The sequence below is a fragment of the Lagenorhynchus albirostris genome, chromosome 17 (assembly GCF_949774975.1).
Source record: "Lagenorhynchus albirostris chromosome 17, mLagAlb1.1, whole genome shotgun sequence".
Classification (NCBI taxonomy): domain Eukaryota; kingdom Metazoa; phylum Chordata; class Mammalia; order Artiodactyla; family Delphinidae; genus Lagenorhynchus; species Lagenorhynchus albirostris.
The window spans coordinates 2,867,084-2,939,172 of record NC_083111.1 but is presented as its reverse complement, the minus strand read 5'-3'; the positions used below and the strand labels follow the sequence as shown (position 1 = coordinate 2,939,172).

The following is a 72,089-nucleotide window of genomic DNA, read 5'->3' as shown; positions in this document are numbered from 1 at the left end:
CAAGAGCCTTTCATCCACACGGCTCAGAATAAAAGGGAGATAAAGTAGAGAGAAAGAATTAGTAGAAGTAGAAAGAGAGAAAGAAAGAAAGAAAGAAAGGAGGGAGGGAGGAAGGAAGGAGGGAGGGAGGGAGGAAGGAGGGAAGGAAGAAAAAAAGAAAGGAGATAAAGTAAAATAAAATAAAGTAAGATAAAATATAATAAAGTTATTAAAATAAAAAAATAATTATTAAGAGAAAAAAAGAAAAAAATTTAAAAAACAAACAACAAAAAAACGGACGGATAGAACCCTAGGACAAACGGTGGAAGCAAAGCTATACAGACAAAATCTCACACAGAAGCATACACACACACATTCACAAAAAGAGGAAAAGGGGAAAAAATAATAAATCTTGCTCTCAAGTCCACCTCCTCAGTTTGGGCTGATTCGTTGTCTATTCAGGTATTCCACAGATGCAGGTACATCAAGTTGATTGTGGAGATTTAATCCGCTGCTCCTGAGGCTGCTGGGAGGGATTTCCCTTTCTCTTCTTTGTTCTCACAGCTCCCGGGGCTCAGCTTTGGATTTGGCCCCGCCTCTGCGTGTAGGTCGCCGGAGGGCGTCTGTTCTTCGCTCAGACAGGACGGGGTTAAAGGAGCTGCTGATTGGGGGCTCTGGCTCACTCAGGCCGGGGGCGGGGGCGGGGGCGGGGGGGAGGGAGGGGCACGGAGGGCGGGGCGGGCCTGCGGCGGCAGAGGCCGGCGTGACGTTGCGCCGGCATGACGTTGCACCAGCCGAGGCGCCGTGCGTTCTCCCGGAGGAGTTGACCCTGGATCCCGGGACCCTGGCAGTGGCGGGCTGCACAGGCTTCCCATAAGGGGGGGTGTGGAGAGTGACCTGTGCTCGCACACAGGCTTCTTGGTGGCGGCAGCAGCAGCCTTAGCGTCTCATGCCCGTCTCTGGGGTCCGCGCTGTTAGCCGCGGCTCGCGCCCGTCTCTGGAGCTCCTTTAAGCAGCGCTCTCAATCCCCTCTCCTCGCGCACCAGGAAACAAAGAGGTAAGAAAAAGTCTCTTGCCTCTTCGGCAGGTGCAGACTTTTCCCCGGACTCCCTCCCGGCTAGCCGTGGCGCACGAACACCCTGCAGGCTGTGTTCACGCCGCCAACCCCAGTCCTCTCCCTGCGCTCCGACCGAAGCCCGAGGCTCAGCTCCGAGCCCCGCCCGCCCCGGCGGGTGAGCAGACAAGCCTCTCGGGCGGTGAATGCCGGTCGGCCCTGATGCTCTATGCGGGAACCTCTCCGCTTTGCCCTCCGCACCCCTGCGGCTGCGCTCTTCTCCGTGGCTCTGAGGCTTCCCCCCTCTGCCACCCGCAGTCTCGTCCCGCGAAGGGGCTCCTAGTGTGTGGAAACTTTTCCTCCTTCACGGCTCCCTCCCACTGGTGCAGGTCCCGTCCCTATCCTTTTGTCTCTGTTTATTCCTTTTTCTTTTGCCCTACCCAGGTACGGGGGGACTTTCTTGCCTTTTGGGAGGTGTGAGGTCTTCTGCCAGCGTTCAGCAGGTGTTCTGTAGGAGTTGTTCCGCGTGTAGATGTATTTCTGGTGTATCTGTGGGGAGGAAGGTGATCTCCGCGTCTTACTCTTCCGCCGTCTTCCCGGAAGCCGGCCAGGGTTTATCTTAAGGTAGATTGTTCTAAAACATTTTAGAGAAGTTCATGCGCTCAGACTTCCAGGGTTATATTTTATTCTGGTGCCACATTCTTGCAAAAATTAGGGTAAATTTGTAGCTCATTTTATATTCATCCTTAAATTATAGCAAACAGGGACTTGGCCAAAAATACAAGCGAACCCGGGGGTGGGGTGAGGTGAGCGGGGTCGGCACCGTCCTGGGTACCCTTCCCCACGCTCTCAGTCCAAGGTTCTCACTAGGCTTCTCTTTCCACATCTTTCCTACTAGAAATTATTTAATTAAAATCGCATTTGCTACTTCTGATCCTGGTGGTTTTGTACTAAGTGGACATCCATTTTAGTTTTTAAAATAAGCAATTTTTACTGAGAACTGTTGTTTATGTATCATTAATGTCACACTTTATTAAATTTTTCCATTGACTTATTTACATCAGTAACTTCATTTCTAAAAGCAGAAGCAAATCACAGAGCGCTGCCTTTGCACTCAAGCAGGGTGTGCTGTTCCCCCCCGTTCTGAAGGATTTATGTCTTCTAGGGCTTCAGATGCCTCAGCTCTACAATGTCCACTGGTCTTCATTACACTGACACTGTTTCAAGTTTAACAAAATGTTCTTTTTAAGAGCTATAAAAGTCAATTTGATGAGCAGTTGAACCACCGAGGTAAAAAAAAGTCACAAACCATAGGTAGATGGTACCTGTAGAATGTATATAGATGTGGGAAAAAGTGTAGAGAATTGAGGCTCTCTGAAAGTAATAATAAAAAATGGAAGGCTCCTTTTGATTTTATACGAACTTTATCTCTATTGCTTACTACTTATGTAAATGATCAGCTCTACAGAAGAAAAGGACTTAGGAACTTTACTCAATTTGGGCAAAAAGAGGAGACAATAAAACTGAAAAAGAGAACACACTGGAAACCAGGCTGGGGAATGTTAATTTGTTAAAAGTGTCAGGTTACTCAAAACTGAAATAAAAATGAAAAAAGTCAAATGGGAACAAAAAAGCTTAGAAAAAAAAATCCCAGTGTTCAATACATCATATGAAGAATGATTTTGTGTGTGTGTGTATATACTCAGACACATTTTAATGCAGAACTGGATAAACTACTGGCGCTGTGGTTTGTTTGGGGTAAAATGTCAACTTGTCAAGTTTGTTTTCATTTCCAAGTAATTCATCTTCTCGTCTTGTGCTTTTTGTGTGGTAGCGTTCTCCCTGGAGATGTGTTAAAATGAAATGCCTTTAAATATTTATTAGAGAATCCTATACAATTTTGAAATTTCATTTCCTTTAAATCATCTTTGTTTCTTTTGGTGGAGTTTATGGTATTGTAACTTTAAAAATTCCCTTATTATGATAGCTTTCACTTAGCAAAGAATTTGGATAAAGTCAACTTTATTATTTTTCATTTGTTAATTAGTTATGGTCAATAATTTCATTATTTCCTCCTATAAATATTGCCATTATTTCCAGAGACATTTTTGTCTCTAGGGGAAGAAATGCTGACCTTAGAGAAGTTCTTTGTGTCATTTTGTCATTTTGTTCACCTGTCCAGCCAGGTGAACTAAGCCACAGGTTATAATGGGTGAGCCTTGCCTTGAGATCACACATGCAGAGATTCTGTCTATTATCAGAGTCTAGCAACTGGAATGAAGGTCAACTTCATAAAAAATTCAGTTATTATCTCCAGGTCCTATAAAAATACTGGCTTCTTGATAAAGCATGCTCCATGTTCTGGACTTTCTAAACATCCTTGGCTAACTTCCTATGTTACTTTGCCTTTGTCACCTGGAATTTGGTGTACAGTCATCCCTTGGTATCCAGGGGAGATTTGTGCCAGGAATTCCAGCGGATACCAAAATCCACAGATGCTCAAGTCCCTTATGTAAAAGGGTGTAGTGTAGTCTGGCCCTCAGTACCCTCCGGTTCTGCATCCCCAGATCTGCAGATTCACGTATGCAGAACCCATGGGCACTGAGGACCGGACAGTACTACAAAAGGATGTCATCACCGTAGTTGTGAAAAATCAGTGTGTAACTTTGTCCAGTGCTTCGAAACAGAAGGGACAGCCAGTAGGAGTTTTCGGAATGCCATGCTTTCTTTGGTTGAGCGAGACCTAACTTGTGTGGATATATCCTTGGGGGTGGGTTGTAAGGTGAAGGTTAGGGGTGATAAAGGGATTCTGTATCCTGCACAAGAGGCCGGAGCAGAAGCCGAGCGCATTGTCATTTCACAACGGCAGAGATACCTCAAAGAGAAAAAAGAGTTTTCAGATCCACTCTGCACTGGCAGACTGTCCTCAGAGGTGCTGCTTTAGTGCATAATTTAGACGTCAGGGACAGGTGCGTCTCAGAGATTTTCCTGGTGGGTGAAGTGACAAATCCCAGGGCAAAAGGAGATTTAGGAGGTTGTATGGAGATCTGAGGGGTGGAGGGTGGATTTAGGAGGGGTGGAGAGGAGGAAATACCCCAGTTCAGGAGAGTAAAGCTAACAGGCAAGTTCACCCTTATGCAGATCCCACGTGAAGGATGTAAGTTTTCTCTTTGTCTTTCCCTTGAACTCAGCACTCGCTCATATTAGGCATCTGGTTTAAAAGTTTTATTTTACATTGCAATTCTCCATAGATGTCTCTGAAACTCCAGTAAAATCTATTCCCTTACACAGGCAGTGGGGTCACAGAGGTTTGAGCACAGGTACATAAAGGAAGGTGTGGCCTCCCTGCTGGAGCCTCTGTAAGACCCTGGGGCAGCAGATGGGGAAGGGGGAAGGATTCCTACCACTGTCCAGGCTGCTCTCTACGGGACCAGAGGCTCAAGGCAGTGGCAAGAAGAGGACAGAGAAGCTACCACAGGGAGAGACTCGGTGGACATGAGATAATCTGCCTCTGTTTCCCCAAACGTCAGAGGGATGCCAAGGAGGGAGGAGGGTGCACTGAGGCATAATGAGCAGGCAGGCACCTGGGAGACAGGCAGATGGATGAATAGATAGAGGTGTGTATAGGTAGATGAGCATGGACGCGTATATACAGGTAGAGCTGTGAATTTATGTGTGGTTATGTAAAGATGGATAGGTAATCGATAGAGATACGTATAGATAGATATAGAGATGTGTTTATAGATGCGCATAGATAGGTACAGATAGATAGATGCCTTCCACACCAGTTGCGACACCACCAATGACTAATACCCTCCCACCGCCTTGGGAGAACGGATCCACGTATAAGTATGGCTGAGTCGCCTTGCTGTGCACCTGAAACTATCACAACATTGGTAATCGGCTCTACTCCAATATAAAATAAAAAGTTAAAAAAAAATACTTTCCCACTGCCTTTAATCTCCCATTCCCCAAAGCATCCCCTGGAGAAAGCAGAAGCAGAGGGAAAAAGGGAAGAGTTAAAGGACAAACCTGTCACAGGCTGGGTTTTCTGGAAGCAGATGCTGAGATGGAGCGTGGGCGGCAGGCTTTTTGGGGAGATCATCCGCTCTGAAACGAGGTGGAAGAAGCAGCTCCCCGCAGAGCTCGAGGCCGGCCCAAGCGAGGCTCTGCCCACCTGAGGGGAGACCCCGTTGGCGCCACCGGGTTTGGGCCCACTGGGCCTCCACGCCGTGGGCGGACCAGCGGCCTCCGGAAGGGCGAGGCCCCGGGTGGCTTCCTGCTGCCGACCCTGCTGTCCACACCCCGCAGCTGGGCAGGCGTCCCCCCATCCCGACTTCCCTGCAGGTCTCGGGACCGGGAACCCTGACACCTGGGGGGCTCTGAACCGGGTGTGAGACTGAAGTTTGCCTCTGGTTGTTTGGAAGAGTCCTGCCTGAAAGTGAGACTTCATTACCCAAATGAGACGTAGGGAGAACTAAAAGTAGAGATACAGGGAAGGGACAGGAGGACGGAGATTCCACAGAACACATTTTAAGGCAATAGCGGGAGAAAAATAAAACTGCTTCCTGTCTGGACTCTTCAAAAGTTTGACCCACGCGAGAGATCGAGTCAACGGCCTCAATTCCCTTCCCCACCGCCCTGCATGCTCTCTTCCCTGTGACTTTCCGTTCTTTGCGTTGTAGATTCGAGCTGTCTCTCTCCATCCTTCGCCCGCATGGCTTGCTTTGGGCAATAGAATGAGGCAGAGGTGACGGTGTTGTTCCTCCAACCTCGATCCCAGGAGTCCTCAAAGCTCCTGCCCGGCTTTGCCCGTTTGCCATCGCCGTGAGCAGGGCCCACTGGTGTTTGCCCACTGGTCCCAGCAGGAAAATGGGGCAGAGCCGCAGAGGCTAAGCTGCCCCAGCCAATCCCAGCAAAGAATAATCTACAGTCCCTGCAGACATGTAACTGCAGGTAATTTCCACCAACCTCTAGCCGACCCACAGATGCACGATGCATTATAATAAGCTATGGTATTAAGCAACTTAGCTTTGGGGTGGTCTCATATAGCGACAGATAACTGGATACAGCTCATTAGAGTAAATATATTCCTGTTATATTTCTATATAACACATCAGGGTTGGTGCTAGGAGTGGAAATGTTATTTACTCTTTTTTGTGTGTGTGTGTTGAGTAGCTCGTTCACATCTGTGAATTGGTTAGAGCTCTGTATTGAGACTGGCTTTGCATTTTGTAATGATAGTGAACAACCTCAAAGATACAGACTCCAAACATTGAGAAGCCCGGCCATTTTCCACTTACTTTTAAGTTGACTAATTTATTATTCCGATAAAATATTTACACAAATTTTAGTTATTCCCACAGTCATATCTGCTTTGCACAATGTCCTGAAATAATCACAGAAATGTCAGTGTTAGAAGGGAAGTGGAGGGTCGTCTAGGTCAGTGATGATGAATATTTTCTTAGTTCCTTTGACAATTTAATGGAAGCTCTGCACTCTCTTCTCAGAAGGAAAATACATACAGAAAATCCTTTGCACACAATTTAAGGGGAAGGATTTCCTGGAGCCCCTGAAGCTCATGCATGCACCTGGGTTCAAACGCTGTGATGCCTGACCAAAAGCACAGAGTGCCTTTTTCCAGGTGCAGCCAACATTAGCCTGCAGTAAGGAGATTAAACTTAGGCTGTCTTCACAAGCAAAACACCGGAGCAGGTGATGAATTTGAACCAAACAGATCATTGTATTTGATCACTTGGGCTGAACTCTTCTTTCAGTCTGAGTATAATTTCTCCGACTCCCTCCTGCACTGTGGTGGTGTAGATAGAGGTTCATTTTAATTCTCTTGGCAAAGGGTCAGCTCATAAAATCAAGGGATTCTTCACTCTCTTCAGGACGCTTTTCTCTGGCCCAAATTTTTCTTTCTGACAATTTCCCGGGCAGCAACTTGACGAACACATAGGGCACCACAAACGTGAATGCGGGTGAGAATCGATGCATGGAAATCGCCATCTGTGGCCAGAGGAACAAGCTCCAGAGGACCTGGAACAGTCCAGGCATATTTTATTGGATTTTGTTTTCACAGTCCAACCTGACATAATAAAATATCAAAGATCTGTTATTTTAATAAAGCTTTTTACTTTGAAATCTTTGATAATATTGCCTTGAACGACTTTTACGTCTTCTTTTATATTTTTAATATCTTGTAAAAAGAAGAGCCTGTAAAAATAGAAATTTTCTCTCTAGATAATCATTTCCCAGGGCCACAGCAGTGGTTCACAGGTTTATTACGATCGTTCTCTACGTTAGACTCACCTGGGAACATCGAGCCATATGTTCAAACTCAGCCCCACACAGACTAAGCTCTAAAGAGAGAGGAAAAAGACCCAGATACTCTTTCCAGAACATCGTGTTCTAGTTCAGAGGAAATAAAGTTAGCAGCCTGGGGGCCAGTTTGGCCTTAAGATGAACAGTATGTTTAGCCCATACGGAGTTGGTCTCCCGAATTCTAAATGGCAACAAATGCTGCTATTCCATTGCACTCCATTACATTAAGCTAATGTACACTAACCAGCGTTAAAAAAACAGACATACAGCAACAATGAGCCCATATTGCATATGACAACTGTCGGCTGGGCAATGCTGCTCCTTTAGAAGCTGCAAACTCTCAGCTACTTCCACCTGGTCTAGACATTCATGCTGCTTGTGGGACCTTGTCAGCACTTGAGTCTGAGACATGCAGTCAAGTTGAAGGAGAAAAAAGGTAGACCAAGTCAGTAAAGACGCCGTGTGAGAAAGGCTATAACAGATGCATGTGCGTGAAGCCATGGAATGTGCGATGCATGTGTGCGTGTGTCTGTGGTGTGTTTTAGAGGAGTATTTCTGAAAATTTTTTATTAATATCATACGTTAAGTGACATTTGTTATGAGACTGACTCGTGGGTCATCGAACAACGCCTCACAGCACACTGTGAAGCTGGTCAAGCCTGGCTTAGGCACCTTCCCCTTCACGTCGTCAGCCTACAATTCCGCTCGCTGTCCAGAGTTCCTGCCATGTGCCATGCACTCCTGCACACGTTAGGGGTTTGAGGTATCCCAGGGACTGGCTGCACTGCCAGTCTCTTCTTAGCCCAGGTATCTCTCCAGTTCTCCCATTGATAGCCTTACTCAGCGAGGATCACACTTAAAGTGCTGGTAATGATGTTAGCTGCTGTTACCCTCTCAGAGGTCTATGGCTTTTACTAGGGATCCTTCAAGTCCGAAACCCCTATGCAACTAACAGGAATGGAGTCCTAACCATAAGAGGCTCTTTATTATGAAAGTCAGGGTTTGAAAGCAGGTGCCCATCAAATTGTGTCCTATAGACTTGCATATCCATCTAACTTGAGATGAGTCATGGCTGAGTGCTTGGAAAGCAATATCGATGACTTGAGGAAGAGAGTAAGGGAAGGGGCAGAATAATTAGAGTATGCAGAGCTTTAGGATGCCCTGGGCCACCTGCCCTAGGTATGTGGCGGTGCAGCCATGACCATGAGGAGAGGAACATACAGGGAAAGGAATTCACAATTCGTACTGGAATTTTAACTAGACCTGACCTTGTTCCCTTGTATTCTCACTTAAAAGTGATCTTCTCTGCACATTAGAGCAGTACAGTGACAAACAGGGTGTTTGCTTGTCAACAAGCTCCATGCATGTTCGTGTTCTCCAAAAACCCAAGTAGTTAACACTGTTGCTTCAGTCCAGAAGCATCGTTTAAATGACTTGTATTCATCACTCTGCAATGTGATGTGGATGATTCACATGAAATGGAAAAGGCCGAAGGAAAGTGAAAGCCAAGGCGTTCTCTTATTTTTCTTTGACACCAACCAGATTAGTGAAAACAAAATGAAATGACTATTGGAAGTAATAAATTATACAGTTTAAGTTTATTTCCATTAAAGAAAAAAGCAATGTCTCAGAAACCTGAGAGTTGCAGATGGATTGCCCGTTTGAATAAAAATCATTACATTATTGCTTAATCCTTCATTTCATCATGCCTTGTTGAAAAAAGCAGTGTAGTCACAAAGAGCTACACATTTAATCCCATTTTTCTTTTCTTTGTAATTTATTTTTTCTCTGCAATTACTTGATTTATACCACCACTAAAAGAAAACGTTCATAGTCAAGGAAAGGACGGTACTTAATTTCCTGCGTATACAGGTGGTATTAAGTGCCAAAGCTGAATGGCCCTGCAGGAATCAGCTCTAGACTTGAGTTTAACATCCCTATCAATTTACTGGTTATCCTGAAAAAGCGGTATATTACCTGCTAATTTAAAACTGCAATTACAAAGGATAGTCGATTGGCAATGGGACAACAGAGCTGAGAGCAGCTAAAATGCAAAAGTGCCAAGAATTTCTAGGCATATCCAGAGAGAAAAAAGCTTATACAGCATAAAAAGGTGCAAATTAATTACAGATCTCCACTGCTTAGAAAAATTGAAGAAAAAAATATAAATTTACTTTGTTCATTGTAACGTCCCAAAATAATGATAAATATAATTTACTAATAAGAAAGAAAAAAACCCACACACTGAGACGTGTGTCCTTGCCACTGCCCTTCATCTACCCAATAACTAATTGGGATGCTTTAGTTATTAGTCCTGATTTCCTTCTTAAAAAATATTCTCTCTTTTGTTACGATTGATTCTTAAGGCAAAGGGACTGTAATTAAAACCTTAAGAAAATACTGCTGAAAGTAAGCGATCATCAACTCCCCACCAACACACACACACACACACACACAGACCCACCCACACACACCCATGGAGTGGGAGAGGGAGAGAGAGAGAAAGAGAATGAGAGCTCAAGGCAATTGTCTTAGCTTGGTTACCTCCCCAGACAAAGGCTGGGCCGAGAGCTGCATCTTTGGAAACGTGCATGCAGAGTTTGGTTGTAGATTTGAGGTGAGCAGGTTTAACAGTAGGTTGGTCTCCGTATCACCGTGTAAGGGAGTGGAAGAAATGGCTTTGGACAAACAGAGGGGTTGAACTGTGGTGCATTTGCAGCAGAGGAAACAGTCAGTCCCTCAGTGAGCTCTGAGCCTGAGATGGCCTTGCGGAGTGGTCCCGAACTGGGGCAAGGGGAGAAGCCTTCGTGCTCCAGGCCTGGCCAGTCATTGAGTATTAACTGGCCCCAAGAAAAGTAGTATATCCTCGAGTAATGCGGCGCCTCAGTCTCAAGCAATTATCAGAGTCAGCAACGAACAGTAGCTGCAGCCCTGGAACCTGAGGGCCTGCCTTCTCTCGGGTGGGCGGGGCAGAGTGCCCCGTCATCCACTGCAGCTTGCACGAAAGTGATCCACGAGGACAGAGATGGGGTTGGGAGGACTGGGAAGGGTCAGATGGAGAGGAGGAGGCAGCCAGCCGAAGCACTAGTTCACACCGAGCTGGTCGCTGCTCTGGGTACCCGGGGCTCTTGTTGAGAGCCGCCTGGAGAACTTTGCAGAATGCACAAGAGCGTGCATCTCCGACACGGAAAATGGAGCACTTATGCATTGGCTCCACTGCCCGGTGGACAGTGGGGTTGCTCCAGGGACATTCACTCCCTCACACTTGTAGATCTGTGCTTGTGCTGGAATAGCTGAGCAGACTCCTGCAGGGCCCCCATGTAACCGCAGCTAAAGCATTAGAGCCGAAAGCAAGGGCCACGTGCTTAATGTCTCTCAGGCTACACCCCTTGCCAGAGCAGGGGCCAGAGCAAGACAGTGGGCTGGGATGGTATCAGATAAGAAGTAAATCATAGTAGCTTTGCCTTTTCCTTTCTTAATAACTGCCTGATGTAAGACCTTCATTCTTTCTTGCTTGATTGGCAAACTCATAACTGGGAATTCAATAGTTATTGGCTTTATGCCCAGTTGTGTTTTCCCACATATATTGCCACCAAGAATAATGTGTCGTATTTGGGCAAAGCATGATGAACATCTTTGAAACAATGTTGAACAGAGTCTAAGAACTTTACCCTTTATCTGCTTTAGATCGAAAGAGATTTAGTAGGAGGTATTCAAGCTTTTATATTGGTCTTTATAATGAAGAGTTTGGTAGTGCGTGTTTCCTCATTTATTCAGCGTCCTCGGGGAAGTATCTAGCGTACATAGGTAAGATTTCCAAGTAACTAAACTTTACAGGATTTTAGAAAGGAATGTCATACTCGAGAACATCTAATGAAATTCTCCTTATTTTCAGTTGGGTGAACTGATGCCAACGCAGACTATATCACCTTGACAATGGCACACTGTTGATTAGTGACTGGGCAAAGCGTAGAACCCAGGTTTCACGACTGCGGTTCAGTACGTTTTCCACCCAAGACTTTTATTTCCTTCTGTACTACATTTCCCCGCATATTTTCCTCCTAATCATGACTAAATGCATACATTATTTCCTAGACGTTTAAAGCAGAGTGCACTAAACATTTATCGGTTATGTCCAATATTCTTTTAGTTGCAAGATGGTAAACTGAGCGTCAGCTGGTCTTCCCTCTCTAAACAAAGCTATAGAAACAATTCTCGTTTTGCAGAAAGTAGATACAAGCTTTGCTCAAAAAGAGGCGTTTTTCCTGTGAAAGACAGAAAGAGACTTTCATCTCTGGAGCACTGATGTGGGTGGGACTGGGTAGGAGAGGAGAGTGTAGCCAGAGGGGTGGGGGGTGTCACCGGGAGAGAGCCCAGGTCACAGAACAGAGAGGAGAAGGGCCAAGGGACCCTGACGGGGTGACGGGTTGGGATACGAAGCCAGAGCAGCTGGACGGCTCAGCCCCTGCGCACTCACTCAGCCCCGCTTCCCAGCAGAACCGCTGTCTTCCAGAAGGGATATCAGTCCTCAGGGTGGAGGCAGAGGGCTGCCCTTGGGTCCGAAGAAACCTGCCATCTGGCAAACGAACGGACAGAACAACTTGCCCGTCCAGCCCACGGCTCTAGATGGAAAGATACTTCTTTCTCTGGAGAATTTGTAACCCTGAACAAGTCCTTATATAGGTTTAGAATTTAAATTATGTTACCTTTGTAGTCCAATTACAAGCTAAGGATTAAATGAAAATACCCTCACAATAAGAGTGTCTTGGGTTCTTGTGGAAAAAAAAATGACATAGTGAAATACTCCCAATTCAGCCTCCTTCAGAATTACCCTCAGTAAGGTTCTGCTGGGCGTGGCCACACAGTCAAAATTACAAAACACCTGCAGTGGAGACAATGGCTGAGTGAGACTCCGAGGACACAGACATTGGAATAGCCAGATAGAGAACTTAAAAAAAAGCAGTACTTAAAATCTTAATGAAATTAAAATATTAGCGAGAAACAAGATATTATCAAATAAGAAAAGGCAGATTTGAAATATGATAGAATAGAAGCTTGAAAAATGAAAAACATAATCTTTGGAATTAAATACTCAGTGGATCATTCAAACAGCAGATTAGACACATCTTAGAGGAAATTAGTAAGCCAGAAAAATGGCTTAAAGTACCTACAATACAGCACTAAGAGATGAGGAAATGGAAAATATGTCAGAGAAGTTAAGAGACCTAGAGAATGATGGTCTAATAGACACTCAACTTTTGAGAAGGAAAGAATACAGAACGTGAAGACGGGATATTTAAGGAAAGAATGGCTGAGAAGTTAAAAAACTGTTGGAAGACATACAGACTCATAGTCAAGAGGAACACAATATTCTCAACAGGATACTTTTTTCCAAAAAAAAAAAAAGCCTTAGATAATTGTAGTTAAAGAGCTGAAAGAGCAAAGACAAAGATATTAAAAGCAGATGAAGAGCAAAGACAGATTTCTACAAAGCAGTGATACTTGGACCAATAGCTGATGTGATTCAAAGATGACGGAACCCAGAAACAAGTGTGGTAACATCCACAAGCGCTCGGGGAAAAGAATGGTCACTCGAAAATGATGTAGTCAGTCTCTCATTCCAAATAAGTACAAAATGAAGACATTGTCAGACAAACAAAAACTGAGGCTACTCATAACCATCATGCTCTCAGTGAAAGAACTTCGGAAGGAACTTGAGGAAAAAAGACAGTGGCTCACAAGAGAAGGTCTGGGTGCAAAAAGATACCTTTAGAACCAACAACAGATAAGAAAGAAACAATGTTTATTTGGGGGGATTAAAATACACCTAGAATGCAGACCTACTGCATAAGTTACAATGGTTGTATTGAATGTGCTCCAGGGTCCCTGTCTTATCTGAGAGAGTAAAGATGTGGATTTACTTTGGAATGAAAACATGTTTGTGTGCTAGACATCTTTCCCTGAGCTCTCTCTCCATCACCCGACTCTGGGTGTGACCCCTGTGCACTGCTCCATGCGCTCTCCTTGCCCTTTATTTATTTATTTTTACATCTTTATTGGAGTATAATTGCTTTACAATGGTGTGTTAGTTTCTGCTTTATAACAAAGTGAATCAGTTATACATATACATATGTTCCCATATCTCTTCCCTCTTGTGTCTCCCTCCCTCCCACCCTCCCTATCCCACCCCTCTCCTTGCCCTGTAGATTTCTGTTGGCTCGCTTGTGAGAGGCACAGAAGGGGAAGAAGAGTGAATAGAGGTACTTATTCCCTGGCTCCCCCCAAGCTGGGTTGCCACAGGTGGACTGCTTCCCTTTTCCAAAGACAGCATTGATTGGACAGTGCTCTTTCAAAGCTCCTAGAGCCACATGTGTTCTTTCTGGGCTTGGAAACCACTCTCCCTACCTTGCCCTTTAAAGCCTACATGTGTTAATGACCACTCACTGGTCCTCTGCTAAACCCTGACTACACCTCAGGAAAAATCCCTTACTAAGATGTTCTCATTTGAGCAGTTAATTTCCTGAGAGCACCCTGACTTATGCAGCATGTTAACACTGAGGATAACTACTCAGTAAGTGAGAAAACAGTGTATAATTGGCGAAAGGGTAGAGGCTGAGGAATGAAATTTTAAGCTCCAAGTCAATCTAAAAGAAGAAAGGAAGGAGAAGTACAGACAACGCTGGAAATATAGAAAGAAAAAGAAAATGATAGAAATAAATTCAAACATGTCAGTAATCACAAAATATAAATGGTAAACAGTGAGAAGACACGGAATGTCATTTGGATCGAAAACCAAAATCCACCTCTTAATATGTCCGTACAAGGCATACACCTAAAATGAAAGCTCACAAAAATGTTTCAAGTAAAGGGATTAAAAAAAGAATGATGGCATTTTGCTAAATTATTAGAAGACAGAGTGGGCTTTCAGTCAGAAAGTGTTGTTGGGGATGCAAAGAGTCACTAAGTGAGAATAATTAAGGGATCAAATACATGGGGTAAGAAAACGATTCTGAACTTGTATAGTGACTTTCCTGGTGGTCCAGTGGGTAAGACTCCGCACTCCCTATGCAGGGGCCTGGGTTCGATCCCTGGTTGGGGAACTAGATCCCACATGCATGCTGCAACTAAGAGCCTGCATGCCACAACAAAAGATCCTGCATGCCACAACTAACACCCGGCACAGCCTAATTAATTAATTAATATTAAAAAAATAAACTGTATAAATGTACAGTATTACCTCAAAAGACATAAAGTGAAGATGAACAGAAGCTCGAATAGAAAATGACAAATTTAACGTGACTCAGTAATTGATAGATTAAGCAAACAAAAACTTTGTAATGATATTGAAGATAAGAACAGCACAATTAGCGAGCTTCATATCATTGGTACATGTAGAATCCCATGTTCACTTGTTAAGAACACGTATTTTCCAGCACACATGGCTACTTATAAAAATTGACTATGTACTAAATCTTAAAAAAACTTTCAGCAAATCTCAAAGGTTTGATATCAGAGAGACCGAATTATGAAATCAAAGTAAATTAAGTTGGAAATAAATTATAAAACTATAACTAGGTTGTTAGCCATAAGAAAGAAGATGAAATCAGACTTACCATCCTGTCACAAACAACTATAAAATCTGGAAAATATATTTTAAAAAACAGTGGTTTACGGGCACTGGAAAGCAACCGGTGCAGACTTGCAATGCTGGAAACATAGGGGCACACAAGGTGAGCCCCAGATTCACCCAGGCTTCACCGTGGGGACGTGCTTCCAGGCCATTGCTCAGGGAATATGAGTGCAGAGGTCTTGCTGGGTAGAAGAGACAGAGGAGAGTCCAAGGTACTAAGGGGACTGAGATTTGGGGGCCAGATTGACAGAGAGGGTGGGCCACAGAGAAGGGCCCTCAGAACGAGAGTGGAAACTCATCTGGGGTCCTTGGGTGGCTCGTAGCTCTGTGAGCCTAGAGCAGAAAGCAGGTGCTAGGAGGCTGAGCGCTAAGGGGAGACTCTGGAGAGCGTACGTATCCAGGGAGACGCTCAAGTTCAAGCTTAGAGTGAGGAGATTGATGGGGAGATATCCCATACCTTCAGTTGAAACCCTAGAAAGACCACACCTTAGGAGAAAGGATCACACAGTAGGAGTAAGGGCTGTGCCTTAGGAAGAAACACAAAAGCACATCTGAACTGCCTTAGCCTGACAGGTGATCTGCCAGCAATTTGTCTGCCTGTCGGAACAAAGGCCAACACTCTTTAGGAGAGGATTACACAATCCACAGCTTCAGAAGGTATCACCCACACCACCCAGCATTCGATGACCAGGTATTTAAATAAACAGGAAAATGTGATCAATAATCAAAAGACAGTTTGGTTAGTAGAACACCAAAGATGAGTCAGATCTTTGAAATAATAGATGAGGCTCTAATATGACTGTCATTTCCATGTTAAAGAAAGTAGAGAAAAGGCTGGACAAAAATGGATTAAAAAGGAATATTTCAACAAAGAATTAGAATCTATTAAAAGAATCAAATGAGCATTACAGAACTTAGAAAATACCTTAAATAAGAACATAGTGAATGGTTTCATAACATCACACTGAACAGAGCAGAGGAGAGTGCTAGTAAAAAAGAGGACAGATGTGTTGAATATATCCAAAGGGAAAAAAAAAAACAAAAAACAGGACAGAGTGTGCAAGAGATATAGTGGAATATGGTCAAAAGATGTAACCTGTGTGTCATTGGAGTTCTAGAAGGAGAGGGAGGGGAAATGCAGGAGACGTGAATTTGAAGAAATAATGGATGAAACATTTCCAAATCTAATGAAAATCTCGAGAAAGCCAGAAAGATCTGAAAATAGGATAGGAGGGAGTGTCTCAGCAGCAAGTTTTGAGTGTAGTTTTTCATGTGACAAAAGCTGGACGTGCCCTTCAGTTACTGCTCCCCAGCGTGCCCACGCCCACGGAGAGGAGCTCAGGTATGCGAGTGTCTGTCCCAAGACGTGCTCCATGAATCCCTCAACCAGAACGTTTTTATGCTGAATCGTCCCTTAAGCAGGTCATGCTCCTGTCAGAGTGACACAATCTCTACATTTTCTCTTTGGTTAGTCCTGCGGCTTTACATGACTATTTAAACATCAGCGACTCCTAGACTTCTCTCTCAGGTTCTAGCTCCCTCCTCTGTTAACAGGACTCTATTTCCAACTGAATAAAATACTTTCATTAGGAAGCTGAGGAGTAACCTACAAGTTAACATGGCCAAAGCATCATGATGTTTCAGCTCTGAAGCTTTAAAAGATCCCACCCTCCTCTTCTTAGTAACTGGGACCCCCAACTTCCCGGTTACTTGAAACAAAGATCTGGAGGCTACCCTTGATTCCTTCCTTTCCTTCATTCTCCACAGTCACTCCACCAGCATTTTTTGTTAACTTCTAAATCATGTTAAAATTCATGTATTTATATTTCCAACACTAGCCCAGACTCCATACCACTATTATCTCTGCCTTGATGACATAAATGTATTCTCAACTGGCTTTCCTGCATTCCCTCTTGCCCCCCCACACCCTTAATATTTTGCAAATACAGCAGTATGAGTAATATCTTTGGGAAAAAATCAGATCCTGCCACTCCTCGGTTTAAACTGTGTTTGGGTTTCTCATTCTACTGCAGATAAGATTCCTTCACAAGACCTCTGAGTCCCTGGCTCCTCAGGCCCCTGCTTCCTCTGCAGCCTCATCATTCATCCTTCACCTCCCTCATTCACTGAAATCACTCCAGCTACTTCCTTCTTCCTGTTCCTTGAAAGAACGAGGCTGTCAGGTGTTTGTGCTCAGTTATCTGGGGAACAAATGAACAGACATGCAGAAGCATCGAAATAAGTCTTGTTTTCAGAGTTCTCCCCAAAGAGGTGGCAAACCTGTGCGGGTTTGTTCTCAGCCGCATCCTACACTCTCTCCTCCAAGTGGCAAGGAATGCCTTTCCATGCTTCACCGCTTCCTAGTTCCCAGGCAGTTCAACCAACAGGGAGTCCTGGACAAGTCTGGGTTCGAGAGGGGTGAAGAGGACAAGACATCCCTTCCCCCCGCCGGCTCCCTGTTTTGAGCGGCATCTCTGGCAGTACCTACACCTCCCTGTCGCCCCAGCTCCTTTGAGCAGTCCTTCCCTCTGGGGTCTGAACTCCTTCAGGGCAGCCCTTCCTGTGGTTTTATCTCTTGCCATATATATGTATGTTCCCAGACCGTTTCCCCAGAGTCTTCCAGTCCTGGAGCTGGTACAGATCCCTCTGTTCTCTGGCCCCCTTTCTGTCTGTATCCTGTTTCTCTCTTCAGCTCTTCTATCCTCAATGTAATAAGTTTCCTGGATTAAATATTCCTGTTTGAAATACCTAGAGCGGTATCTGGTTTTTGACGGGACTCTGACTGATCCAAACATGTATTTCCAAGTGTTGCCGTTGCTAAAAGCATTTTTGGACTCGTCTTTTATAAATGTCCTCATAACATGTTTCAAGAACCATCCAAAACAACAGTCTGATTAACTTGATTCACTGCACAGGCATACCTTGTTTTATCGCACTTTGCAGATATTGTGTTGTTTTGCAGATATTGTGTTGTTTTGTTTTACAAACCGAAGGTTTGTGGCAACCTTGCATCAAGCAAGTCTATCAGGACCATTTTCCCGACAGCACTTCTCTCTTCCTGTCTCTGTGTCACATTTTGGTAATTATCACAATATTTCAGACCCTCCACCAAGCACAAAGATTACAACTCACTGAAGGTTCTGATGATGGTTAGCATTTGTTAGCAATAAAGTATCTTTTAATTAATATATATATATACACACATTGTTTCTTGGATATAATGCTATTGCACACTTAATAGACTACATAACTTTATATGCACTAGGAAATGAAAAAATGTGTGTGACTTGCTGTACTTTGATATTCGCTTTATTGTGGTGGTCTGGAACAAAACCTGCAATATCTTCAAGGTATGCCTGTACAAGCCTAAAAGTGATTTATTTCCAAATACCAAAAGGACATTTAAATTTTTAAAAATCCATGATTTTTACATGTACAAAGTTTCTGAATGAAATTATAAAAGGAACAGTATTCTAATATTTTTTGAGAAACAGCAATTTTGTTGGTATAAGCATAACCCTTATACGAATCTATGTATTCTCTTTCTTCCTTCCTCCTTCCCTCTTTCTTTCCTCCTTACTTCCTTTTTTTTCTTTCTTAGATCAATGACTTTAAGGTTATAGCAACTCACTTTTGCCTCATAGATCCAAAAAAGTACGGTCTGTGATTAGATACTTGTATGTGTATGATAAGCATCCTGGAGATGCTTGTAGTTAGACCCCTTTGTGCGAAGGATGAGCAGATGGGCATTTTTGCCTGTTCCTTCCACCCTGAGCCCTGGAGGGACGTTCTCAGTGAGTGCTCGTGTGACTGTTAGGAAACACTTCTTTGTTTGCTGCGGTCCTGTGGGTCTCATGGGTGCAAGCCTGTTGGCTTTTAGCGCTAGGTGTTTTGGGAGCCCGTCCCTCAGGAGGGAGTCTTGGTGGTTGGGGTGCTAGCTGTGACTTCTAAATGCTTCAGTCCTCAGGGAGGAGCTGGAATTAGGAGTCTCCTCCCAATTCTGAGGAGCTGTGCTGAGAGTGGGGACCGCGGTGAGTGTGTCTCAGTGTTTCCTGTCTGTTTCAACATGGGTATTTTCTCTTTCACCTGATGTGTGGAGTCACTTCGTTTCTGGATTTCTTTCAAAGGGAATTTCTCTGTATGTAGTTGTATTGATAGAATTGGTGCATCCGTAGGAGAGAAGTTCACTAGCCTTCTTTGTTATCCTTTTGGTCACTCCTGCAGGCAAGATTTTGATCTCAATGTCACAGGAATAGAAATTAATTTTAAAAATCAGAAAACAAAAAAGATTTTTTCATAGGAACATGTAAGAAAAATCAATCTCATTTAAACAACTCTTCTATCAAAGGGAAAATATGAATCAAAATTAGAGAATCTCCTGAAAGCACAATAATGAAAACATTTTATTTAAGATCATTTTGAATAAAAAGAAAAGGGCGCTCAGAGGAAAATTTATAGCCCTAAATACTCTTACCTATTTAAAAAAGGAAAGAAATAAATTATCCACCAAATGGAAAAGTAAGAAGAAAAACAGGTTAACTGAAACAAAACAAAAGGAATTAGTAAAGTTAAAAGCCAAAATTATGGAATTAAAAAATAAAAAACAATAGAGTGAATTCAAGTTCATATTGTGAAACAATAACGATAAATATTAAAGTAGGTAAAACACTTGCTAACCTATTTTTGAAGAGGGGAGAAATTTCAAATACAAAAGATAAGAAATCATAAGGAGTGGGGCTTCCCTGGTGGCACAGTGGTTGAGAGTCCGCCTGCCAATGCAGGGGACATGGGTTTGTGCCCCGGTCCGGGAAGATCCCACATGCCGCAGAGCGGCTGGGCCCATGAGCCATGGCCGCTGAGCCTGCGCATCCAGAGCCTGTGCTCCGCAACGGGAGAGGCCACACAGTGAGAGGCCCACGTACCACAAAAAAAAAAAAAAAGAAATCATAAGGAGCAAAATGAGAAATTATAGGAAAGTACAGTTTACCAAAACTGACATGTGAAAAGACACTAATTTTTCCAATTATATCCTGGTAAAAATAAGGCCAAATTCTTACTGAACTTATGCAAATAACTACATTGCCATGAAAGGTAAAGAGATTCAATAAAAGAAGTGAATTCTTGGAAAGTGAGAATCCCATATCAGTTAAAAATATTTAATTTCAGCTTATCAAAATAAAGTCTACAGCACTGTTATGGATTATAAATACTTAAAGTCATCAGTGAATGGTATGCAAGTAAATGTTTCACAACTGGCTCTCCGGAAGAAACAGAACAAAAGCCTGGTTTGAGGCATTTGCCAGTTGTGGAGGTGTAGGTACCCCATAAGTACTGATTTCAGCTACTAACCCGTTCCGTGTTTCCCCCATACCGATGCAACAGTCTCAGCCTCCAAAGCAGAGGTTATAGTGAAACATAGTATAGTAAGTGGCACGGATTCATTTTTAAGTATTTATTAGCTTTATTTATAATATAATTTATTTAATTGTAAGTTTATGTAATTTAACTTTTAGTAGTATCTGTTTCTAACAGCTGGGCAAAAGATTACCCAAATTCTAACAGCTGATCTCAGTACACCATTCTACCTACTCTCTGATCACATTGTCCCACCTCTGGGAACTTACCCTACAGATGTACCTGCACACACGCCCAAGGACATGTAAGCACAATTGCAGCATTGTTTGTGCTAGCAGGAGACGAAAACAATCCAGATTTCTATTTGAGAAGGACTGGTTACATAAACTCTGCTATTTCCACAAAATGAAATGCTCTGAACAAGTTTAATTATTTTAAAAAGAATGAGAAAACTATGTATCGATATAGAACTATCTCCAGTATACATTGTTACATGAAAAACGCATAATGCAGAACAATGAATATTTTTGTGTAAAAATGTAGAGAAAGCAATTTAATTGTATTTGCATAAAGAAACACCCCCCAGGGACTTCCCTGGTGGTGCAGTGGTTAAGCATCCACCTGCCAATGCAGGGGACCCGGGTTCGAGCCCTGGTCTAGGAAGATCCCACATGCCGCGGAGCAACTAAGCCCGTGAGCCACAACTACTGAGCCTGTGCCCTAGAGCCCGCGAGCCACAACTACTGAGCCTGCATGCTGCAACTACTGAAGCCCACATGCCACAAGTACTGAAGCCCGTGCACCTAGAGCCCGTGCTCTGCAGCAAGAGAAGCCACCGCAAAGAGAAGCCCACGCACCGCAGTGAAGGGTAGCTCCCGCTCGCTGCAACTAGAGAAAGCCCGTGCGCAGCAACGAACACCCAACGCAGCCAAAAATAAAATAAATTAAAAAAACAAAAAACGAAACACCCCCCAAATACAAAGGAAACTAAAAAAATAGTTTTCTTATATGAGATGAGGGTTGGATGTGGAAAACAGAGATAAGGCTACTTACAATACCTTTGTAAGTAGTTCTGATTTTGGGCCCATGTGAATGTATGAGCAAAAGTAACAATCTTTTTAAACCAATTAAAAGAAATCACTGTCCATTTTGAACTATAAATGATATTTTCTTAATGTTTACCAACTAAACTTGATAAATTGTACTATATTACTTTCACATGTGCTATATAATCCTGTTCATATCAATTATTTTTCCCAGAATTAGCATATTTTCAGTATTCACTTATTTAATATCTTTCTTTGACTTGACTGTAGAATTGATCAGTCTTCCCTTCTTGCTTTAGTTGTGTGAACATACCACCTTTCTAGGGGAGTTTAACATACTAACATTGACGTAATTTTTCAAAATAATTGCCACTGCGTTTGTCTCTGTTTCATAAAATAGATTAACCACCTCTTGCACAGTAGACAATGAAGCCACGGCTCACGCTTCAGCGTCAAAGCGAACACTTGACAGTCTTCTCACATTTTAATTTTACTTGTGTGACTCACCTCTGCTTTGATTCAAGCTACAGCTTTTGTGCAAACTGGGAAGGTGAGAAGATCACTGGGTAGGATTCAAAGGAACAGTTCTATTCCTAGCTCCTCCACTTATTAAATGATCATGGTTATGCAACTTAACCCTCAAAGCCTGTTTTTAATTATAAAGTAGAGATAGGGTTATTCTGCATAAAGCGCAAGGAAGTTAACGTGACCAAATGAGATGTTATCGTAGGAAGTACTTTGACAAAATCAAAGGCTCGTACACATTTTTATATTGTTATTGCCATCAGCACAAAGCGATCTTTTAATATGCTGCATAGATATTGAAATCAGAAAAAAAACTGTACCTTTGAAATAAAGCTGGTTTCAAACTTTGCTGTTTTATTGAAAATATTTGTGTGTCGGTTGAAATTTTATTTACTTTTATCTCTTTACCTACTCCCTCTGCTGTTCAACTGTCCTGGTTTTCATATTCTGTTAAACCGGGGGCTGCGGGGTAGGGGTCAGGAATAAAATCAAAGAGGATTCACCTCTGTGTCTCCTGAAATATTCCTGTATTGAAATGATCTATTTCTAAGGGTAGATTATTCAAACATTCTGTAATTTTTTGGGCAGTTGATAGAACGAGGCTTTGATGTTCTTTTAAAACTTCACTCTTTGGGTGCAGAGTCTAAAAGCTTTCAATTTTAATAGCACATGCGTTAAAAACGCTGGAAGTTGAAGGAAGTCTTATAAAACAAAGGAGTCAGTCAGAGACGGTGGTACTAGATTCAGGATGTATTGTGGCTTTTCCACTCAGAGGATGTTTGTTTCTAGACTCTGAGTGCTAATTGAATAATCATGAAATTTATTGCAAAACAAGAAACATTTTTGGCAAGGACAGCCTCCAAATACAAAGCTTGTTCTGAGTCTGAACTCTCTGGAGTCATGAACTGCTAAGTTTTGTTAAGCTCAGTGACTGTATTGATCTTGAAAGTGCGCGGCGCTACGTAGTATTCAAAGGAATCCACCAGCTCGTTTTCTCTAGATTTATTATCCCTTGAGTGCTGTCCCTTTGCTCATAATCTTGCTTTAAGAAGTATGTGAGAAAAAAGGGAAAGAAAATGCTTTTAAAGTCGATAAGTCAAATACAACTACTGTCTCAAGTTAATGCTACCTTTCAAACACATGCTGACATTCTATCAGCATCTTTTCTGGTCCCAAGCCCGCCCATCTGCCATTTGCTTCTTTACTGTGAAATGTGCCGTATTTTTTTTTTTTTTTTTTTTTTTTTTTTTTTTTTTTTTTGCGGTACGCGGGCCTCTCACTGTTGTGGCCTCTCCTGTTGCGGAGCACAGGCTCCGGATGCGCAGGCTCAGCGGCCATGGCTCACGGGCCCAGCCGCTCCGCAGCATGTGGGATCTTCCCGGCCCGGGGCAGGAACCCGTGTCCCCTGCATCTGCAGGCAGACTCTCAACCACTGCGCCACCAGGGAAGCCCATGTGCCGTATTCTTAATTCATTCAGCCAATATATGTGTTGTAGATGCTGGATATATGGGGGATATCAGCAGTAATGTCATTATGATTATTTATTAAGTCAAATGCTTTTCACTCTGCACACAGAAGGGTGCCTTTGGTGAGGTCGAGTGAGTGAGTGAGGGGGTGACAGGGGTTTGTGTCTGTGAGAGGCCCTGGCCACACTCTGGGGTCCTGCACGGCCTCTTCTGGGCCATTTGAGGACAAGGCAGAAAGCCATTCAGGGAGCAGGAGTCCCTCAGTCCCTGGGAAACCAGTTATCCCCCAAACCAGGAGTCCATCAGTTCCTCAATGGGCAGTGCCTTTGTAAACCTGCCCTAAATGTCCTTGCGTGCTGCGTTGTGCATCAGTGGTCATGGTTATTCCTGAGGATTAAAAGCTCCTGGCCTTTTCGTTCTCCGTTGAAACTCATGTTTTTATACATAAAGTGAAATCCTGTGAACTCTGAGCAATACGTCACACATCCTCATGTTTTTAAAATGGCTTTTCCGATGTAGTTCTCAGAAGCTGAGGATCTGCAGTCCTTCTGCTACACTCCAAGCCAGTGTTTTCAAGGAGCAAAGACAGGCGTGGAGAGAGGCACGTTCCTCTCCTCCAGACCCACTCGGGGTGCAGTGTCTCAGAGACGGAGGGATGGGTTTAGAAAATGTCTATTGAAAGGATCTCCAGGGGGATCCCCTTCTTACTGTGCCTTTTGTAAGCCACACGAGGAGGATACAAAGACTGGGGGAGAGACGAAAATTCCCAGAGTCTCCGTCTTAGTAGCGATGAAGACGTAAGGCATTGAATGTCTGAGACCCCACTGGTTTGACAGAAAACAAACCAAACAGAAAGAAAGAAAAAATAAATAAAAGAATCCCTTGACATTTTCATACTTTTGTGCAAAAGACTTTAGACAAATGCAATTATGTGAGCTACGATACCACTAGGAACCGCATGGAAAGTTTTGAGTCTCCTCTCTCACGGGCTGAGACACAATGTGTGTGGTGTGTGTGACCCCCTGGACTGGCCGTCTCTCCCCACAGCCAGTGGGGACACTCCTTGGACACCATCCGATCTAGTCATGACCTCCGGTGTGTGGAGCTGTTTGTTTTAACCTCACTGGAAACCTCCTAAGGGTGATGATTGAAAGGGAGCAGGCCCTCTGCTCGGGGTGCCTGTGCGTGTGGATACTGTTCTAGGCACTGATGTTTCACCAGGACACTCCACAGGCAAGCTCTTCCCTCGGACACCAAGGCCGGGCAAGACAGCAACTTTTCAGGTTCAATCCAGGCACTGGGAACACAAAGGATCAAACCCAAACGCGTCATCTTCCAAAATGAGCTTAGAGGAAGTCACAACCGCCTTCCTTCTCTGTGGATGCGGGTTAAATGTGCCCCAGGGGACAGATGAGCAGGTCCTGCCCAGAACCGCCTTGCAGACAGCTGAGCTCACCTAGCAGAGACCCTGCGTGAATCAGGCATGGGGGTCTTGAGACCAGAGAGACCAGCACCTTGAACTCCGGAACTGAGAGATTTTAGTAAAAGTCTGTCGATAAGGTGTGGGGAGAGCTGAGTGAACCAGCAAAGGATGAGCTCAGTACCGCAGTGAGGGACGCAGGAGAGAGGGGTTCTGCCACCCCTTGACCTGAAGGGCAGAGGGAGGAGCGAGCCCTGTCGTTCTGAGAGGACGGCCGCACAGAGAGGGCCTAGGCGGGAGCTGCCCCTTCGGCGGGGGTCGTAGGCCGACCGCGGTGCCCAGGCTGGAGCACACCAGGTCACATAGGACCTCACTCTCCACCTGCCCTCCGATCTCTCCCAGGTGCCTTCCAGACCTGGACCCAGCCGGAACGCTCCCTTCTCAGAGCAGGTGGAGAGTGATGTGCAGGGGGAACAGAGTATCCACATGGGGAGGGAGAACCGGAAAGCTGGTGTCCTTGTGCCCCTGGGCTGAGTCCTTTACCTTCAAACATCACAGGAGCTGAAAGCCTGGGACCTTGTCTAGTACAGATGGACCTCCACCTTCAGAGCGCGCACGTCCCCCACCCAGCAGCCGGCCCAGATGGGTGGGCCTCTCTGTTCCCTGCTATACAAAGGGACTTCCCTGGGCTGCAGTGGTTAAGACTTTGGACTTGCAATGCAGGGGGCACGAGTTGGATCCCTGGTGGGGGAACTAAGATCCCGCATGCCACCTGGCACCGCCAAAAAATGAAATGAAATGAAGTGAAATAAAATAAAATGTGAGGAGTAGCCTTGCCACCCGCCACCTGACATAACCTGACATAACGTCTCCCAGGTGAGACGTCCTTCAACAGAGAACTCAGTAGCAGCTTTTGTGATGCTGTATTATCTGTTCATTTCAGTTCTGATGTTCAACTATAAATCACGATCTTAATCCTATATAATGCCCGGACGCCAGTGACGTTCTTCTTGTCAGATGTCCTACTTCACATTCCGTGTCATGTGGACAGCATTGATTACTTCTCCTTCCTGAATTCTCCGTTCTCTTGATTTCTCTGAGTCCGATTCTCCTCCTTCCTCTATGCCTGTCATCAGTCCCCTTTGCTGACGCCCTGTTAAATGGTGTGGTTTCGTAGCGTTTTCTCATTAGCGTGGTGTTCTCCCTGCTCACCTTGGTGCCCCTATTCCTGCCCCTGGCTCTACCTGCCGCTTCTCTCTCCAACACAGACACTCCCAGCAGTAGAGGGCCCTACACCACATGCACACACTACGTCTCACCCGCACCCCAAACACAGCCTCGTAGAACCTGAGCTCGTGACGTTCTCCCCAAGTTGCTGTGGTTGCTCCTGTGTTTCCTGTTTCCGTTAATGGGACCGTCCTGCCCTTGGTCACCCAAGCACAAGCTTAAAGTAAGTCTAGGCTTATCCTCCTCCCTAACTTCCATGTTTATTCAAACCACGAGCCTTGCCCATCTAATTTCCTAAACGGTTCTCAAGACGATCATCTCCTCGCTGCTGTCTCAGCAATCGCCTTGCTTTAGCGTTGGATCATCCCTCACCTAGACCATGACGGCAGCTCTAGCACTGCTCTCTCCCCCAACACGGCCCCCGCGGTCCCACCCCCACCACCTCCATCCTGCAGGCCACTCAAGCCCCAGCCCAGCCCCGCCGTCTGGGCACCGGCGGCCTCTTTGCGTCCGTCTCCCTCCAACCTCCCGTGGTTCTCACCTCAGCACCATCGCCCTGGTAACACTGCAGACACACGACCACCACGGCCCAGCTTTCACACCTCGGCATAGGTGTTTCTGTGCCTTTTCTTCCTGGTAAATCTTGTTCAGACGCCGGTCCCTACCTGGATGCCCACTTTTCCTCTATGACCGGAGGTAATCCTGACGCCTTTGCACTAATTCTGTCCAATTAGTCCTTTGGACTAATCAGTCTTTTATGCCACGTGTTGCTTTGTGTTGCCATACTTTCTCTCACTCCGTAACCTAGGGCCTGACGTGGGAGTGGCACTGAATTTACAAATCCATGGATTCATTTTGATCAAGAATTTCAGTGCAGGAAGTTTCAGGTTTAAATCCCTGCTCTGTGACCATGGGAAAGTCTTCACTTGCATAACACGCAGGTATGGGGCGCATCAAGATGCCCTTTGGTTATAACAGTGCGTGATGCTGATTCAGTGTGAAGCTCCCCACGTCTGCTCTTGTCTCTCCAATGCATTCTACTCATTAAAGATGAGTGATGTTTCAAAAATCCCAGATCTGAGTATGCCACCCGCCCCCGCCTGATATCCTCCAGTGTCTGTTGCTCTTAGGCTGAAATCCAAGTGTTTGTGAGAGCCCAGCGTGATCTGGGCCTCGGCTGCCCCTTCATCTGGTGTCACACCTCCCCGGTCCCCAGACTCAGGTTCCCTGACACCCCCCCCCCCCGCAGGCCCAGGTATGTGTCCTCTCCTGCCCATCACGGCCGCCACAGGTGCGGCTCCTGCTGAGGACGGTCCCTTTCTTCCCCTTCACCTGGGGAACTGCCGCACCGTCTTCCAACATCAGCTTCGACGCCACTTCGTACTGAGTCGGGGTCCCTGACGCCCGGTCTTCACGGCCCCTACAGACATGTGCCGCGTGTACACCTGCAATAGCTCACAGGCTTCCTTCACGCCAAAGACAGAAGGGGACTTGAATCCTTAACGTGGCAATTTGCTGACAGACATTAATTAGTAAAGTGTCTCGAGGAAGGGACGCCATTTTTCATCTCGCACAAACTTGCTGCCTTGGCTGTCGGCTTGTCTGTTTTATTAAACACTTTTCCTCTAGAACACTTACCAGGGTTAGCTGTGTTTGTTATTAATTACTCATAAAGGTAAAAAAAATTCGATCTGTCTCTCACACCAGATTGCACTTCCTCTTTGGGAAGGGACTGCCTTTGCCCTGTTTATTTTTGGACCCTCAGAATCCTGCCTCTTCATCATCTTCCGCTTGGGGGCATTGGGCAACGTCTGAGGAGTGAAGTGACCTGGAGGGCACTGCATTCTGGCTTTCTGGAGGCTGCACTGGCTGCACCCAGGGTCTACGCAAATGAAACTGCTCCCTTCAGCGATACACCCATTGCAGGTTTCTGTCTACCGTTGGAGACATGAGAAAGCAAACGGACACAGTTTGCTGGTGGGTTCTCTAGTCTATGTGACAGAAATGCCAATGCACCCATCACCCAAGATGCTCATAGCACCAATCAATAAGAATCACTGAACACACGCTCAGCTTTACAAGAGCTTTACTTGCAGTTATAAACATAGCGTTTGCATCGAGCAGAATGGCAGGTGGGGATAAAGTGCTAGTAAGTTCAATAACCTGTTTCACATCAGCGTATAACAGGGTGCGGAGTGCCAACAGCTTCTTTTTCCTTCCTATTTTATAAGCTTTACTCCAAGAGCATGATAACATTTCACGTCAACCTGACTCCACGGAGTAGGTAGCTTTCCTCTCTGTGTCCAGAGACACAGGCCAGATTCTCCTGGCAACCAGAGCTGTCTAAAGGCTTCTTAACGCTCTGCCCATTTCGGCTTCACTTTATTTTGGCCATTAATTTGGTAAAAAAAATAGGAGTACTCAGATGAAACAAAACTACTTTTATCATAATTAGTAATTTTTTGCCTTCAAAGACTGTCCCAACTAGTAGAGGTTTCTTACCGACGATCAAAATTAGAACATCATTTTGCAGTCTAAAAGACACGTGCAGCGTACACCTGCAATAGCTCATAGGCTTCCTTCACCAAAGACAGAAGGGTCTGAGTCCTGCATTCTGTTTCCATTAGAGAGGTATTTTTCCAGGATTCTGTTTTAATTAGAGAGGTATTTTTCCAGCAAAATCCCTCCTAACACACACACTATATATAGTGTGTATATATATATATGGGAAGGGGCGATCAAGAATTTGAATTATTGGACTTGTACCAACTTTTGGACACTTCTTTAAAGTTTTTCACTTTAAAACTTTCCTTAGGGCTTCCCTGGTGGCGCAGTGGTTGAGAGTCTGCTTGCCGATGCAGGGGACGCGGGTTCGTGCCCCGGTCCGGGAAGATCCCACATGCCGCGGAGCGGCTGGGCCCGTGAGCCATGGCTGCTGAGCCTGCGCGTCCGGAGCCTGTGCTCCACAACGGGAGAGGCCACAACAGTGAGAGGCCTGCGTACCACAAAAAAACAAAACAAAACAAAACTTTCCTTAAATCTTTTCAAGTAATACCCTTCCCTTTCTTCTTTTTGGTTCTTGCTAAATATCCCCGTCTATATTGTTTTGTCTTTTGGGGAAGAGAGGCTCCTTTACATGAAATCATTCTGTTCAATCAACATATGGCAAGAGACAGAAATACCTGTGTTTGAACCCAGCTCTAACGTTACCAGCTGTGCAAGCCACCTGTGTGTGTGCACAAAAACCAAAACCAAAACCAAAACAAACAAAACCTCTATGTGATAAATAAGTGCAAGAGGAGGATAGATATTGTCAACATCCTTTCAAAGTGTGTAGCACAGAGGCAGTTGTATCTCAGTGCTGAATTCACAGATAAATAGACAGATAGGTAATAGGATGATAGATGGATAATCATGCCCTTCTCAGTTATTTTCCTTTAATGTATTATTTCGACTTTCTGACATGGATACTGCTCAGTTTTTGTGAACTTCAAACAAACGTCTTGCTGGGCTGCTCTGGTGGCAGCCTGGGATCCCACCGTCAGGATGTGAGAAGATTCGAGATGTGTCTGCCATCTTCCTGACAGACAGGGACCCTCAGACCCACGGAGGTCACAGCATTCCGATGTTTTGTGAAAGCAGATGTCATCTTCTAATGAAAATCTGCAGTCAGACTTAAATATAAGATTTATCAAAACTTAATTTCAAGACTCCTAGGGCACCAGGGTTGAAGGGATGCTTGCTGGACTCATATCACGCTTCCCAGAAGAGCAGCACATTTCCAGGCTGGGGTAAGACCCTGGTGGGCACGTCCCTCTTTGGGGGTCACAGTGTCTTGGAAGAGGTAGGGGTTCCCTTCTGCTGTCAGCCAGCGGATGGAATGACTGTATGGGCCATGATGGTGCCCAGGTGTGGGCACCGATGTGATCTGTAGGAAGCAAGCGAGGGCCCGTGTTTGTCTCGGTAAGTCAGCCAGTCTTAGACAGGAGTCCTCCCAGGAAACTCAGGCATCTTGCCGCCAGTACCCAACTGGGAAAGGGGAACCTCTCCGGTCTCCTTGAGGCCCTCATCTCAGTGGCTGAGTCCTGTTTCCCTCCTCCAGCTGACCTCGGCTTTCCTACCTTTTGGTCGCTGTGCTGAGGGTTTCTTTTACCAGCAGAACCTGATCCTGGCACTGGCAGAGTCACCGGAAAGAAGGATGATCGAATTTCTCTGCGGGGCTCAGGCCCTCGGAGGTTTTAGAGAAAAGGTGCCGGAGTTAGGGACCGTGAGGGCTGCAGAGATTAACGTGGGAGAAAGAGACACGGTCACCTACCTGCACCTACACCGAGGCCTGAGTAAGGCGGGGGTCTTGCTTTTCCGCAGGTAGCACCACGAAACGCAGGTGCTGCCTTAAGGTGCGTTCTGTGCATCGTCTCCGACAGAGGAGGCTGAAGGGGACAGAATATTCTATGTATGTATATTCAGTCATTTGAATGTTGTGATTTGGTCTCGTTCCAATTGCATAATTTCGCTACTGTATTTGGACGGGCCACTCAAATAGAATTACGATTTCCCCCTCACCTGAAGGCAGACGTGTCCTGAGAGCTGGGCCTGCAGCAGCTCTAGACACACGGCGAGTACCCCAGCTGCTGACTCGTCCTGGACCGGCGCACCCTTCCCGACGCCCACCTGCTCACTGTCAGGCGGCGGGGGCCGTCGGACCGAGGCTGCGCGCGGGGCCGGGAGCGCCGCAGGCCCAGGCGGGCTGGCCGGCAGGGGCGGGGCGGGGTCCCTGGCGCCAGCGCGTCCTCGCTGCGTCCCGGGGGCTCAGCCGCCTCCGCTCGTGGGAGCCGCGCGCTGAGCGGCGGGGACGCGCTCGGGGGGAGGCGTCCGCGGCCGGAGCGCGGGGCTGCGGGAGCGCGGCGACCCGAGGGCCGAGCAGACCCGGGGACGCGAGGACCCGCGCGGGCCGGCATCACTGCGTCGCCCCGCGCGTCTCTGGGCTCAGAGGTGAGCTTTGGGCTTTCGAGGCGCCGTGCTTGGGAGCGAGGACTGTGCTCCAGGGATCTCGTGTCCCTAGGGGCTCCGGGCCGCGGTCTGAGGACGGTTCCAAGGGTGGCGGATTTCGGGAACCGGGGGAAAGGCGGGCGCGCTCTGCGCCCCTCTTGGCATCTGCGGCGCGTCTGCAGGCGCGGGCGGCAGCCAGAGGCCAGTCCCCCGGGGTGGGCATCAGCGGGCCCTGGGCCCTCGGCGCCGCTGGCCTCGCACGCTGGCTCGGGCGCAGCCAAAGTTTGCCTCCGGGGTCCAGCCGGTTCTCTCGCCCCCGCAGCCCGCAGGTGTCGCCTGCCCTCGCCCCGCAGCTGCAGCCGCCCGACATGGAGCCCCCTGTCCAGATCTTCCGCGGCGAACCGGGCTCCACCTGCGCCCCAAGCACCTGCCTGCCCCCCAACGGCAGCGGCCGGTTCCCGGGCTGGGCCGAGCCGGACCGCAACAGCAGCGCAGGCTCCGAGGACGCGCCGCCGGAGCCCGAGCACATCTCGCCGGTCATCCCGGTCATCATCACGGCGGTCTATTCCGTGGTGTTCGTCGTGGGCCTGGTGGGCAACTCGCTGGTCATGTTCGTGATCGTCCGGTGAGCTCGGGGTCCGGGCGCCGCAGTGGCCGCAGCAGGGAGGGAAGGTCGGGCCGGCCACCAGGACGCGCGGAGGGACGCCCGCCCGGTAATGGGGATCCCGTTCTGTCGGGCTCCTCAAAGCCTCAGAGCGTGGCCTCCTCGATGTGAGATTTCCTGGGAGAGTTTTTGGTGCGGGACTTCGAGGTTCGCAGAGGGCGAAGCCGAGCAGCCGGAGGTGTCTTGAGGATTTAGGAGTGACCCTCCCTGACCCCCCAAACCCCTACTGAAAACCCTACGGACAGGGAGAGTGCAGGGGGTGTCCCTGCAAGGGGCAAGGTCAGTGTCTCGTGGGAGGGAAACTGGTCCATCTGCCTGGCCTTTTGCCTGATTGCCTGCGCCCGTTTGGAGCACTTCGTTTTGCCCTTTGCAAATGTTTCTTTAGATAAAATTCATGCCCACCTAATGCACTGAAGAATTTCCTGTGGCTCGTCAGACTGGTGTTATGGTTTATGAAGCAAAGCCCGCATACTGTTGAGGGTGGTTGGTATCCATACGTGAGCCTTTGTAGTACTGATATGCCGTCTTATTTGTTTAGAATACCAGTGACCTTTGGACATAAACCACCTAATATTTATCTGTTAACGTACAGCTGCTGGAGGTTTCCAAAAATTGTTTTGCTTTTTATCTTCCGCGGTGAGAACTGAAGGTTTGATTTTATTGTTCTTTTGTGGATACATTGATGTCAACTTGCAGTAATAAATATCCAGATATCCACGTATATGCAAATTTTCTGGTAAGTGAAGTGATTTCTCTTTTGGCCTCTTGCAACATAGGAAACAAGAGAAAAAAAAAATCCTAACATTGTCTGGATGCTCTTTGAGAAGTTTCCCTTTCTGGCAGACTTAATGCTCTGCAGTTGCACCTTTGAGAGTGACTACAAAGCTGAGATTCCTTTGAGAAGTTCCTGTGAAGTAAAGGAAGGCTGCAAGTCACGCTGTTTAGGGACATTGAAAGGGTGAAAAACTAATATCTCTTTATTATGAACTTTAAGAACAATACCTGCAGTAGCATGAATGTTTCAAACACCCCTTTCTCTCTGTCTCTCTCTCCCTCCCTCCCTCCCTCCCCCTCCTTCCCTCCCTCCCCCTCCCTCCCCTCCCTCTCCCTTCCTTCCCCCTCCCCCTCCCTCCCTCCTCTCTCTGTCTCTCTGTCTCTCTGTCTCTCTCTCTGTCTCTCTCTCTCTCCCCCCCCCCCCCGGAAATGTCGGGTCTTTTATCCTCATCTGTGCTCTGGAACTGCAAACCATCATTTAAGCTTCCGATTACATATTATAAAGCTCTTTTCACCTACAATTAGCGTCTCTAGCTTGGTAACCTTGCTTTTCATAATTGCTTATTGCATTTTACAGGATTTCTATCAGTGATGAGTACAAGATACAGAAGGAGGAATATTTTAAAAACACATTGTTTTCCTAAGTCATTAGTAATTTTAGGGCTGCTCTCCATTGGAGGGAAGATTATAGTAACCAAAAGAAAAGAAAAGACAGCTGTATTCTAGACTATAATTAAATTTTTTAGAAGATCTTTGCTACAGCGGCTGTTGTCTTATAATAAAACATTGTTACATGAAAAGAGGATACTAAGAAAAAACCCACTCTGTTCCTTCTCATCATATTTAAGTGCTTGAGTGAGACAGATACATCTTATTGTCACTTGAATGAGAACTTGAAGTTCTGAGTTTGAGAAGGGCTTCTTAGTTGCTCTACAACTTTTTATATAGCCCTGCAGTCTAGGATTAAAAAGAATAAAGAATCTTAAAATATATGCAAAGGGAACTCCACGGGGAGCATTAGACATGTCAGAAAGAAAGAATCATTGTAGATTGACTAGGATTTTTAATGATAAATATAAAAAAGTATAATTATAAATTGAATTTATCTATTCCAAAGATATCCAAGATTAAAATTTGTGTGAAGGGGATAAATTCAGCTAAAAATACAATAGGAGTTAGAGAGTTCACATAACATCATCCTTCCTCCCACCGCACTTGATAGTAAATGAAGAGGGAAGAGTTCTATTCTCACCCTGGAAAGCCAACCTACTGAAACAATAGTTGGCTTAAATCCATGGCTGAGAGCGTTACGGAGCATTTTGTTCAAGCTGATACAGGGTCAAAGAATTGAAAAATGAAACCTCAGAAGGAAACTTGATGGACTTGGGTTTATTTTGCTCAGGAGAAAAAAGGGCTGAAGATGGTTTGCAGCAGGCGGTGGTTTGCTCATCAGAACTCAGAGCAGAGCCAGAGTGTGGAATTCAAGTGCAGCTTTGGTGATTGACGTTGAGGGCTGACCAGCATCGCCTGAAAAGATGGGGGATCACTTTTGAGAGGGACATTACATTATTTTTTTTAACGTCTTTATTGGAGTATAATTGCTTTACAATGGTGTGTTAGTTTCTAACAAAGTGAATCAGCTATACGTATACATATATCCCCATATCCCCTCCCTCTTGCGTCTCCCTCCCACCCTCCCTATCCCACCGCTCTAGGTGGTCACAAAGCACCGAGCTGATCTCCCTGTGCTATGCGGCTATCTATTTCACATTTGGTAGTGTGTATATGTCAGTGCCACTCTCTCACTTCGTCTCAGCTTACCCTTCCCCCTCCCTGTGTCGACAAGGACGTCATTTTGAAATATTGTACATGCAAAAGAGTCCTGGTTGAGTTCTCTGGGAAGTCACTCTGGAGATGGAATTTGGATGCTTGGATGGCAGGGCAGGTGCAGGTCTGGGATGGCCAGCTCAGACCCGGGGAGAAAGTGAGGGTTGTGGAAAAAGCTTTGACTGTTTTTAGACCTGCCTTACACATAGCTTTTCCCACCTTGAACACCTGGAATGCTGTCCAGTATCTTCTGAAGATAATCTAGTATTTCAAGGATTTTCATCATTTAATGTGTAGCAACTGCTATAATTGCCTAATGGTAGGGTACTTTAACCTTTCACTTTGAAAACCTTAAAATTTAAGCACTCCAGCCTCCCTCTCCAGGCTTTGGGGTTTGTGGTCCTGGCGTAGGATGTTCTTACCTCAGCCCTTGATCCACGTCCTTGGGTCCTGCCAGCACCTTGGGGGTGCCTGTGATGTGACACTCCTCTCCCGGAGCTGAAGCTCCCACAGTCCGGATGCTCGTTTCAGCCTGGCTGTCCCTTGACTCCCATGGGGATTCGGCACGCTGGACCAGTCTCACCTTCTCCTTGACTTCCTTCCACATCTGCTGGGTTTCTCCTCAGCCTCCATCACAGCCCCCCTCTTCCCTGACGTTCCCTAAATGCTCCTCTTTTCCAGAGCATTCTCAGCTCTCTTTGCCCTCACTTTGCACACCCTCCATATTAGTCAGGATTCAGCCAGAGGAGCAGAACCAGTAGGGGATATGTGTGTTGAGGGTTTATTCCAAGGAATTGGCGTACGTGATTGCGGGGCTGGCTAGGCAGGTCTGCTGCCCCGAGCGCAGGCATCAGGAGCGGCAGGCTGCCCTCCCCAGGCAGAATCTCTTCTTGCTCAGGGAAGCCGCAGCCCTGTAGTTAAGGCCTTTCAGCTGATTGGACCAGGCCCACCAGATCATCTAGGGTCATCTTCTTTGCTTAAGGTCAACTGATTATGGACTTTAACCACATCTACAAAACACCTTCACAGCCGCACCTTGGTAAGTCCCTGAATATTCAGAGACTGTAGCCTGGCCAAAATGGCTTGTCAAACTGACCATCGCTCTTAGTGGTGTCGTCCATGCTTGTGGCCGTAACTGTCAGGGCAATTCTGACCAGTCCTGAGTCTGTGTATCTCTCTCCCACTTATTCATCCCCAGCTGCAGAGTCAGCTGGCCTCCTTCTGGATGGCTCTATGCGATTATCTCACAGGTAGCTCAGACTTCTAGACATCTGCCTGTATTAGTTTGCTAGGGCTGCCGTAACAAAGTACCACAGACCAGGTGGCTTAACAAAAATGTGTTTTCTCACAGTTCTAGAAGCTGGAAGTTCAAGATCAAGGTGTTGGCAGGTTTGGTTTCTCCTGAGGCCTCTCTCCTTGGCTTGCAGACGGCTGCCTTCTCCCTGTGTCCTCACATGGTCGTCTGTGTAGACTCCATCCCTACTCTCTGTGTCCTAACGTCCTCTTGTTATAAGGACACCAGTCATGTTGGATTAGAGCCTACTCTAATGACCCCATTTTACCTCATTTCACCTCTTCAAAGACCCTACTTTTAAACACAGTCACATTCTGAAGTACTGGGGGGTAGAACTTGAACATATGAATTGGAGGGACACAATTCAGCTCTAAACACCGCTTATCCATTTTCTGTTCTCTTTAAGAAGACACTTCAAGCTTCAGTCTTTATGAAGTTACATACATATATTTTTTCTTTTGTTTAATTTAAAGAAAAGCTTTACTCTTATAAAGGTATGTTTCTTTTTAGATTGAGTGTAAGGATAAGCAAGGAAAATTATTAGGAAAAAAATAACGGAAATCGGAAAATTATCTGGTGCTTGGTCTTAGGTTTTGCCTTTTCCTTTTCTCATTAGTTTTCATTAATACTTTGCTACCGTAATAAAGACCTCTAGGGATCATCATTCTGCTGACTTTGCCCTTGGAGTAGAAGACTTTGGCTTCCCTACAATTCATCTTGGGCGGTGTTGGAATTTGCCGAAAGAGGTAACTTTGTAAGGGGCTTAGAAAACAACAGAACCACAGAAATCCTCTGGAAATCGTTCCATTTCCTGATCTCAGATTTCTTCTCCAAAGGCAGCTAACGCCCCCAAGCTTGCTGGGCATGGAGTTGTTCCTCACGAAGGTACGCGTTCTCTGGCTCATAAATTGGGGGGTAGGGTGTTTCTTCCCCAGGCATGACGGAAGTCCCACGCTCCACTCTGCTGAGAACATCTGACTCACTCAGGCCACCTCTGAGTCAGTGGGGACCCCATGCTTGAGCTTATGCCCGTCCCGCCAAAACTGTGTGGTATAACCAATTTGGGGAAGTATGGAAGGGGGGATGGGGTGAGCCAGTCAGAGTGTCTGCTACACTGCCTGCCTCTTTCCACGACAGGTGTCCTAGCCCCCACTCCTGCAAGTGTTGCTTGTAATCACTGCAGTTGTATGTGCAACGTATTCCAGGTTCTGTCAAATGTCAAGGGGGCGGCTTCCCTGGTGGCGCAGTGGTTGAGAGTCCGCCTGCTGATGCAGGGGACACGGGTTCGTGCCCCAGTCCAGGAAGATCCCACGTGCCGTGGAGCAGCTGGGCCCGTGAGCCATGGCCGCTGAGCCTGCGCGACCGGAGCCTGTGCTCCGCAACGGGAGAGGCCACGACAGTGACAGGTCCATGTACCGCAAAAAAAAAAAAAAATGTCAAGGGAGCCAACCTTAGATAGTGTCACCAAGGGACACCTAGGGAGGTGTGAGAGGAAAGGCAGAGGGGTGTGGCTATCCAACAGCAGTCGTACCTTAGGCTTTGGTTTAAAAAAATATGTTGTAATTTATCCTGAATCCTCTCTTTGAATCAATACCCAACATTTCCACTAAAGCAAGCATAGTAAAATAACTTCAGAAATTATTTTCAGAAGAGCCTATCATGAATTTCTGGAAGTAATTTTATTGTTTGATAAGCTCTTAAAAGAGAGAATTGGCTTCACTGCCACTGTTTATATGGATTAGCTAAATGGAATTATTTTCTTTGCTGTGGGACATCACAGAAGTCCAAATCCTCATGGAGCTGTTTCAGAGAGCAGAGACTAAATGGCTGCTAAGAAAGAAAGAAAGAGAGAGAGAGAGAGGGAGGGAGGGAGGAAGGAAGGAAGGAAGAAAAAAAACAGGAAAAAAGAAAAGGAAAGAAAGAGAAAAAAAAAACAAACAAGGGGGTGATCAGGTACAGAGCTCTTAAGCTTTAACAGACTTGGGCAAAACTGTAGTCTTCAGAATCCCTTTTGGACTGTGTTGCCTTTACAGGTTTTCCCAGTGCCTGTGTTAGAGTTAGTTTCAGGAGGCACTGACTTCTCGCTGGGAGAACTAGCACCTCTCCATTGACCGTGTCTCCAGCAGTGTCTTCGGGAGGACCGGGCAGCAGGCATCTCCTTTACTCCAGGTTAACCTGTGGACACACTCAGTTGTCGCTGCCGGGGGTTGGCGGTTGAAGGTGGGAGGGCGACGGGGCGCTCTGTGCTCAGCTAAAACCCTAAACTTCTACGTCGGCAGGACGGTTTCCTTTCTGAGATTTGCCTTAGCGTGGTTTCAGTGGTGCTAGTTTTACAGGCTTAGCAAGATGCCGTGTTAACAGAAGGTAGTTTCAGAATGACATTCGTTTATTCCTTGGCAGAAAATCGGCCAGTGGTTTTTGTTTCTTTCTTTCTTTCTTTGGAGGGGATGCTGGCTTTTGTCTTAGATAAGGAAGACTAACGTAAGAAGAATAGGTTTTAGGAGTGAAGCTAATATTATAAAAGGCTTATGTCTTGTTTTTTTTTTTTTTTTTAACCCACTCCACTGGCCAAGCAAGTCAGAATTTAAATAAAAAATGAGAAAAACATAAAACGTGATGAATTGAGATACCCCAAAGGAACTGGTCTGCAGTTGAGCGGGGCAGCCTTCAGACTAAGAATGGCTGGAGTTATTGAGGCTTTAACGATCGGCTGTGGCAATAGGAGCGATTTTCCAAGGTTCTGTTGAGTATTAACTCTTTTAACCTCACAACGCAACTCTAAATTGTCTCTGCGTTACTGTGTTGCTTCCACCTACTGTAGGGGCACTTCCTTCCCACGAAAGAGAGAGAGGAGGGTGACCGTGTCACCTCTCTGTGGCACCCTGTGGTTCACCTTAGCTAGGTCAGTTTTCTGTATAAAAACGGAAAAATCACTTAAGAATTCTGTGTTCTTCTAGGTATCCAGATAGTTGTACACTAGGAAGCAACATGTCAGTCATTTGAGATTTGTAGTTTTCTACCAGGTGTGGCTGGGCGTGATAAACACTCACCCAGCGTGCACCACCGAACGCACTAGAACATTTCTTCTGGGTCTCAGGGCCGTGAGTGCAGGGGGAGGATGAGTAGTTTCTGGGGCCCTGGCTATTGCAGTGAAAGCATTGCTTCTGCATCAGCCTTCCTCCCCTTCTCCTGCATCACCCAGTGAGATGCCTGCCCGCCCTTCTGGCTGTCCATCACTAGCAGCCTGGTACCTGCAGTCACAAGAGGCAGGAATGGGAGACACGCCCCACTCCTCTGTTCTCATGAAAGCTTTTGCTCTTTGCAGGTAGGAGAGTATCAGGGACCTGATACCTACGTGAATATGACTCCTTTAAAATACTATAGATTGAGGCAATTTCAAAGTCAGATCACTGGAGAAACCATGGCTGAATTTCCCTTCTTTAAAAAAAAATTAATAAGCTACTGCCCTTGAGTAAAGAACCATAATTTCAGCAGTAAATAATCTAAAAGGATGTATAGCAAATTCATTTCATTGAGATGAACCGGAAATATCTGGAGAATTTAATGAAGCAAACTTATTATGTTTTCAAATAAGTTCTCCTGAGAATTCACATCAGTACAGCCATCATGTCTGGTTATTTTAAACATAAAATCTAGAATGCTGTGTATCTGGAAAGCATGCCCAGGAGGATGAATAAATCATGCAGGGAAAAGAGTGCCGAAACCCATCTCTCACTGTGCTGTTCTCCCACCGCTGGTCAAAAAGGGCTGCATCTTCCCAGGTGCTGTAGAGTTGTCCTTCTTTTGAGTTTGGCGTTTGGGCCTTCAGACTCGTGGTGCAGCTCCAGGCTTGTGGGGTAGTGGCCAGGTTCCCGTGGGACGGGAGCCTTTGATCACGCTCGTTTTTTTCGCCAGACCAGTGTTTCTTCAGGAGCTTTCTATCGGCCGTTAGCTATTTGCTGTATTAAGGGAGTCTCTTCAGAAAAATGGCCAGTAGGGTGTTTGTTTTTTCATTATGTTGGAGCAGTAGTTTGACGACTACTCGGAAGGCTCAGATTTTAATTCCCACTGTCTCTCAAATTTGAGGAAATCACTTACTACCTCTTTGCTGAGTTTCCTCACCTGAAAAAAAATGGGTATTGCTTATGGAGAACCTGAAACACCGTAACGTGCTGACGGCATTTGTCCATCGAGGGGTGAGATGCTAATATTTTATATTTGCATTCCCTGGACCAGGCCCCGTTTCATCCTGTCACATGTTTTCTGCCCTCATCATGCACACTAAACCACACTCATCAGAATGTTCTTCAACCTTTGGCTGCTAGAAGTAGCAGGATTCACAGAATCCCATTAGTCCTCTGATAAAATTTCTGACTCCTTAAGAAACTTTGGACTATGGTCCTGAATTCCTTTACTTATTAGGGATGGATTCCGAGAAGCCCTGAGAGTCATCTCTAAGGCTGCTTCCTCTTCAGAGGAAGTGGGGCTGCCGTACCTTGCAGGATTGTAACAGTTCCTGGGACTGCAGTGGGTGATGAACGGTGACGCTAACAGCATAATAAGAGTGGCAGCAGGATGGTGACGAGGGGGGCTCGTGTAATCTCTAGGATGGACCTAGAGATCGTCATACTAAGCAGAGTAAGTCAGAAAGAGAAAGACGTATACCATCTGATATCACTTATATGTGGAATCTAAAAAAATGATGTAAATGAACTTATTTACAAAACAGAAACAGAGTCACAGACATAGAAAATAAATGTGTGGTTACCAAAGGGGAAGTGGGAGGAGGGATAAATTAAGAGTTTGGGATTAACAGATACACAGTACTGTATATAAAATAGGTAATCAACAAGGACCTACTGTATAGCACAGAGAACTATACTCAATATTTTGTAATAACCTATAATGGCAAAGAATCTGAAAAAGAATACATGTATATGTGTATTGATATATAGGTCTAACGGAATCACTTTGCTGTACACCTGAAACCAAGACAATATTGTAAATTAACTATACTTCAATTTAAAAAATGGTTTTAAAAAAAAAGAAACATTTGTCTCTGTCTCAGGAAGTGCACTGGCTTAGTTATCTGTGCCTTTAAAAGCCTGTGCCCGGAGTCTTGGGCGGATACATTCAATCGCTTTCTAAACCTTATGGGCCATTTAATAATATTTGAGTAAAACATGTAAAAGCAAAACGTATTTTAGAATAAACTCCTCGCTTTCCAGATTAAGGCACTCTTTAGTTAACAGAGCATCAAAACGGAGGCCAAGAGATACTGACTTGGGTACAAGTGTTCACAATGCTTTCATCCAAGCACAGGCAGGAAGAGGAAACAGGCAAGGAGACTGGTGCCGGGGTGGGACCCTGAGTGCAGTGTGATCCTGTGTGTCGGGTATTTTGAGTCAGGTTGTCTCCTGCCTTTATCTCGTGTCCTGTCAGTTCGGTTTTATTGTCCTTGTTTCATGGGACCTGAAACTCAGAAAAGTCGTACACTGAGTTCAGACTCAGGACTGTCTGACTTCGCCTCAGACTGCAGGGCCTACAAAAGGGGAGACAGAGCTGTTGTGTCACCACCTGTCACAGAAGTGTCATGTGGGCATTTATGGATTGAGCAGCACAGACACAGTGATCAATCAATACCACTGATATTGACTTTACAGCCAAAATAGAAGTCGTTTTCCGTAATTGGCTCCTTACAAAGAAGCTGTATAATTAAAATCAAGGCCCTAACATTGATGTCTGGCTCCTTGTAGGTACATGGGACCTGGCTGAATTAATTGCGGTTAGGTCCACAAATGTGAGGTGTGTAGAAAGTAATTAATATATGGATTTTCCCAACATATTTTAGCATTTGGCCTCAGAAAACCCGCTGATGTACTTTGGTACATTTCATGCCCTGCAGGTCTCTAAGGAAGCATTCTCTGAGTAAAACAATCTTCTTAATCTTCTTAATTCAGTTTTAGTAGAAAATGAAATTGTTCTAAGCTTCATGTTAAAACTGAAAGAAATAATTTGGGCTGAAAGGCAATATTTCTGACCTATTTTGAAATTCTTTGTTCCCTCAATTGGAAAATGAAACACATTGTGTGCTTTATAAATCTCTCAAGATGAAAGTAAAGGAAAACAGATTTCTTTCTCACCTACCGTACCAGATTATGTTTTATGCTATACTGTGTATAAGGAAAGAACTCAGCCTGCTTTTTTTACATAATGCATTTAAAATGAAAAGCTAGTGGGACACTGGTAGACAAAAATCAACACTTAGTTGTGTTGTAGTCATTGAAATTGAATGTATTTAAAACTAAAAACCATTTTAAAAGACATAATTACAAAGAGTGATTTCTCAAAGTAAAGTTGGGTAAACCTTCCTCGAGGAAAAACTGGGTATGTTTTATCTTTGTTTTACACAGTGAAAAAAAAATAAAGCATTAAAAAATGAACAAAGCCAAGCAGTTCTGGGTAGGATTAAAATGAATTGTCAGTCACAAAATAAAGACCTGTATCACACGCAAGTCTGTTGAAAAGATCTATATGTATGCTCATCTGTCTGTCTATACTCACTTCTTTACCCTTTTAAAATTAAATAGATTTTGGAACAAAGCACTAGAATAAAAGCTAAATAAAGTCAGAAATGTTTGCCCATTTTTCTACTACCCCTAACGTCTAGAACAGTCCTTTTACATGCTAGATGATAAATACGTAAAGAATAAGTGAATGAAAAACAAACTCAATAACCCAGCGGCACATTTACATCATGGGTATGACAGCAAGATGGAGAGAAATAATCTTGTTTCTTGTCTCTTAGATACACAAAGATGAAGACGGCAACCAACATCTATATATTTAACCTGGCTCTAGCAGATGCTTTGGTTACCACGACCATGCCCTTCCAGAGCACGGTCTATCTGATGAACTCCTGGCCCTTTGGGGACGTGCTGTGCAAGATCGTCATCTCCATCGACTACTACAACATGTTCACCAGCATCTTCACCTTGACCATGATGAGCGTGGACCGGTACATCGCTGTGTGCCACCCAGTCAAGGCTCTCGACTTCCGCACGCCCCTGAAGGCAAAGGTCATCAACATCTGTATTTGGATCCTGTCTTCATCTGTTGGCATCTCAGCCATAGTCCTTGGAGGAACCAGAGTCAGGGAAGGTAAGGGCGACTTTTTAAATTTCATTTAAAAATTGTTGATTTTATCATTGTTCATAAAAGAAATAATTTTTTATTGAAGTAGAGTTGATTTACAATGTTGCGTCAGTTTCAGGTGTTCAGCAAAGTGATTTGGTTAAATCGTTTCTTTTTTAGAATATAACTTCTAATTACACAAACTCTTGATGTGGGAGTGAGTAGGCCACATAGCTAGAAGAAAAGCTAAATGCCAACGGAAATATAATGCTAAATCCACGGAAGATGAGAAATAAAACAGTTTTGTGTTCCTTTCCACATCTAAACATAGGATGGGTTAATGGCATGACCGGAACACAGGCACCCAACCTATCCCCTATTCAGAAAGCGCTTACTGGAATCTGGAGGGGTGGGGATGAAATAAGGAACCACAGTCATGTGGGTTTTTAAAATACAATTTGTTGCGTCCTGGCAATTCTAAGATACACCTCCTTGCTCCTCTCCTTCCTCCCCAAAAGCACCCTGAGTCATTAGAGTCGTGCTGGCTGTTTACTCTTTTTCCCTAGGGGTTAACCTCCGGGCCACTATCGTGGCAGCTTCATGTGGGCGTAGGCCATTCAAAATTAGGTTCACAGATGGATGGTAGTACAGAGAAACAAAACCATCAGATTTTGGACTCGTTACTTTCTACCCCATGCAAACAGGACATTTGATGTTTTTCCTGTATTTCTAGGACAGTGGTCCTGACCCTGGGACGTGTGTTGGAATCACCTGGGTACGTTAGACAACACTGCTGCCTGGTCCCACTCCGGAGGGTCCGGTTTAATTGACCTGAGGCACAGTTTGGGTGTCAAGATGTTTAAGATCTCCCCAGGTGACTCTGACCTGTAACCAAGGTGAGAACTACCGCTCTAGGAGCTTAGCTTTACTTGTAGAAGGTAAAGCTGTGAAAATATCTTTGGTCTTAATAGAAATTCATTGGGGTGGGGGAGCAGAATGATCACTCTGGACTTTATAAATGCTGTTTATCGCTTCAGCAGTTGTCTGAATGCTCCAGTTTATTTTGCGGGCTCACGACACCTGTGAGTACAGGTCGCCGTGAAAAGGCAGGTGCTAAAATCATAGCTTATCCTGCATGGTACACATTTTTAAATGAAGCATAATCTTTTTCCTCTTAAACTACAAAATGAGTTTACAGCATAAGCACTGCAAGTGTTAAGCTATAATACTTGGTAAATTTTAAGAAAAGCCAAACTTTACCAGAGAAGCACTTTAAAATATGATCAGCTACACTCAGGATTTTGTTTCTTCATACACACAACACATGAAATAAAATTGCAGGAAACTCTTCTGAGCCCTAGGGGTTGGTGCGTAATAACTTAGATTCAAGAGGAGATGCTGCATGTGCACTGGGAGGGTGAGAACGATGGGCTAAGTAACATAAGAAGATGGGTGATTTTTTCCCAGGGCAAACAAAGAATTGATTTTTACAGTTATACTTGTAAATAGTTATGTTGTACTTGTCGCCTTAACCACAACTCCTGTAATCATTGTCAGAAAATGACATTCTAGAAGAAACGGATTTCAGTTAGGTTTTTGAAAGGAAATGAAGATAGATGTGGGTTTTCCAGGAAGGAGGTGCTGGAGATGGACGAGTGCAGATGCAACGGCAGAAAAGAGTCCCCAGTGTCAGCAGAAGATTAGTTTGTGTGGCAAAACTAATAGAGGAAGAAATGAGAGAAGAGTAGTCTTGTAGGAGGGCTCCATCCTTTCCGTGTGTCTTTTATTTTGTGAAGCATGCTTTGTTTATGTGATGAAAGATTGTCTCCAGACCGGCTAGCGTGCTTCACACTGCATGTCAAGACTCCTGGGTGACCAAGAAGAGTACTTTAGGTGATCTCCACACACTGTATCAGAGGTGATTGGCATTGGCTTTTTTTTTTTTTTTTTTTTTTTTTTTTTGGCTGCGTTGGGTCTTCGTTGCTGCATGCGGGCTTTCTCTAGTTGTGGCGAGCAGGGGCTGCTCTTCGTTGTGGCTCGTGGGCTTCTCATTGCGGTGGCTTCTCCTGTTGCAGAGCATGGCTCTAGGCACACTGGCTCAGTAGTTGTGGCTCGCGGGCTCAGTAGTTGTGGCTCGTGGGCTCTAGAGCGCAGGCTCAGCAGTTGTGGCACACGGGCCTAGCTGCTCTGTGGCATGTGGGATCTTCCCGGACCAGGGCTCGAACCCGTGTCCCCTGCATTGGCAGGTGGATTCTTAACCACTGTGCCACCAGGGAAGCCCCTGTTCTGCTGCTCTTGAATGAAATGTTTTGTGTATATCTGTTGAGTTCAAGTCTGCCATTTCTTTACTGATTTTCTATGTAGATAATCTACCCATTGTTGAAAGTGGGATGTTGTAGTCCCCTAGTATTATTGTATTGCTGTCTATGCCTCCCTTCAGTTCTGTTTATATATACTTTATATATTTAGGTGCTCCAGTGTTGGGTGCATATATATTTACAATTGTTTATCCTCTTGATGAATTGACTCTTTTATCGTTATATAAAATCGCCTCTTGTGACAGTTTTTAACTCGAAGGCTGTTTTGTCCGATGTAAGTATAGCTAGCTACTCCTCTGCTCTCTTTTGGTTTCCATTTTTAGTGAATATCGTTTTCTGTCCCTTCACTTTCAGCCTAGATATGTCTTTAAAGATAAAGATGCACTCTGTTTTCCTGAAATCAAACATTTAATAAGAACGGGTGCTTGGACTTGGATTTCCTTGGTGGTCGCCTCCGTACTCTCCTTTCCCCTTGTAGGTACCAGTTCAGCTTCATGGACGTTCCCGAGGATATTTACGGCTCTATCACTGGATGTTTTCCAAAGTCTTGTAAAAGTCTTGCAGTTGATTATTTCGCCCATTCATTAAACATTTTTTGAGCACCTACTACATGCGAGAGGAAGCTGGTCCTCAGAGCCAAAAGATGTCTCCAAATTATAAACGTCAGCCCTTACGTTGCCTTGCTTATCTTAACAGGTTACTCTTCCACAATAACTACTGTACTGAGTCCATATTTTCATTCAAGGGTTTCCTTGTGGGATTAATTTGTTTATTTAGAAAATTATTCTCCTCAAACACCATGTATTCCTGCCTCCCTATGTGGCAGGGACTGAATATTATTCAAGGTGGATTGTTACCTACCCTCAGGTAGTTTACATTCTGGATGGAGAGAGAAACGTTAGGAAAGGCAACACATTATTACTGAAGAGCTTCTGTCTGGTTTCTGTTCTAGCTTCTGTTATTATACAACGATAAAAGTAGAATAAGTATAATATATAGAAAATATAAATTGCAGGGAAGAGGTCTGTTCACATGGGTCAGCCTCTGTATAAATGTCTCTAAGGTGACGTCTACGCTGAGGCCAGCCACAGGAAGGAGGCACTGTTGGAACACACAGAAGTTAAGCAGGAAAGAAACAACCTTCAAGGAAGCCAGGTAGCAACGTGCCACCCTAAAAAGGTGTTGAATAAAGGCATTTCTTCTATGGTGATAGTGATGATTTTTAAAAAATGACTTTGGTCTTATTTCCATAAACACTAAAGCCAAAAATAAGAGAGATCCTTGTTTGTTTCTTGGAGTCTTCCTAGTAATGGTACTTTGGACAATGGCTTTTTTAGGGAATCAAAAATTACAAGTTCTTTTGGGAGCTTTCATTTACTATTGAAAGGTTTGATATGGTATTTAGTTGATAGAAAATGACTCTAAGATAGTCATCTCTATTAATTGGCCAAAATGATTATACTCTCTGTGTTTTAAAGTCTGTCTAAACGAAATTCTAAGATCTTGTTTTACTAAGGGATATACGATTAAGGGCGCATGAAGATGTTTTAGAAAACACTACTATTAGAGCTCTTTCACTATTTGAAAAATATTCTTATACTATTTTCGAAGCGGATTTTCCAGTGTCAGAAGAAAATATTTTCATTCTAAAAATTACAACTTAGTATTGTTCATGATTCCTTTATCTAAAGAAGAATCAGGACAAAGAGAGTTTAGCCTGCTCCGTGCTCAGTGGCTGATGCCTGGGGAAAAGGGAGCCTGGGAGGGGTAAGCGGGCCCCCAGTGGGAGTTCTGTATTATAAAATGTTCTTATCCTGGGTCTCTGCTCTTTCTAATATTATGGTCACTCCAAAGAGAATACTGTCCAGCAAAGAGAAGCAGAGCAAATAAAGCCATTTTCTAAGTGATCCTATAAACATAGTCGTTTTACCTGTTACATAGTCAACGTTGGCAAAAGTAAAAAACGTGTCTGATTTATGAACTTCCTTGATGACGGTGATGACGGTGACTCTCTTCCTCCTTTCTCTCCCCCCCCCTTCCATTTTCTTCTCCTCCTTTTCGTCCTCCTCCGTCTCTTTCTTCTTCAAAAGTTTACTCATGTTTCAACAATGCTCTCAATCACAGCGACCACCCCTGGTTCCATTAAATCACAACAGCTGGGTCATATTTAGACAAATTTTGTTTAAATTTTTATCGACCCACATAGCGATTTCTTGTAAACCACTTAATGTTTTCTGGACAAGTTGGCTTTTGTTAAATCGAATGGCTAGATTTGAAATATTTAATCATTTATTACAAATAGATACTAGCTTTTATTGTCAGAGCCTTTGATCTGGGAGAATTGTTAATGTATGGAAATGCAAACAAGTACTCATGCGATAGTGAACAGTTTAGCTCTTCTGAGAATCACCGCGTCAGCCCATTCCACAGCGAGGTAATTCGTATTGCTGGCTCATCGTATTTATTCTGTGGCATTGTGTTTGTTAGCAGTGGATGGTGACCTGGCTCCATTGTTCTACGTGCAGAGATAGCACGGTTAATATGCACGGCATTCATTCCTAACTGGTGATCTGCTTCAGGTAATAGCGTCTCACCATGATTGGACCTTTGCAACCGAAGGCGCTATATAAATTGCAGGGGAGAGCTAACCACTGATGTTCCTCTCGTGGCTTTGCTTTGTCACCTCCTGCAGACATGGACGTCGTCGAGTGCTCCTTGCAGTTCCCGGATGACGACTACTCCTGGTGGGACCTCGTCATGAAGATCTGTGTCTTCGTCTTTGCCTTCGTGATCCCCGTCTTCATCATCATCGTCTGCTACACCCTCATGATCCTGCGCTTAAAAAGCGTCCGGCTCCTTTCCGGCTCCCGAGAGAAAGACCGCAACCTCCGTCGCATCACCAGGCTTGTCCTGGTGGTGGTGGCGGTCTTCGTCATCTGCTGGACCCCCATCCACATCTTCATCCTCGTGGAGGCTCTGGGCAGCAGCTCCTACAGCACGGCTGCGCTCTCCAGCTATTACTTCTGTATCGCCTTAGGCTACACCAACAGCAGCCTGAACCCCATTCTCTATGCGTTTCTCGATGAAAACTTCAAGCGGTGTTTCAGGGACTTCTGCTTTCCAATTAAGATGAGGATGGAGCGCCAGGGCACTGACAGAGTCAGAAACACCGTTCAGGATCCTGCCCACCTGAGGGATGCTGATGGGATAAATAAACCAGTATGACTAGTCGTGGAGATGTCGTCCTGTAGTTCTCCGGGTAGAGAGGAGTTCAACGATCTAGGTTTAACTCAGATTACTACTGCAGTCTGAGCTGGAAGGGCAGCAGTTTTAACAAACTTTCAGAAATCTCATGGTCTGAGGTGGTGAGATGCAGGCTGCATTAGCGACCCAGGTCAGTGGAGACATCAAGGCTGTGGGGACAGAGCGCAAGAGGTCTGAGCAAGGAGATGCAGCCCCTGTCTAGGGAGGGGAAGCGAGGCCGACTCCCAGTTCCTTTGAGGGACCAAGAAACGAGCCTTTTCCTTCCGGTTGCCTAGATCTCGTTCAGGACCCATCCGCTGTGACCTTCCTATGCAACGTGGAGTCCAAAGCTCTGTTTAGGAAAAAAGAAAAGAAAAGAAAAGTGGTTTCAGAGCTTAGCGGGCATCCAATCCGGACGCTTAACACTGACAGCAGCAACGTCATTAAGAAGGAAAACCGTGTCCAGGGCCCGTGGCCAGCTCGCTTACCGCCGTGTGGACACGCATCTCCTGTGGCTGCATGGTGAGGAGTTCCGCTTAAGACACCCACACCTGGGGCGTCTGCTGTTCGCGTGTAGTAGGAAACTGTCCTGATGTTTACAAAGTCATTTAAACATGCAAGAGGTGGGTTATCGTTTAACCTCTTGAAAACTATGGTTTCTTTGTTTTTAGCATGCTATTCAGATAAATAACCTCATGATAAAGCATGTCCTGGTGTCAAGAGACACAAAGTGGTTTAAATACCACCAACTATACATAGAATTTCATCTGTAAATAACAGTGTACGTGCAAATAAGGAATGGGCTTGCCTCCCTGCCAGGTGGTTTCCCGAGGGCACGCTGATGAGATTCCCAAGTCGTTCAGGGTTGATGCCGAGATATTTTGCTGCTGCATAAGCTTCTGTCTGGGGATCAGTCACGGCGCCATGACTCCCTGAGCGCCCGTTAGCCCTGTAATGGGTGTTCTGAGCCCAGAACTCATGTGTTAATGAATCAGGAGATGCTTAACTCGCTCCCGGGTTGTAGCCTCGGCAGAGTCTAGCTCCTAAGCAGCGTCTCTGTATGAATATATCGCTGCTACCAGCTTCTCTCTATTCATGGAAGGAGGGCGTCCTGCTCATGTAAATCCTGAGGTACTATTTTGTGGCTTTCGGCGAGAAGTAAAATTGATCCTAATTGTGGGCTGAATGAGGACATCATGTCGCTCGTGGGCTTGGACATACCTGGCACCATGCTGCACGAGGAGCACACCTGCTGAGGATAATGCCAACGGGCAGCACATTTAGGGTGATTTTGCTAAAACTTCCAGATGACATATACATTCCTCTTTCTTTCCCCTGAAACGTATGGTTTCAAGGTAATGGCTTTTTCTGCAATTTGCCTGGGCAGAAGAAAGGGCTAATTTAGAAATAACACCCATCTCTTCTTTAAGCCTGTATGTTATTAGGGCAGCATCCTGTGGAATTTATAGGAAAATCAAATGTATAGACTATATAACTCCCGTCATCACTACATCGATAAGTTCTGTTCACTGAGTACCTTCTCTCCTGTGTGTGTACTCTCTCCTTTTGGAAACATACCCTGCATGGAAGAGTTTTGTACGTGGTTTCAGAATTTTACTGTGATGTTGTTTGTCTACTTTGCAGGTTTTCATGGCACGTAGCACAGCTGAGTGAAGGCAGTGGGGCAAGGTTTTCCCTGATGAAAATGAACTGTTCTTTCAAGCATTTCCTACATTTCATTGATTTTCTTAGGTGTCCTTGTATTCGTATAGGTAAAAGTACATAGGAATGGCTTAAATACTGGTTGACATTCACCCCGTGGTTAAAAATGTTGGCCATCGTATGAGAGGGATATTTAAATGGAGGGTTCCAGGAACAAACCCTGCTGAGGTGGGAAATACGACAATCTCTTTAAATTCACACTCCACATACCCTTATAGCATCTTGCCATTATTGCAGCCTAAAGGTTAGCCTGAGCGTCCTGCATCTCTTCGTGTCTAAGTTTGCAGCCCCAGGAGAGAGAGGAACAGCTCTCAGTGCCCGTGAGGTCATGGTGTTCCAAACTTCTCCATTGTTGGAAGCACCAGAGTCCCCAAACCAGAAGAGGAGAGGACGGCTATATCATTTTAGGGCAGTACTTTAAAGGATGTTGAAGTGAATCATGTATGTTAGGAAAAATAGCTCTTACACCAATATATTTCTTTGTCAAAGGTGTGTATGTGTGTGTGTGAGAGTTGAGTGTATGTGTGCGTGCATTGTGTGTGTGTGTGTGCATGTGTGGATACTGTGTGCGTGCACAGTGTGTGAGAGTGTGTGTCTGTGTCCCATCTCGTCATGTTCCTGTTCTCCAATCACGGCAAGGAGTGTACTGTCCACTGTGTCTCTTTGGGACCAGAACTGCACGTATCTAACCTTGAATTCAGCTTCCTCCATGAGCCCCTTCTCCCCTCCCTGGCAAGAACTGGAAGACAGGACCTAGTGAGGGGTCAGAAAAATGCAGAGAAATAAAACTGTGCAGGAGGCGGCAATGAGGATGAAAAACTATAATTCCGACTGGAAGAAGAGTAGAAGTCAGTGTCTTGTGTTACTCTGTGAATCTGGATGCATCCCCTATGCAGAGTTTAAGTCAAAACTCCAGGCTTAATACTAAAAAGGAAGCATAGTTTGGAAAGATAGTTTTGAAAAAAATCAAGGAAAATTCACAGAAGTCTTAAGAACATGGTTTCATTCTATGATGCATTACTGAGAAATAAAGTTCTTAAATCTGTATAACTGTTAATCAGGCAATTTATAGGTGTTTCATCTAGTACTGGGACATAAGAATAACTGGAATAAAAGGAATAATACATTGGCTGGCTTTAAATTAGAGCTTTTTCAGGAGAACACTGTGACAAGATTGTATGTCCACTCAGTAGATTTATTTTCTAAGCAAGAGCTGCCTGGAAGATTCAGCATAAATATGAAAATGTCTTCCCAAAAGGGCATGAACCTGCTTGCCCTAAGGCGGTTTTCTTCTCTGAAACAGAAGCATATCCATATGGTCTTTACTCTAACGTATATTCTTTATATCTTGTACTTAGAAGGTGATAATTATGCATTGTATATATGATTGTGTGCCTTGCAATAAAATAAAAACTGTACCTAAAACCACATCAGTCCATTACTGTGCTCAGTCAGTCATTTATTCTTTAATGGCTTCAATGATGCTGCACTTCGGCAAGAATGATGCTCACTGTTTCTCAAAAATATAAACTGTTGCTTTAATTTTCCATCCACGACAATGTTGTTGTTTATTAATGGAAAGGAACGGAACATGTAGGAATCTAAACCGTGTATGATTTAAATTCCCAAACCTATCAATCACTTAGGAAAATGCACTTGTTTCCAGAGTAATGCTACCAAGATCCCAGAATCAATGGTACATACTGCCTTCCCTATGAAAAGCCACTTTTTCACTATTAAAAATACGCAAAATTCAAAATTGAACTGTTCCACCAATAAAAACATGAAAAAATCAAACTCTTCTGGAAACACAAGCAGCCTTCCGCCCTGCTCCCAATAAAATACAACCACATCACTGCCGTGAATTGTTTCTAAACCTCAGGGTATTTGAACACTCACTCACAGAACAATTTAAAAAACAGTATCTTGACAAAAGAAAGATTTTTTGTAAATAAAAACAAAAACCTAGGAAAGGGAAGTGAAAAGGGGAACTCCTTTTACTAATTGGGGACAACACACTAGCAAGTCCTATTCTCATTTAAAACTGCAAATTTCTTCCTACTATTTATCTTTAATTACGAACTCAATTTTTCATGAGTGATTGGAGCTCAAGTATGTTTTAAGACTCCATTTTTGGCGGATCCTTCCAAATAGAATTGGAAAAAGTCTAAGGAAGCAAATAGTTATTCATTTGCAACAAGGTCCTTTCCTTGGGCTGGATGCTATATATTTGGTTGTAAAAATGTTGGAATATGCTGAACATGATTAGAAATTTAGTTTTTAAGGAAATTGTTAACATACTTGACTGGAGGGAAAAAATATGCAGCAAGTTGTAGGCACTATGACATCTTTTCCTCTCAGTAAGTAATTTACAGCACTACACATTCTGGCGGACAGTGTCCACGTTTGTGGAAACTAGTGATAACAATAACAGATGAACATTATAATTAATTTTTTTCAATAACTGGCGCTTGAAAGGGTGTTCGTTCAGATTCATGCCAGGAGTCATATTAGATTCTGGATAGACAGGTGAACAAAACAGATACACTTTTGAGGCTTACAGTCTAAGAAAAACAGCAACTAAAGAATTAATTATGATGTATTGCACTGGGGGCACGAATTAGTGGAATGGAGCCTATTCCGAAAGGTCTACCTGTCCGTCAACCTAGATATATTTTTACAATTGCTCTATCCATGTCTTTATGATACACTTAAAACTACTAGAAAATTTAAAATAACAGTATTCCAATAATTGGAGATAACTAACATGGCAACTACTAAACAATATGTGACTTATTTGAGTTTCAAATAGTCAAGGAAGCCGATATGTTGGAAATCAAATAATTTAGCAACAGTATAGTCTTGGGATTATACCAGAGGATGAGACGTTGATAATTATGAGGCGTGCTATAAAGATGTATATAAAACACAGACCAAACTACAGGGTCTAATGTAGTTGCTTTTAATATTTTTAGTGGAACTGGAGAGTACAGATTTGAAATAGCTGGTCTGCAGTCAATGCACTGCTCATGTGGAGGGAGTGGGGAGAGTGAAGCCGGGTGACTCTGCCTAATGTCCTTCTCAGCGGGACCTCTGGATCTCTGCTAACTAATGATTTTTGCTCCGTGGGAGAGATCTTATCTACAGAATGCCCTTAGCAGGATGTCCCTGGCTAGAGGATTACTTGGAATAGACCTATAATCTATAGGTTTATGGTTTGGGGTGGGGTATAAAATGGATGTGTTTCATAACTTATACACTTTCCATGCTGTTCGAGGTGATCTAAATAATAATATTATTTAGGGGAAGAGAGTCCATGTCTGATGTAAAAAGAAGGACCAGGGAAGCACACTGAAGTCTCAGTTGTCTCTCTATCACAGTTGTAGATTTCCTATATTCTTGAAATTACCAATAAAACTTGATATTTCTATGGCATAACGCACCTCAACCTGAAATTCAGGCTGAAAATATGCAGCTTAAGCCTGAGAGATGGGGAATTCCCTGGCGGTCCAGCCGTCAGTGGCGCTCTCACTGCCGGGGTTTCATCTCTGGTCAGGGAGCTAAGATCCTACAAGCTTCGTGTCAAAAAAAAAAACAACAAAAGGCTGAGAGGTACTAAAGGAAAAGATGGGTTAATTTTTGATTTAAAAAGAACAATGCTTCTATGGCAATATATAGTATTAATCATTATAAAACCTTACATTTTTTGCTATACTAACTGCTTTACAGGTCCTGAGTTAATACTCTCAACAGACCTATGAGTTACTTGTGTGAAACAGAGATGTCACGAAAATTTGCTCATGTCACATGTTAGTAAGTGTCAGAGGTGGGAAAAAATGTGATTATTACATGCAAAGCGATGGGCTCTTTTAGGGTCAGAGTTCACGGGAGGTTGGTAAGTTGCAACAGATGCAAGTGGGAGGATAAAAACTAGTACAGACGTGGGAATTGGATTACCTTGCTTTAAATCCCAGCTCCAGGTGAGATTTGTGTGGTCTTGTGCAAGATGTTATCTTTTCTGCACTGCAGCATCCTCTATAAGACATTGACAGAAAGAATATCTACCACCTGGAATTATTGGGCTCATACAATCCTACAGTCAATACTCAGCAAGTGTTAGTTAATATAATAATTATTATTCTCCATTAGCTTCACTGCAAACGCATTGTATTCCATTATTTCTATGGTTTCTTCCAATTCTAAAGTCGTACAACTCTGAGATCCCCGTGGGCTGCATCACATCACCACGTGACAAATCTGGACACGTGGTATCTAGCAGGTAGTGAGGACACGACTCACATCTACTGTCACCTCCTTCCCATCAGTCGTTGCAAAATAAAACGTGGACACAGCTGTGTCCTGGGGAGGGGTCTGAGTATTCCAGCATGATGAAAACAGGGCTTTGTCTTCCAGCATCATGAGAGGCCCAGTCCAAGGGCTTTGTTTCCTTCTCCAAACTTAGAAGGTATTCATTCCTGAGAAACGAACTGCCTTATCCTCATTGGGTGATCCGTCCTGTAAGTGAGCGTTTGTTTGTACTGGGAACAGGAAAGGACTGACCTGGTTACTTTCTAACCTGAAGGGACCACCGCAGCTGGTGCATAAGGCACAGGGGCTCTGTTTGCCACGTAGCTCAGGGATGCTGAGTGTCTCGGATGATAGACATGAATGGATTCAATGCTCAAATGATGATGTCAGGGCTTTGTTTTGCTCCTCATATCTTTGTTCTTCTGTGTTGCCTTCATTTTCGGGAAACCTCTCTCTGTGGTACTGGCAGCTCCAGGCTCATATGGTCCTTATCGCTCATGATACCCAAGAAACAGAGGGACCCTGTCTTTTCCAGCACCCACACATCCAAGGAAGGGATTCCAACTGCCCCATCCCTGCGTCAATCACTGTTACCGAGGGATGCAATACTCCAACTGGCCGGACCTGGTTTATGTGCCCCCCATCCAGGCCCATGTGTGTACTAGCAGGGAGGGGCTGGGGAAGGGTAGTTTGCCTTGAACCTCATAGAGTGGATTTCCATTAGAAGGAGGAATCTATTACCAGAGACAGGAAATGGACCCTGGGAAGAGAAATACAACAGCTATCCACCAGTGTATCCATCTGGTCAAACTTTCGCCCTCTCCTCAAGGGCTCTACAGGAAGAAAGGGGAAGAAACTGGCGGGAAGAGAAAAATGGAGACAGCAGCTTTGAAAGGAATGTACCTGTAAAAGGTATCTGCAGGTGGAGAGCAGCAGTATAGGCCAGTATATAGCACAGGACCCAGGGACATGGCTCTCCGACAAACTACCTCACTTCTCTCCTTCTGTTCTGGGAACTGGGCTCTGGATTTACGGTTAACCAAGAAGAAAACCCACACTAAAAATATTTATATTCCTGAGTGTTAATAGCAATTAGTATTCAAATTTACACATTTTGGATTAATAAAAAAGAATAGGGTGCTCTTAAAATTAGTAAGTAAAATTTAGCACATAAGCCACAGAACAATACTTTTGAAGAGTTCTAACACTGACATTATTTTATAAATAATACAAGGTGACATTTGTTAGGAAAAAAATTAATATTTTCAGATGTTGGAATAACACTAAAGATGGCACTGCTAATACAGAACGTGGTGTACAGTTGCTTATCACTGCCGACTAAATTAATGCTTTCTTGCACCTGCCATACCTTCCGTGTCTTACAACTTTTTATATCTTCCATAAAGATGACGCTTGGTCATATGGTGGGTATTTATACTTATGTTTATCCTGCAATTATCAGGTCTAAATTAGACATCATTTCAAGGAGGATGGAGCCAGGCATTACATTGCCATGGAGAAGAGATTATGATACAGGGGCAGTGAGGGGAAAATTCGTAAGACGATGCGTTTTCCATCAGTATACAGAGAAGAGGGCTCTGCCGTTCTTCTGGTAACTGGACACAAGACTGTGACGCATGCCTGCTGCAGCGTGTTTCCATCTGACTGAAAATTAAGAGTGTTTGTATGCTGAGATAATTTGAGGAATAATGCACCAATAGATACTGAATTGATTTGTTTTTTTAGTGCTGACTTTTTTTTTTGGAAACTAAAATATTTTTTTTCCGTAGCCTGTTTTCATTTTTGAGTTCTGCTTACATGAACAAACTGTGATAAGATGACCCTCTCAAGGTCATTTGTTTTTTCTCTTTCTGACTTACTTCACTCTGTATGACAGACTCCAGGTCCATCCAGCTCACTAAAATAACTCAATTTCGTTTCTTTTCATGGCTGAGTAATATTCCATTGCATATATGTGCCACATCTTCTTTATCCATTCATACGATGCTGATCTTAAACTGTCCTCTTTTGGAAACGTTTGGGAACATGTCCCAATCCCCTTCCCATCAGTCACCTCCCAACAGCTACAGGCGCTCTGAATCCAGCTGCAGAATCTTACAGGTAATTTGTATTTTCTCAGAGGCCAGCACAGTGCTTTGTATATGGTAAGATCAACTAAGTATGTGGAACAGATGTGTAAATGTTTCCACTTTCTACATATAAGCTACAGAATCCTGAACAGTATGCAATGATCTTAAATTAGGAACTCGGCTCTGATGTTAACTAGCTGTGTATCCATGTATTGTTTCCACTGTAAACAAGAAGTTGTGAACAAAAGTCACAAATATTTTATTCTGTGAGTAAGCCTAATCCTTGCCTCTAACTTCATTCCTGTCAGATTTACTGTGACCCAGTTGGTTGGGGGTAGGGGGGTGTTGAAGGGCAGCGGGGAGAAGGAAGGGTCGTCATGAAAGGGTTTCTCCTTGAGGCATTAGAGTCCTCATGATAACAGGTATGTGTGTCACTCCAAAGCTTAGCTGAAAATGGTGCAGCAGGAGATGGTGTTATGGCCTTTACTGGGAGAAATGGTGGCTGTCCTGCTTGGCCCTTCTGAGTGCTTTCTTAAAAAAACTCATCTCCTGAGGGCTACTTTTTTTTAATAAAGCTTTTCTCCTTCACTCCTGTGTATCGCCTATACTGAATTTGTGATAAATGTTAATTTGAAATTTGAGAGTAAAATATTAACGCACATATTATGAGCTAAACTGTGTCCCCCCCAAAAGTTCATATGGTGAAGTCCTAACCCCCAGAACTTCAGGATATGACTGTATTTGGAGATAAGGCCTTTAAAGAGGTCCTCGAGTTAAAATGAAGTCATTAGGGTGGGTCTTAATCCAATGGAACTGGTATCCTTATAAAAAGGGATTAGGACACAGACACACACAGAGGAAAGACCAAGTGAGGACACAGGGAGAAGGTGGCCATCTGCAAGCCAAGGAGACAGCCAACTCTGGTGACACCTGATCTCGGACTCCTAGCCTGCAAAATTGTGAGAAAATAAATTTCTGTTGCTTGAGCCACTCAATCCGTGGTCCTTTGTTGCGGCTGCCCTAGCAAACTAATCCTACGTAATAGAGCAGTTGCTCTGGGTCCATTTCAGAGTGGCTGCCTTCCCCTCCTCCTTTCCCTGCCTCCTTCTCTCTGCCTCTGTCTCTCTCATCCACAACACACACATGTGCACACACAGTCACATTCACACACGCAGAGAAGCAAAAGCGTCTTGCTAGTTTACAAGCTAAATGTCATTTGTTGCCTCCTGTGATTGCAAATGGCCTTTTAAAGGTTGTTAACAGCGCCCTAAAACACGGCTCTTCTGAAAACTTCTTCAGAAGAAGAAGCTTCTTCCTGTCTGAAAAGGAAGCTTCTTTCTCCACAACGTTGCACTTCGGAACAGTGAGAGTCTGAGATGCACTGCCTCAGCCTAGCGGTTTGAAGCCCTCGTGGGGAAACGTTTATTTTAGGTGCTAGTCATTTCTTTGACAGCTTGTCTCATGGGGAGCCATTATCAACATATTTTAAAATTCTGCAGCCATTTACATTTATTTCAGAACCCTTTAATTGAATAATAAATAACTTTGAGGTATTGGGTTAAGGCTGGGTTGACTTCAGAGGCGACAGATTTTCTACAGAACTAATCAAGGAGTGTTTAAAAATCTATTCTGGGTTAACATAAATCCTAAGACAGAAGAATAATTTTAAAGGGTGGTTTAAAAGAGTATCATGAAACAGTAGTGTATGAGCTGTAAATTTTAAGGAATTGAAATTATGAAAAAAGATGAACTCTTACATATTAAGTCAACCCTTTGATCACTATTCATAGAAAGCAAATGTAACTGAAGTGGGTGCAAACTTGGACAGAACATAGTCTTTCCTTCTGCTCTTCCCCTGAGTTCACGGGTTCTAATCAAATACTTTTCTCAGAAGTAATACGTGAAGTATTCAAAGGAACAGATGCAAATTGTGCTTACTTTGATGTTGTTGACAATATGAAGGTAACTCAAGGACATTCGTGCCATTCAAAAATAGGGAGCTTAGATTTACAATACTGTAGAAAGCTTTTTGAAAAACGCGTCTAAACTGAAGCACTGGGTCTCTCGCATGAACCCAGAACCACAGAACTTCTTGGCAGTGACGGCTCCTTCAGACCCCAGGCTGCAGACTGGACCAGACTTTAAACTGGCCTCCAGCAGCTTAAGGTAGTGCTTCTGGGGAGACCCAGCCCATTCTGAGTTCCTGTCTGGAGTTGCTCAGGGCTGTCTATTGCTTGTTCTAGTTAACACCAAGGGATGGGCCCTTGACCTCCGTTTCTTAGAGCTTTTCCTGAAAAGGGTTTACCATTGTGAATCCTTCCTCTCTGCCCTTGAGATGTGCGTGTATCTCCTACAACTCAGGAGTGCCTTTCTCAAAGACCTGAAAGCCACTCTTTGAAAGAATCAGGAAGCATAGGGCCTCCGTCTTCCAGTCTCTATGGGAGAATAAAATCCTAACTTTCTTAGCTGTCAGCCAGCAGACACAGCTGCCTGGTTGCATTTACACTGACCAAGACTCTGTGGTTTTTCCCTTCCCTGACTCTACTGTGGTTTTTCCCTTCCCTGCCCCTCTCACTCCCTCACCCTCCCGTTATAACATCCCGTCACTCAGCACAAATCGGAATGGGGCTCCATTCTCTCCCAGCTGTCGGTAGTGACAATAAAGTATTCTCACCACCTTAACAAACGTCTGCTTGGTTTATCTTTGACAAAACCACCTCTGGGCTCCAGAGAGATCCCTTCTGTAACTATAAGTCATGAAACCTCCCCCCAGCAAGAGCTTTTTAAACAGTTTTCTTGTGCTACTTCCAGTTCATCAAATTTCAGAACAAGATGTAAAAATAAGAGTCGAAAATCAACCCCGAGAGATCCAGGTTTGGCTTATAATGATTTGCACGTAAAGATTCTGCAGCCAGTTTGCAAAACAAATGTTATTTGCAAGCAATCATGCAGTCGATTTGAAAGGAAAGAAGGAGAAGCTGTCTACGGTCTTTGGGATTTTTTCCTTGAACAGCACGTTAATTGGAGGGAAAAAGACTGAGAGCAAAGCCCTCTTAACATCTTGACCTGGCACTTGCAAGAGCGCAGCGTTCCCATGAGCTTGTAAGCTGAGTTTTCCGTCCCAGGCAAATGTAGAAAAGCATCCCACTCATCAGGAATGAAGTGAGATGTTATGAAAATGGAAAAGGGTGATAAAGAACTGGATTTAAAGTAACATTTAAAGCTTTTAAAAAGCTTCTGTCAAATACAACCCAACGGGTTTCCCTGGTGGTGCAGTGATTAAGAATCCGCTTGTCAATGCAGGGGACATGGGTTCGAGCCCCGGTCCGGGAAGATCCCACATGCCACGGAGCAACTAAGCCCATGCGCCACAACTACTGAGCCTGCGCTCTAGAGCCCGCGAGCCACAACTACTGAGCCCGTGTGCCACAACTACTGAAGCCCACTTGCCTAGAGCCCGAGCTCTGCAACAAGAGAAGCCCGTGCACCACAACGAAGAGTAACCCCCGCTCGCCGCAACTAGAGAAAGCCCGTGCCCAGCAACGAAGACCCAACGCAGCCAAAAAAAAAAAAATATATATATATATATATATATATAAAAAAAACCCAACATTTTGAAACTTTTCTCCTTTCATCTGCTAAATGTGTATGAAATCTACAGTATGGGACTAAGAAAATATCTTCTAACATAGTAAATTTTCACTTATCCACAAAAGTTTAAAAGCTGACACAACCAGGTATTTATTTACAATAGTATATGTTGGTAAAAGATTTTTAAAAAGCCGGCTCATATTAACTCAGTAAGACTGGATTTGTCATCACTCAGGACGTGCACGAGGCAGCCCAGATCACGTGTCTCTCGGCAGTTCTTTCTTTCTGGTTTAGAGAGGAGCCTGAGAGGGAGAAACAACCTTGCTGTCTTGTGAGCTCACTTCTGCTCAGCCCTGTCTACTCCCTGGGTTATGAGGCTTCTCTAGACCCTCTGTTCCCATGAGATTAGCATTTTCCAGAAGGAACCTTGAAAATGTAAGCAAAGGAAAATAAAGAAAATTCCATGAGTGCAAAGACATGGACGTGTTTGTACAGTACAGGCAATTGGGACGGCAGAGCAGGTGGAGAACACAGCCCTTATTATCTTTTCCTCAACATTATCTGGCTGAGCTGAGCTACTATCTTTCAGTTTAAATTGATTCGAACTTTGAGTCTGAGCTGATAACATCTTAAAACCAAGTGGAATCCTTGACCCTTCCTGAATCGGTTTATCTTTAGTTGTGGATAAACTAGTTGTCCCTCTGGGCTCCTGGCTGTTTTGCTCTTCTATCCTGGAGGCTTTTTGTTCTCTTTAGCCTAGCTCCTGCCACTCCAATAATAAAAGTAACGTAAAAATAGTAACATCAAGTATTTAGTGCTGACTTTGTGCCAGGAATCATCCTCACTTTCCGGATGAAGAAAGGAAGACTTACTTAACTTGCTTCAGGTCAAAATCTGACTGCGAGCCAAGTGCATGCACTTAACTCTCTAGAGAACCCCAACTTCCTTGGCTTTGAGGTTGTCCTGGCAACCCCTCCCCCTCCTAGCAGGATCTATGGTTCTCTGCAGGAGGCCTCACCCTAACCTCCGCCCTGCACTGCTGACTTAGCAGCTGCGAAGGCCAGCAGTGTCTAATTATGGAGGGTTCTCAGCAAGGTCTCTATTACAAGGTAGACTCTTGCCCTTAAAAGGGGGGTGTAGAAGTGATCTCAGAGGTCTTGCTACCTAGAGCTCTTCAAGGGGGCTCAGCTGAAAACCTTCTTTGTGCTTTGAAAGCAGCTCTGTCTGGGCCACCACTAAGATACTCTTGCTGGAATGTTTCCAGCACTTGTTCATTTCCAGAGTAAGGAATAACCAGACAAGGCTTTCCCTTGCTCGCCACTGACAGCTCTTCTCACTCAAATCCTTTCTCTCATCTGGAGGCATCTTTTACTTTTATTCTTACAACACGTGGAATTTTAAATACATCTCCATATAACACCATGTGCACACACGAGCCCCTCAAATTATCCTACCCTACCATAAGGTGAAAGTTATTTCATTTACAATATTTAAACAACACTTGATATATACCAGGTACCATATTCTAGGTGTCAGAAATATAATAATGAATAAGAAACATACCTACATGTGAGGAATTAATAGTCTAATGGTGAGGTAGGTCTGAAAACAGCTTGATATGATTTAAGATAGAATGACAGCAATGCTATAATAGAGACAAAAATAAAAGTCTTTTGTGGTGCACAGAAAGGGGGATTTACTTCTATTAAATGCAATGCAGAGTGAAAATGCAGTATGTTTTCGGCCAATTATTTGGGAAACTAGTTGTCTTCACGTAGCTGGCAGCTTCCAGCACAAGTAAAGTACAATTACTGGTGTAGATGGCGGGAAGTTGGGCAGAGTGCCTGGTGAGAGGCCAGCAACCATCACGAACAATTCATGATTAAAGACCACCAAGCGCCACTGAAGCTTCAGCTCCAAGGAAAAAGCACTTCTACTGATTGCATGTAAAAGCATTACTTGAAAATGTTCTAGGATCTGTGGGTCAGGGCTTTGAAATGTCGATCCTCAGATAAATAACCAAGAGGGAAAACTATTACTCCTGTCTGGGACTTGTCAAATCACCTCTTGAGAGGTAAATTTTGTGTTCCAGAAAAGAGCGTGTTCATTTTGCAAACAATATTCATGGGCAAAGTGGGAAGGTGACAACTGTGGCATAATTTGAGCAGTCCTCCTAAAAGCCCTCTGCCTCGCCGGGCCTCTCTTGCAGGGAAGTACCCTTTCTACCTTCTGAAACCCCACTGAAATTGAGGGCAGGGCTACGCTGGCATATTTTGAAGTACATGCCGGTGCCTGAGGGGCAGTGGGAGGAACACGTGGAAAGGAAACACTTTTGGAGCACTGTTAAAAGTCTCAGCTCCCCCAAATGTCTACCCTTTATAGCAGAGCACCAAACCTCCTTCCAATGAATGTGCACTTGACCACAAGCGCGGCTGCAGCATTTGGAGGATGTAACGCCAAAAGATTTTGTAAGCCAACGTTATTGTAGCGTACTTCTATTTTTAAGCTCTTTTGGTTGAATAAGTATTTTTCATAAAAATTTTAAGATGCCCCCTACATAGAGGCATTTCTTCACCTCTGGGGAGAAATAGCAAAGTAAGCAAACACAAAAGGAAGCATAATAATAGGTAAATGTCATTTCATAGAGTTAGGATTAATGTTAGGCTAAGGGTAGGTATTATGATCAATGTTAGGGTCCAAACTAATTTAAATGCATTTTTATAAAATCAAAATATGCCACCCCAAAATACACCACTTTGGCATAAGGACTATTTTTAGCTGAAGACATTTGAGAGTCAATAGATGCAGAAAGATACCTTTTTTGAGCTTCCCTTATTCGACCAAAAGCAGAAACTTCTGAGAAATCAGGACTGCCATATATCCCCTCTGCAGGGATTTTTTTTTTTTATAGCCACATGGAGGACAGATGAGGTGCAGAGATGCACCTGCACAAACATACTTTACTCCATAATTTCCCCGATGTTTACCTACCCACAGTTTGTCACCCTTGGAAGCCTAAAACCTTTTCCTTTGTCTTGTCACTTCTCTACAAACGTATAGGTCTTTGGTAAGATGCTATAGATAGAAGCTCAAGTTCTAACCACCCTTTTACTCATCGCTCACCTGTGTGTATGCGTGCTGCACATGTTAGTAAACTTCTGTTTGCTTCTCTCTGATTAATGTGTCTTTTGTCAGTCTGATTTGCAGGGCCCCAGCTGAAGAACCTAGGAGGGTAAAAGGCAAAACCTTTTCTTCCCCCACACATTCTAATCATATAAGAATTAATTTTTCCCCAGGTTTCAAGTTCGTAAGATCATTGTTTGGCTTGATTATTTTTAAAACTTTATTATTTTTCCTTTGAATTTTAAAACTGAATCCTTCGGTATATTTATCAAGCAGATTTGTGTACATTGAAAAACAGTAGTTTTCTTATGCTATTCTGAGAATGTTTATTGACCAAAATCCTGACATCTAAATATATTTTACTGCTTTCATATTTATTCTAATAATCTATGCTATGCCAGCCAGCATGTCCTGACACTGAAATTACACTGTCTTAAAGTTTTTTCCTCCCCTTGTATTTATTAACCCACCTGAGAGAAAGCCTCACAGCAACCTTGGTTGGGATGACAGCCAACTCCAGAAAGATGATCTTTCAAACTAAAATAAGTTTAAATGCTGTATAAATATCAATTTTACAAACTGATAAATTGCAAAGAAGATCTGAATAATGCATGTGAACATATTATATATCTTGCATTGAAATGTTCAAATACTAATTTATTAAATGCTACATGCAGTAAAAGGAGAAGGACACAATAATTTTTTTTCTCTGACATTGTTCAAAAAGAGCTTTTTCAATAAATTCTTAAAGTAAGCTGTAAATTTCCACTTTTATGGAAAAACCATTTTTAGATAATGATCTTAACTCTAATTCATTCTGAAAAGCAATGAATTCACTGCTTTTAAACATTTAGTCATTAAGAAATATCTAAAATGTTCCATACTTATAAGAATTACAGTCTAATGGTCAAAATTCAAGCACTGAAAATCGGGGATATTTAGGTCTTGTTTTGCTCTGATCTATTACATCAAGATGAGTCATCAATTCACCCAAATAATTTTGCTTAACAGCAACACCAACAAAAATAATAACAAAATTACCTCTTCCCTGAAATATTCTTTCTCTTCTAAAGTTACTTCTCTATGCCCCCAACTATTAAATTTATCTTTTTTTATAAATTTATTTATTTATTTATTTTTGGCTGCATTGGGTCTTCGTTGCTGCGTGCGGGGTTTCTCTAGTTGCGATGAGCGGGGGCTACTCTTCATTGCGGTGCGCGGGCTTCTCATTGTGGTGGCTTCTCTTGTTGCAGAGCACGGGCTCTAGGCACGTGGGCTGCAGTAGTTGTGGCACGTGGTCTCAGTAGTTGTGGCTCGCGGGCCCTAGAGCGCAGGCTCAGTAGTTGTGGCGCACGGGCTTAGTTGCTCCGTAGCATGTGGGATCTTCCCAGACCAGGGCTCGAACCCGTGTCTCCTGCATTGGCAGGTGGATGCTTAACCACCGTGCCACCAGGGAAGCCCTAACCTAATAACATTTATATGTTGATTTTATATATAACTTTTGAGTGTTTCTGATTAGAATCAAAAAAGATTACATTTTACTTTTTTTTGTTTTAACTTGGTAGATTGTTATTTGCAAGGAGAGGACAGAGAAAAGAGACACTGGAATTCCTGTAACAACCAGGTCAGTTTTTTAATTTATTTTTTATTTTTTAAAATTATATTTTTGGCTGCGTTGGGTCTTCATTGCTGCGTGCGGGCTTTCTCTAGTTGCGGTGAGCGGGGGCTGCTCTTCGTTGCGGTGCGCGGGCTTCTCATTGCGGTGGCTTCTCTTGTTGCGGAGCCCGGGCTTTAGGCGCGTGGGCTCAGTAGTTGTGGCACGTGGGCTCAGTTGTGGCTCACGGGCTCTAGAGCTCAGGCTCAGTAGTTGTGGTGCACGGGCTTCGTTGCTCCGCGGCATGTGGGATCTTCCTGGACCAGGGCTTGAACCCGTGTGCCCTGCATTGGCAGCCATATTCTTAACCACTGCACCACCAGGGAAGTTCCTAAACTTATCTTTTAGAATTCTCCCAGGGCTTTTCTATTCTAGTGAGCAGGTGCTTCAAATTCATCACTCTTACCTAGACCCACCACTCTCCTCATCTCCTTTGGGACAGAGAACAGAAACACAAAGCGGGTTTTGGATTTAAGTGTGCATATTAAAAGGAAGAATCTATTAACTTCTAACTGGAATAAGCACTTATTGAAGCTTGGAATGAAGGAAATATTAACTAGGAAGTTTTGCAGGAGAGAAAGGTATAATGATGTTGGATGACTTAGTGTTTGGGCATGAGCCCAAACACTTATTTTATCAGTAGTATATTTTCAGATATATATATAGAAATATAATATAATATATATTAAATTGTACACACCCAGACTTAACATTTTACCATATTTGACTTCAATTTTTAAGATATAAATAGTATCTAAATAATCGAATCCCAACCCTATATCTCTTTCCTCTCCCTACCTATAGTTTACCACTATCCTAAAGTTAGTTTGCATCTTTTTTATGTATGTTTTTAAAACTTTGTACTATATTTGTATATATTCATATTGTTTACACCTTACATTTTTCTAAATAATTGGTGTCAGACTGTGCATCCTTGCATTACTAAGTTTCATTCACAAATGTTATGTTTTTAAGGTTCATACATGTTGATAAAAGTAAATCGAGCACATTCACACCAAATGCAATGACTGTATTTGTTTATCCATTCCCTCCTGATGGGCATGTATATTATTTCTAATTTTGAACAACTGCAAATGATGTCACAATGAACATGGAGTATTTGTCATCCCTTTACTTTCATCTTTTCTGTGTAATTATGTTTTGTGTGATTTCCTTGTAAAAAGCATATAGCTGGATTCTCCAATTTATCCAATATGAGAATCTCTTTTATTTAGTAAGTTTTATCTGTTTACATTAGTGTACTTAGAGATGTATTCTGATTTTTCCTACCGTTTTAGTTTGTGTTTTCCACTTAGCGTGCACTAACTCCTTTTCATTGACTTGATCAGATTTTCACTAGTCTTACTTCTCCCCCTGTGATTTGGGAGTTATAAACTATATTTCTGTATCTATCATTGATACCCTTGACATTTAACATGGATATTTGATATAACAAGTTCTAGTATTGTAACTCTTGTTCTTTGCGAATGTCCACTTCAGACGTGACCAAGGAAGATGGTGGAGAAGGAAGAACTTCCCAGAGGCTGGACCCAGGGGACACATTAGACAAGAGCATGTACCCCAGAGAGCAGACCCCAGCCAGGGCACAGGAGAGTCCTGACACCCACCCAGGAGAATCCCATTACTTCTGTGAACCTGGGACTGCCCTGCGATACTATCTGTCCTTTTACTGCATAGAGTTTTTGCTTCACTTACCTTGTCCTTGCTCTACCATCATATATTATGGGATGGGGGATGGCAGGTGGAGCACAGACCACCTGCCTTTCAGTTCATAAGTGCCAGGCTATGGGGAACTACATCAGGACCTAACAAAGAATACGGCACAGAGATCCAGAGTTGAGCTGAGTGCATCAGTCGGATGGGATTTGAGTTGTCTCTTAAGAGGAGGGTGAGGGTTTCACATGTGTGCAGTGGAAGGCATGATGGGTACTGGGGGGTCTCTGGAGTGGGAACCATCAGCTGCTCACCAAAATCCACACCAATAGTTCTGCAGTTAAACATGGTCCAGTGACTGCATTCTGTATATTGGACTGTGACCTCAAGGAATGTGGCCCAGAAGGTTCTTCTTTCTGTGCTCCCCCACCCCCCGCTTTTTCCCCTTCTACCTGTCTGGGGAGTGGCTGAGCCCCTGGTCACTGCACGGAAGAAAGTTGTTCCTGGCTATGGAAATGCCACGTGAGGCCACAGCAAGAAGGTGACCACCTGTGAGCCAGGAAGAGCGCTGTCACCAGGAGCCTCCCAGCCTCCAGAATTGTCAGGATATTCACTTCTGTTGTTTAGGCCACCCAGTCTACGGTGTTCGTTACGGCAGCTTGAGCTAACTCATCGACTGAGGGAATGTTCTTCTGAGCATTCTGCTGTGTCCATGTTTTACCAAGTTTATTCCCTGTAGCTGGTGTGAACATGAACTACGTCCAGTCCAGTGGGAGCTCCGCGTGCTCTCCGACTGTCATTATTGGGTGGTTCCTGCGATACTTGCCAAAGACTCGGGGGGCCCGTCTGCAGCTCTCAGAGCCTCCCCCCAGAATACTCCTAGGGCCCTTCTTGTCTTAATTAACATTTGATGATTTCATGACAGCCACATATGTGTTTATCCATTTGTGTATTTAATGGACAGCTAAGAGATTCTAGGTGATCAGTTGTGTCTGATCTTGAAATTCACATTGATTTTCCTGCTAATCAGTAGCAAATTCAGGGAGAATTAAATTTTCCAATTCAAATTATCTGCCCACCCATAAGCCAGGGTGGCTCAGTCTGCTTAATTATCTATGACTCACATCCGGTGTTGCCTGATAAAACATCTCCACTGTGATATTGCACACGCCAAGAGCCTGAACATTTTAAAGTATCTCAGGCCAGCAGTTCTGCTGTCGACATCCCACGGATGGTTGTGAGGAAGGAGAGGCCACATCAGTACAAACACTTCTTGTGTGCTTCTCGTGGGATCGCGCCATGGAGCGCCGTTGATCTGAGTTCCTTAGTCTCTTCCCTTCAGTGAAATCAGCATTTTGCGTCTGGCATTCCAGTTTTAGAGTAAACAAGGAAGACCAGATTCAGTTGAGGATTTCCACGAGTCACTGAGCTGCTTGCAAGTTCCAGAACTGTGGGAAGTCAAGAGCCCACCAGGAACCAGCCCAGATTCCTCCTGGGTGTGGGCAGAAGGTGATGTTTCAAGGGCAAGAAAGCTTGTAGAAGCATTCCACTTAACCTTCAGCCGTCAGGAGGAAAGCAACTGACACTCGGAGTTTAGGCCACTTACTTCAGAAATAATAGGCATTTATAAGGGATTTCCCTGGCGGTCCAGTGGTTAAGACTCTAGGCTTCCACTGCAGAGTTCCGTCCCTGGTCAGGGAACTAAGACCCCACATGGTGCGCTGAGCAGCCAAAGAGAAAATAATGGTAATTATAGTAAAAATAATAGGCATTTATAAGCTACAAGGACACTGCATTCCCTTGGTAACTGTAAGATTTATACTCCTGAAAACTTAACATAAAAATCACCACTATAGGAAGAGAATTAGTGGTTTGGGGAAAAATAAGCCTCAAGTGGACGTAAGAAATGAGGCAAAGCGATAAATGCAACACACGAAACAAAAAGAACATCAACAGCATTTTGCACCTTTGAAAACAATAATGAAGGATGCAGTGTAGTTAATTTCCATTGACCTTCTCTTGTTAATTAGAAATTTGAAGGATCACTCGTCCCCAGAGTGTCATCTGGAGGCAGACAACAGGAACGCTAAGAACATCCTTGACTGTCAATCGAGTGCGTTAAAACATCACGACTTAGCTGTCGACTTCCGCTTTCCAGATCTCGCTATGAGTCCAAGGACGCGCAATAACTTGAGTGAGAAGGCTGGGACTTCGGGTTCTTTTTATTTAACAAGCACTACCGAGTCCCAGGGGGATAAACCTCTCCTCTGCCCCCTCCCAATACTTTCCTCCCTGGCTTCATCTTCGACCCATTTGTGCCACAGGACTTGGACATAAACCCCCAGAACCTCTCAGTCCCTCCTTCCTCTCTAAGGCCTGGGGAACACATTCAAATAAACCCCCAGAACCTCTCAGTCCCTCCTTCCTCTCTAAGGCCTGGGGAACACATTCAAATAAACCCCCAGAACCTCTCAGTCCCTCCTTCCTCTCTAAGGCCTGGGGAACACATTCAAATAAACCCCCAGAACCTCTCAGTCCCTCCTTCCTCTCTAAGGCCTGGGGAACACATTCAAATAAACCCCCAGAACCTCTCAGTCCCTCCTTCCTCTCTAAGGCCTGGGGAACACATTCAAATTTTACCTCCTTCTTCCCCAAAGCCAAATTTAGAAAAACCCTCTACTTCTGCTCTGCCATTCACCAGATTTATCTTTTAAAAATTTTCTCAGTTGTTCCCTGGCGGCCCAGTGGTAAGGACTCGGTGCTTTCACTGCTGAGGCCCGGGTTCAATCCCTGGTTGGGGAACTAAGATCCTGCAAGGTGTGTGGTGCTGCAGCAAAAATAAAAATGAAGTTTTCCTTCCCCTGAGAGCAAGGAAAATAAAGGGAACAGTGAACAGGAGCAGTGGAAGGAAAATAAAGGGAAGGAAGTAGTTGTGGCACGTGGGCTCAGTTGTGGCTCACGGGCTCTAGAGCTCAGGCTCAGTTGTTGTGGTGCACGGGCTTCGTTGCTCCGCGGCATGTGGGATCTTCCTGGACCAGGGCTTGAACCCGTGTTCCCCTGAGAGCAAGGAAAATAAAGGGAACAGTGAACAGGCTGGAGAAGAAACATAACCTGGCCTGAAAGTTAATCACTTCTTGTTTTACTTTGTCACTCATTCGTAGTAACTAGATTTTTACTTTACAAAGCTAACCTCACTCCCTGACACGATGTAATTTACATTCGGCACCAGTCACCCCTGACTCTGTGTGAGCTACATCCCGTGCCTCTCACTCCTTAGCCTTATTATGTCCCCAGCACTTACATTCTATACACCCCTCGTAACAAATCACCCCCTATAGTTTTTGCATTTCAAGGTCACCGGTGGATAAACCAGAGGCAAAGGACACAACTACCAGACTGCCGGACCCCAATTACCGGGCAGCCTGACGCCACCTCTGACTGTTTTGAAATAACATAAAGGAAAGGAAGAATGCAAGGCTTTGGATCACTACTTTGATCCTTATCATAGACCCTGGCCTGCGAGCCCCACATATAAAATCTTCCCTGATTCCCAAGGAGGGGGGGGGCACAGTTCTTGAGGCGCTAACCTGCTGTGTCTTCCTTTCTGCCTGGCAGAAAAATAAAGCCATCTCTGTCTGCCTCCAAAACCCCTGTCTCCGTATTTCTGTTCAGCCTCAGTGCCCAGGGAAGCCGATATTTCAGCAACAGCAGCACAGCCAAAAAAATAAAATAAAATAAAATAAATAAAATTTGCCTTTCCAACTTAGTTTTCTTCTAATTTTATTTTTAAATTATTTTTATCATTCTTCTTTTTTAAATTTATTTATTTTATTTTTGGCTGTGTTGGGTCTTCGTTGCTGTGCGCGGGTTTTCTCTAGCTGTGGCGAGTGGGGGCTACTCTTCGTTGCGGTACGCGGGCCTCTCACTGCTGTGGCCTCTCCCGTTGTGGAGCACAGGCTCCGGATGCGCAGGCTCAGCGGCCATGGCTCACGGGCCCAGCCGCTCCGTGGCATGTGGGATCTTCCTGGACCGGGGCATGAACCCGTGTCCCCTGCATCGGCAGGCGGACTCTCAACCACTGCGCCACCAGGGAAGCCCTGAGGCTGGTATTTTTAACTTCCTCTTTTGGGATTTGGGGTGTGCTCTTTTTCCCCTATTCAGAGGAAGTAGAGAGTGTCTTTATTTTTTTTCCCAGACAGGTAGCTCTCCAGTGTTGACCTAGAAAACCAAAATATTCTCATTCTTAGAAACAGCTACATTTACTACGGCCAGCCTGCATATCCAAGTTCATTTATAACATTGTTTCTATGGGAAAATGCATTTAAAGCTCCAAAAAATCTCAGTAGAACGGAACTTCGGGAAGAGGAGCTGAGTGTAAATCGGAAACACCTGCAGAGACGTAGCCTCCCGACCACGGGGCTCTTTCTCATAAATGTCATTCTCAGTTCACTGTGTTTCACGCATCTCCTCCTGTTTGTCTCTATATTAGTAATGTAACGTAACGTAAGGCATATTTTATATACTCCCGCTAAGCCTTAAACTAGAGTCATAACAATGCAATCATGTAGATAAGACAGTCTATTTCTAATTAAATGGGCAATCCTCGTCAAGGATCTCTCATGTACTCTCATGTACTTAAAACCTGGAGGTACCCTATAAATGCTAGTATCTTTCACAAGACCCTCGTCTAGTATGTAGCTGTTAGAATTAGGATTTTGCCATTTGGGATGGGAAAACATGCACAGTATTTTCTAAGAAAAGATATAAAATGCAGACTTCCAGAAAACAGCCTTTTGATCATAAACAAGCAATTTGCACTTTATCCTTGAGGATAGATCTCAGCCTCTTGAAGTAAAAGTGCTCTTTCCGATGAGTGGCAAGTTCTCAGAAAAATGTATCATTTATAAACATTAAAAGGCCTCTGTTGTTTGTTCCTCATGCTTGTAAACAGTGAGAGAAAGTGGTGGCCACAACTCATCATTCCCTTCCCTGTAAGTTTTTTGAAGGCAGTCAAATAGCACTGAGCCAGAGAGATGCTTTTTCACTCTTCATCTTTTCTTTGATCTAAAATTTAAAACTTAACACTAAAAGCGTGAACAACAAAGAAAAAAGAAAGAAACTGTACTTCATCAAAATTAAAAATTTCTGTGCATTAAAGGACACTATCAGGAAAATTAAAAGACAACCCGCAGAAGGGAAACCATTTTTGCAAATCATATACCTGATAAGGGTCTAGGATCCAGAATATGCAATGTTTACAACTCACCAACAAAAAGACAAATGATCCAATTTAAAAATGGGCGCACTTTTAGATCCATGGTGCGGTCTATTTCTATGACCACCTTCTTTCAATGAAAATCTTTCTATTAATCTGCTACTCAGCTTCAGACTCCCCACATAAACGAAAATTTAGTAAATTACTCAATGCAAGTTTTAGAACTTCAAAAATGTACGTCACCGTTGAGCCTGACGGTGACATCAGGTGTAAATAGTACATACATACATACATAAAAGTGGGCAAAGGACTTGAACTGACATTTCTCCAAAGAAGATGTGCAAACGGCCAACAAGCACATGAAATCGGGCTCAATGTCATTAGGGAAACACAGATCAAAGCTGCAATGTGATACCACTTCATCCCCACTAGGAGGCTG

At 44.2% G+C, this 72,089-nt stretch overlaps 1 protein-coding gene across 1 annotated transcript; it reads left to right on the top strand.

The window, feature by feature from the left end:
- Window positions 1–31,387: 31,387 nt before the first annotated feature.
- OPRK1 (opioid receptor kappa 1) lies at window positions 31,388–48,255 on the top strand. The gene is made up of 3 exons (XM_060127583.1): window positions 31,388–31,644; window positions 42,387–42,739; window positions 47,723–48,255. The coding sequence occupies exons 1-3, from the start codon at window positions 31,388–31,390 to the stop codon at window positions 48,253–48,255; spliced, it is 1,143 nt and encodes a 380-aa protein (XP_059983566.1).
- The last annotated feature ends 23,834 nt before the right edge of the window (window positions 48,256–72,089 follow it).

Bases quoted from the DNA above. Each gene is read 5' to 3' on its own strand.
- OPRK1 (XM_060127583.1), top strand. From the start codon at position 31,388: ATGGAGCCCCCTGTCCAGATCTTCCGCGGCGAACCGGGCTCCACCTGC. The intron at 31,645-42,386 runs GTGAGCTCGGGG...CTTGTCTCTTAG, and splicing joins GTCATGTTCGTGATCGTCCG to ATACACAAAGATGAAGACGG. The intron at 42,740-47,722 runs GTAAGGGCGACT...CACCTCCTGCAG, and splicing joins AGGAACCAGAGTCAGGGAAG to ACATGGACGTCGTCGAGTGC.